Raw genomic sequence first — 72089 nt, 5'->3', positions numbered from 1 at the left:
CTCACTTAAACTCCTACTGCTAACTGTTGAATAAGATCTGTTCAGTAATTACTACCTGGGTATTAACCTTTTCATTACCATTGTTCCTCATATCAGTACCAAACATAAGATATTGGTTATTAATAACAAATCATTCTATAATAATTCCACCACTAAAACTGTGATTACCTTAAATCAATTGGGTAATTTAGTTCAGTGGTGATACAAATTAACTTTATTATTTAACATAGAAAAAATCATACACTTCATATTAATATCTGTAATTTGAGTTCCTTAAAGGGGTATACCTTACAGCCTGGGATAGTGAAGAACAGGGAACTGATCGAGCTGCAGGCCTGGGATAGTGAAGAGCAGGGAACTGATCCAGCTGCAGGCCTGGGATAGTGAAGAACAGGGAACTGATCGAGCTGCAGGCCTGGGATAGTGAAGAACAGGGAACTGATCAAGCTGCAGGCCTGGGATAGTGAAGAACAGGGAACTGATCAATCTGCAGGCCTGGGATACTGAAGAACAGGGAACTGATCGAGCTGCAGGCTTGGGATACTGAAGAACAGGTAACTGATCGAGCTGCAGGCCTGGGATAGTGAACAACAGGGAACTGATCGAGCTGCAGGCCTGGGCTACTGAAGAACAGGGAACTGATCGAGCTGCAGGCCTGGGATAGTGAAGAACAGGGAACTGATCGAGCTGCAGGCCTGGGATACTAAAGAACAGGGAACTGATCGAGCTACAGGCCTGGGATTATGAAGAACAGGGAACTGGATGAGCTGCTTGCCTGGGATTATGAAGAACAGGGAACTGGATGAGCTACAGGCCTGGGATTATGAAGAACAGGGAACTAGATGAGCTGCTGGCCTGGGCTACTGAAGAGAAGGGAACTGGATGAGCTGCTGGCCTGGGATACTGAAGAACAGTGAACTAGATGAGCTGCAGGCCTGTGATACTGAAGAACAGTGAACTAGATGAGCTGCTGGCCTGGACTACTGAAGAGAAGGGAACTGGATAAGCTGCCGGCCTGGGAAACTGAAGAACAGGGAACTGAATGAGCTGCTGGCCTGGGATAGTGAAGAACTGGGAACTGGGTGAGCTGCTGGCCTGGGAAACTGAAGAACAGGGAACTGAATGAGCTGCTGGCCTGGGCTACTGAAGAACAGGGAACTGGATGAGCTGCTGGCCTGGGATACTGAAGAACAGGGAACTAGATGAGCTGCTCAGAACCAATCAGCCAACAAACAGAGTGGAATCAGCAGGCAGAAGAATGGTCAAAAGGAGGTCCAGATCACAAGCCAGAATTCGATATCCAAGAAAATAGTTCAAGGCACACCCACGAGATACACTCAATACTAGGGCAATGAGACAGAGAAACTGAATGGCATTTAAAGGAAAAAGTGCGCAAAAGGTGACAAAACACGGGAAAACCAGCGTGAAACATTACAGGTGATGCAATGCGTCGAGAGTGACGCGAGACAGAGCACCTGTCAGGGTTTTTCCCTGCTTTGTTTGCCATGTGCTGCTGGCAGCCATTTTACTCACCTATCTTGCTGAGTCTTGTGCGTGTGATGCTGCTTATTTCCTGCACGCCCTCTTATGGCCAGACTGGTGTACATCATCCGTGTGAGACAGGTTGCAGTCTCAGAATTGTGATGTCATCACTGATTATTTAAAGGGCCTCTGTTCAATATGCTTTGCCCTTGCGTTGTCTCAGACCTGTTTGTGACTTCCAGTTCCTGTGTATTACCTGGCTGTCTGACGTCTCTCCTGGTTCCTGATCCCTGGCATGTTCCTGACTCTCCTGTTTTCCTTGTTCCTGATTCCGGCTCGTCTGACTACTCGCTGTGGCTCCTGACTCGGCTCGTCTGACTTTTCGCTTTGGCTCATGACTCGGCTCGTCTGACTACCAGCTTTGGCTTTGACTCCTGGCTTGTTGTTTGACTTGTGGACCTTTTATTAATTTTTGTTCTTAATAAAGGTGTGATTATTTTTTGCACTTCTCTTCGCAGTCTGATTCCTGGCACCCTGACATTACACAAGGGCCATGAATCCTGATGGTGCTAATAATCCACCTTTACCTACCATCATTTCCAGGATGGATGAACAGGATCACCGCTTGGATCAATTTGCACTAGCCCTGCAAACCCTGCTGACTCGCACTGCACATTTGGACCATAGTGTCCCACAAGTTATGGCTGCTCCTGTTTCCGCTGCTGCACCTAGTCCTACCAGGAGCATGTCCGGTTCTGCACCTCTACCTCAGCGATATGGAGGAGATCCTATTCAGTGCAGAGGGTTTTTGAACCAGGTGGGCATTTACTTTGAGTTGTTACCTCAGGCGTTTCCCTCTGACAGAGCTAAGGTGGGATTTCTCATCTCGTTACTCTGACACAGCTCTTGCCTGGGCTAATCCCTTGTGGGAGACTAATAAACCTGTGATTTCAAATTACCCGAAATTTGTGGCCTCCTTTCGAAAGGGTATTTGATATTCCGGCTCTCTCCTCCTCTGCTGCTAAACGGCTCATGTCCATTCAGCAACGTACAAGATCTGTTGCTCAGTATGCTATTGAGTTCCGTACGCTTGCTGCAGAGGTAGGTTGGAACAATGAAGCCCTTGTTGCCGCATTCTTTCATGGGCTCTCTTATGCGATTAAAGCCGAAGTTGCTGCCAGAGATTTACCAGAGGATTTCGAGGCATTGGTGTCTTTTTTGATCCTTATTGACATCAGACTCAGAGATAGGCCCTCTTTTAAGGAGCACTTGCGAAAGCCTCCTGTTCCGTCTCCTACGTGTTCGTTCCCACCCATGCCTCCCTCTCCTCCCATGCCTCCTGGTCCCGAGTCACCAGGTACTGCTGAGCCGATGCAGTTGGGATTCACACGTCTCTCCGTGGCAGAGAGGGCCTTTAGGAGGAGGGAGGGGCTCTGCCTCTATTGTGGGTTACAGGGCCACCTTTTAAAGTCTTGTCCTACACGCTGGGGAAAAGCTTGCACCTAAGGTCCTGTTGGGGCCAGACCTTGGATGGTTTATCCTCGTCCCCGGGAACCACTAAAGGAGAAACCTTTGGTCACGGTTGCCCTATCCTGGGTGGACTTCTCCATAGTCACCCAGGTTCTTGTTGACTCCGGTGCTGCAGGCTTTTTTAATTGACAGTGCTTTTGTATCAGAGCACTCCATTCCTGTTTTGCCTCAGTCCGTTCCACTTGCTATTGATACAAGCCCCTTCAACCCGCACTCGTTACTCACGAAACTCAGTTAATCCAGTTCCCTATTCTTCAATATCCCAGGCAGGCAGATCATCTAATTCATTGTTTTTCAGTAGCCCATGCCAGCAGCTCATCCAGTTCCTGTTATGACTTCAGGTTGCCATGACACTGTTTTGATGCCAGGTTGCTCTATCTCGTGTCACTCTCAATGCATTGCGTCACCTGTGACGTCTCACGCTGGTTTTCCCGATTGCGTCATTTCCGGTCACCTTTTGGCGCACTTTTTCCTTTAAATGCCATTCAGTTTCAGTGATACTTAAGAACAAGGAACTGGGTGAGCTGCTGGCCTGGGATACTGAAGAACAGGGAACTGGATAAGCTGCCAGCCTTGGATACTGAAGAACAGGGAACTGGATGAGCTGCTGGCCTGGGATACTGAAGAACATAGAGCTGCTGGCCTCGGCTACTGAAGAATATAGAACTAGATGAGCTGCCTGCCTGGTATATTGAAGAACAGGGAACTGGATGAGTTGTTGGCCTGGGCTACTGAAGAACAGAGAACTGGATGAGCTGCTGGCCTGGAATACTGAAGAATAGGAAACTGGATGAACTGCCGATCTTGGATACTGAAAAACAGTGAAATAGATGAGCTGCTGGCCTGGGATATTGAAAAATAAGGAACTTGATGAGCTGCTGGCCTGGGATACTGAAGAACAGGGAACTGGATGATCTTTTGGCCTGGGCTACTGAAGAACAGGGAACTGGATGAGCTATTGGCCTGGGCTACTGAAGAACAGAGAACTGGATGAGCTGCCGGCCTGTGATACTGAAGAATAGGGAACTGGATGAGCTGCTGACCTGGGATACTGAAGAACAGGGAACTGAATGAGCTGCTGGCCTGGGATACTGAAGAATAGGGAACTGGATGAACTGCTGGCCTTATACTGAAGAACAGAGAACTGGATGAGCTGCCGGCCTGGGATACTGAGGAATCAGAAACTGGATAACCTGCTGGCTTGGGACACTGAAGAACAGGGAACTGGATGAGCTGCTGGCCTGTGATATTGAAGAATAGGGAACTGGATGAGCTGCTGGCCTGGGATACTGAAGAACAGGGAACTGAATGAGCTGCTGGCCTTATACTGAAGAACAGGGAACTGTTATAATCCTTAAGATATTTTGCTATATAACCAATCTTGGCCAGCAGTCTCGTTATCCCGTTGTCAAGTGGAGCGATAACGAAAAACCTTTGGGATAGTAGTGGATGGACCTAGGAGAGATGGACCTAGGAGAATGATGTCAGTATCAGGAGAATAGCAAGGAGCTAAATACCAGGAAGTGACCTGGAAGGTCAAAGCAGAGTCGGCAAGCCAGGGATCAAACCAAACAGACACAGGAAACAGAATCAGAGTCCAAAAGCTTAGTTAAGGAAATTCAAGGTCAGAACCAATCGGGCAACAAACAGTGGAATCAGCAGGCAGAGGTATGGTCAAAAGGAAGTCCAGGTCACAAGCCAGAATTCGATATCCAAAAAAATAGTTCAAGGCACACCCACAAGATACACTCAATACTAGGGCAATGAGACAGAGAAACTGAATGGCATTTAAAGGAAAAAGTGCGCCAAAGGTGACGCGATGCATCGGAAATGACACATTCGGGAAAACTAGCGTGAGACGTCACAGGTGACGCAATGCATCGAGAGTGACGCGAGACGGAGCAACCTGGCATCAAAACAGTGTCATGGCAACCTGGAGTCATAACAGGAACTGGATGAGCTGCTGGCATGGACTACTGAAAAACAATGAATTAGATGATCTGCCTGCCTGGGATATTGAAGAATAGGGAACTGGATTAACTGATGGCCTGGGCTACTGAAGAACAGAGAACTGGATGAGCTGCCTGTCTGGGATACTGAAGAACAGGGAACTGGATGAGCTGCTGGCCTGGGATACTGAAGAACAGGGAACTGGATGAGCTGCTGGCCTGGGATACTGAAGAACTGGGAACTGGATGAGCTGCTGGCATGGACTACTGAAAAACAATGAATTAGATGATCTGCCTGCCTGGGATATTGAAGAATAGGGAACTGGATTAACTGATGGCCTGGGCTACTGAAGAACAGAGAACTGGATGAGCTGCCTGTCTGGGATACTGAAGAACAGGGAACTGGATGAGCTGCTGGCCTGGGATACTGAAGAACAGGGAACTGGATGAGCTGCTGGCCTGGGATACTGAAGAACTGGGAACTGAATGAGCTGCCTGTCTGGGATACTGACGAACAGGGAACTGGATGAGCTGCTGGCCTGGGATACTGAAGAACATGGAACTGGATGAACTGCCTGCCTGCGATACTGAAGAACAGGGAACTGGATGAGCTGCCTGCCTGCGATACTGAAGAGCAGAGAACTGGATGAGCTACTGGCCTGGGATACTGAAGAACAGGGAACTGGATGAGCTGCTGGCCTGGGATACTGATGAACTGGGAACTGGATTAACTGCTGACCTGGGATACTGAAGAACTGGGAACTGGATGAACTGCTGGCCTGGGATACTGAAGAACAGGGAACTGGATAAACTGCTGGCCTGGGATACTGAAGAACTGGATGAACTACTGGCCTGAGATACTGAAGAACAGAGAACTGGATGAACTGCTGGCCTGGGATACTGAAGAACTGGGAACTGGATGAACTGCTGGCCTGGGATACTGAAGAACTGGGAACTGGATGAACTGCTGGCCTGGGATACTGAAGAACTGTGAACTGGATGAGCTACTGGCCTGGGATACTGAAGAACAGGGAACTGGATGAGCTTCCTGCCTGCGATACTGAAGAACAGGGAACTGGATGAACTGCTGGCCTGGGATACTGAAGAACTGGGAACTGGATGAGCTGCTGGCCTGGGATACTGAAGAACAGGGAACTGGATGAACTGCTGGCCTGGGATACTGAAGAACAGGGAACTGGATGAACTGCTGGCCTGGGATACTGAAGAACAGGGAACTGGATGAGCTGCTGGCCTGGGATACTGAAGAACTGGGAACTGGATGAGCTGCTGGCCTGGGATACTGAAAAAAAGGAGACTGGATGAACTGCTGGCCTGGGATACTGAAGAACAGGAAACTGGATGAACTGCTGGCCTGGGATACTGAAGAACAGGGAACTGGATGAACTGCTGGCCTGTGATACTGAAGAACAGGGAACTGGATGAGCTGCTGGCCTGGGATACTGAAGAACAGGGAACTGGATGAACTGCTGGCATGGGATACTGAAGAACTGGGAACTGGATGAGCCGCTGGCCTGGGATACTGAAGAACTGGAAACTGGATGAGCTGCTGGCCTGGGATACTGAAGAACAGGGAACTGGATGAGCTGCTGGCCTGGGATACTGAAGAACAGGAAACTGGATGAGCTGCTGGCCTGGGATACTGAAGAACAGGGAACTGGATGAGCTGCTGGCCTGGGATATTGAAGAACAGGGGACCGGATGAGCTGCTGGCCTACGATAGTGAAGAAGAGGGAATTGGATGAGCTGTTGGCCTGGGATACTGAATATCATGAATACCTTATGATTTAGATGCTAATGGGTTAATTTTCTTTAGCTTGTGTACTAAAGACATTTGTTTTTCAAGAAGAAATGTGTTGCTGTGTTTTCCCTTTGATAAGCCAGAGTCCTAATAAATAGTTTGTAAGATCCACAAAAGAGAACTTTATGGTCTAATTGGTCAGTTTATTGCCCAACCTTTTAGCACAGGGAAATGATGGAACACAATGCCTCTATCCAGGAACTACACTAAGGTCATTGACAGGACAACCTGCCTTGCAAATAAATATACTTTTATATGTTATAATGCCTCAGAAACATAAAGAATGCAAAATATATGGTGTTTAGTATCAAAATATTCTTCACAAAATTACTTGGGGATTGCCTATCTGGGTATATGAAATACATATACATAACAGCACTTATAAGTGTCACGGGAGACCAGCACTCAATACCGTTGTTTAACTGGGATCATTTCAATGAGCAAATCAAATGGTGAAATAAATTGTACTTCATTCACTAAAAATAGGCAAACACACAGAAGTACACAAAATACAGAAAGAACACACTCACTTTGGGGCTAGGAGAAAAACTACCCTGTTCTATTAGCCACAGTCAGTAGAATCCAGGTGGATACAAAAAGTCCTCTTGCACAGTCTTGTTATAGTCCCTTAGAGAACTCTTGGGTAATCGACCCCTGTATAGTTCAGGCAACTTGGAATAACTCTCTCTTTTTTCCCACGCAAAGTGGTTTTGAAAACTGCCCATCTCTTGTCAGCTCACAACACGCCCCCTAGCGATGATCTTAGCAACCAATCGTAACCCAGCACACAGAGGGGCATCACTGTTAACAGCTGTCAGTCCCACCCCCTGATCACCTGCTGAGATTGCAGTCAGTCTGGCTGAGGATGTACAAATGCAGCCTTTTAAAGTGCTAGATCTGAGGGTAATAGATGGACCATACACCACATTTGTCCCTAGAAGATTTACTGCCAAGATCTGCTATTAAGCAGCCTGCTCAGAAGTGTAAATCAGTCTTCTAAGCAGAGACTGTGAAAATCTTTCTATGTACACTGGCTTGTGACATCATTTGTACAAATAGCAATACACCACTGTTATTGTCATACATGCATGAGAGGCAGGCCCCAAAACACAGAATAAGGGGAACCACGTAGGCCCAACCCCCCATCAGTGAGCCTGGGCACCCACTCTTCTGTCATAATAAGGTGTTCTATAATTTCAGCCAAAGACTCTGAACTTTATGACATGTCGTAAAAAGAGAGGGTGGATATTTCTGGCCCCTCTGTTAGAAGGTTGGGTCAAGCAATTTGATATCAGAGAAACAGGTAAAGCATTTTGTGTCTATCAATACAAGTGCTTCATTCTACATGGGAGGCTGTTACAGCGTGAGTGACACTCTTTTCTGGCCAATCTTCCTGGAACAGACATCTAAGCTAGGAAAGTTTAGGTCTGTTATTTCTCCTTTTTAATTTGAAAACTGTTTGCCTGGGTATAATTCTTTTTGTTAATAATGTACTGTGCATCATCTTTTTGTTAATAATGTACTGTGCATCATATTTTTGTTAATAATGTACTGTGCATCATCTTTGTGTTAATAATGTACTGTGCATCATCTTTTTGTTAATAATGTACTGTGCATCATCTTTTTGTTAATAATGTACTGTGCATCATCTTTTTGTTAATAATGTAGTGTGCATCATCTTTTTGTTAATAATGTAGTGTGCATCATCTTTGTGTTAATAATGTACTGTGCATCATCTTTTTGTTAATAATGTACTGTGCATCATCTTTGTGTTAATAATGTACTGTGCATCATCTTTTTGTTAATAATGTAGTGTGCATCATCTTTTTGTTAATAATGTAGTGTGCATCATCTTTGTGTTAATAATGTACTGTGCATCATCTTTTTGTTAATAATGTACTGTGCATCATCTTTGTGTTAATAATGTACTGTGCATCATCTTTGTGTTAATAATGTAGTGTGCATCATCTTTTTGTTAATAATGTACTGTGCATCATCTTTTTGTTAATAATGTACTGTGCATCATCTTTGTGTTAATAATGTAGTGTGCATCATCTTTTTGTTAATAATGTACTGTGCATCATCTTTTTGTTAATAATGTACTGTGCATCATCTTTGTGTTAATAATGTACTGTGCATCATCTTTTTGTTAATAATGTACTGTGCATCATCTTTTTGTTAATAATGTACTGTGCATCATCTTTTTGTTAATAATGTACTGTGCATCATCTTTGTGTTAATAATGTACTGTGCATCATCTTTGTGTTAATAATGTAGTGTGCATCATCTTTGTGTTAATAATGTAGTGTGCATCATCTTTTTGTTAATAATGTACTGTGCATCATCTTTTTGTTAATAATGTACTGTGCATCATCTTTTTGTTAATAATGTACTGTGCATCATCTTTGTGTTAATAATGTACTGTGCATCATCTTTGTGTTAATAATGTAGTGTGCATCATCTTTTTGTTAATAATGTACTGTGCATCATCTTTGTGTTAATAATGTAGTGTGCATCATCCTTTTGTTAATAATGTACTGTGCATCATCTTTGTGTTAATAATGTAGTGTGCATCATCTTTTTGTTAATAATGTACTGTGCATCATCTTTTTGTTAATAATGTACTGTGCATCATCTTTTTGTTAATAATGTACTGTGCATCATCTTTTTGTTAATAATGTACTGTGCATCATCTTTTTGTTAATAATGTAGTGTGCATCATCTTTGTGTTAATAATGTACTGTGCATCATCTTTTTGTTAATAATGTACTGTGCATCATCTTTTTGTTAATAATGTAGTGTGCATCATCTTTTTGTTAATAATGTACTGTGCATCATCTTTGTGTTAATAATGTACTGTGCATCATCTTTGTGTTAATAATGTAGTGTGCATCATCTTTTTGTTAATAATGTACTGTGCATCATCTTTTTGTTAATAATGTACTGTGCATCATCTTTGTGTTAATAATGTACTGTGCATCATCTTTGTGTTAATAATGTAGTGTGCATCATCTTTTTGTTAATAATGTACTGTGCATCATCTTTGTGTTAATAATGTACTGTGCATCATCTTTGTGTTAATAATGTACTGTGCATCATCTTTGTGTTAATAATGTACTGTGCATCATCTTTTTGTTAATAATGTACTGTGCATCATCTTTGTGTTAATAATGTACTGTGCATCATCTTTGTGTTAATAATGTAGTGTGCATCATCTTTTTGTTAATAATGTACTGTGCATCATCTTTGTGTTAATAATGTACTGTGCATCATCTTTTTGTTAATAATGTACTGTGCATCATCTTTGTGTTAATAATGTACTGTGCATCATCTTTTGCATAATAAATCATTCCTTTATTAACCCCTTAAGGAGCATAGCACTTTTCCATTTTCTGACCGTTTGGGACCAGGGCTTTTACATTTCTGCGGTGTTTGTGTTTAGCTGTAATTTTCCTCTTACTCATTACTGTACCCACACATATTATATACCGTTTATATACTCATTACTGTACCCACACATATTATATACAGTTTATATACTCATTACTGTACCCACACATATTATATACCGTTTATATACTCATTACTGTACACACACATATTATATACTCATTTACTGTACACACACATATTATATACTCATTTACTGTACCACACATATATACCGTTTATATACTCATTTACTGTACACACACATATTATATACTCATTACTGTACCCACACATATTATATACCGTTTATATACTCATTACTGTACCCACACATATTATATACTCATTTACTGTACACACACATATTATATACTCATTACTGTATCCACACATATTATATACTCATCACTGTACCCACACATATTATATACTCATTTACTGTACCACACATATTATATACTCATTACTGTACCCACACATATTATATACCGTTTATATACTCATTTACTGTACACACACATATTATATACCGTTTATATACTCATTATTGTACCTACACATATTATATACCGTTTATATACTCATTTACTGTACACACACATATTATATACCATTTATATACTCATTTACTGTACCCACACATATTATATACCGTTTATATACTCATTTACTGTACACACACATATTATATACCATTTATATACTCATTACTGTACCCACACATATTATATACTCATTACTGTACCCACACATATTATATACCGTTGATATACTCATTACTATACCCACACATATTATATACTCATTTACAGTGCACACACATATTATATACTCATTACTGTACCCACTCATATTACATACTCATTACTGTACACACACATATACTCATTTACTGTACCCACACATATTATATACTCATTACTGTACCCACACATATTATATACTCATTTACTGTACCCACACATATTATATACTCATTACTGTACCCACACATATTATATACTCATTTACTGTACCGACACATATTATATACTCATTACTGTACCCACACTTATTATATACTCATTTACTGTACCCACACATATTATATACTCATTTACTGTACCGACACATATTATATACTCATTACTGTACCCACACATATTATATACTCATTTACTGTACCCACACATATTATATACTCATTACTGTACCCACACATATTATATACTCATTTACTGTACCCACACATATTATATACTCATTTCCTGTTCCCACACATATTATATACTCATTACTGTACCCACACATATTATATACTCATTTACTGTACCCACACATATTATATACTCATTACTGTACCCACACATATTATATACTCATTTACTGTACCCACACATATTATATACTCATTACTGTACCCACACATATTATTTACTCATTTACTGTACCCACACATATTATATACTCATTTACTGTACCCACACATATTATATACCGTTTATATACTCATTTACTGTACCCACACATATTATATACCGTTTATATACTCATTACTGTACACACACATATTATATACTTATTTACTGTACCCACACATATTATATACTCATTACTGTACACACACATATTATATACCGTTTATATACTCATTTACTGTACCCACACATATTATATACCGTTTATATACTCATTGCTGTACACACACATATTATATACCGTTTATATACTCATTTACTGTACCCACACATATTATATACCGTTTGTATACTCATTTACTGTACCCCCACACATATACCGTTTGTATACTCATTTACTGTACACACACATATTATACACCGTTTATATACTCATTACTGTACACACACATATTATATACCGTTTATATACTCATTACTGTACACACACATGTTATATACCGTTTATATACTCATTACTGTACACACACATATTATATACCGTTTTTTTCTTGCCATTAAATGGACTTTCAAAAGATACCATTATTTTTATCATATCATATAATTTACTATAAAAATTTTTTATAAAAAATGATGAAAAAATGGAAAAAACAAACTTTTTCTAACTTTGACCCCCAAAATCTGTTACACATCTACAACCACCAAAAAACAGCCATGCTAAATAGTTTCTAAATTTTGTCCTGAGTTTAGAAATACCCAATGTTTACACGTTATAGGGCAATAATTTTCAGAATTAGCGATAGTTACATTGGAACACTGATATCTGTCAGGAATCCCTAAATATCCCTTGACATGTATATATATATATTTAGAAGACAACCCAAAGTATTGATCTAGGCCCATTTTGGTATATTTCATGCAGCCATTTCACGGCCAAATGTGATCAAATAAAAAAAAATCGATCACTTTTTCACAAACTTTAGGTTTCTCACTGAAAGTATTTACCAACAGCTTGTGCAATTATGGCACAAATGGTTGTAAATGCTTCTCTGGGATCCCCTTTGTTCAGAAATAGCAGACTTATATGGCTTTGGCGTTGCTTTTTGGTAATTAGAAGGCCGCTAAATGCCGCTCCGCACCACACGTGTATTATGCCCAGCAGTGAATGGGTTAATTAGGGAGCTTGCAGGGTTCATTTTAGCTTAAGTGTGGTGTAGTAGACAACCCAAAGTATTGATCTAGGCCAATTTTGGTATATTTTATTCCACCATTTCACCACCAAATGGGATCAAATAAAAAAAAAGTTACATTTTTCACAATTTTAGGTTTCTCACTGAAATTATTTACAAACAGCTTGTGCAATTAGAGCAAAAATGGTTGTAAAAGCTTCTCTGGGATCCCCTTTGTTCAGAAATAGCAGACATATATGGCTTTGGCGTTGCTTTTTGGTAATTAGAAGGCCGCTAAATGCCGCTGTGCACCATACTTGTATTATGCTCAGTAATGAATGAGTTAATTAGGTAGCTTGTAGGGAGCTTGCAGGGTTAATTTTAGCTTTAGTGTAGAGATCAGCCTCCCACCTGACACATCCCACCCCCTGATCCCTTCCAAACAGCTCTCTTCCCTCCCCCAACCCACAGTTGTCCCCGCCATCTTTAGTACTGGCAGAAAGTCAACCCCCAACCTCCCTGATCCCCCCCAAACAGCTCTCTAACCCTCCCCCTCTACCTTATTGTGCGCCATCTTGGGTACTGGAAGCTGCCTGCCAGGTCCCAGTTTGCCATAAAATTTGCTATTTTTTTATTTTTAAATATTTTTCTGTATCGTAGCTGCCCCCCCTTAATAACCAACCCCCACCCCCTCCCAGATCCCTTAGATAAAAATTCCCCCCTCCTCTCTCCAACCTTATCCTAAACAAATTGTGCCATAGTGTAGCATTCCCACCCACTCCCACCCCCATGCTCGTGCCCGCCCCTGCATGTGATCCCGCCCCCCCTCTGATGCACATCCCCCATCGATGGCCACCCGCCCGCCTTCCTGCAATGGCTCCCACCCACCAACGATCGTGACCATCGATGGTCGATGTAGAGAGGGCCACAGAGTGGCTCTCTCTGCATCGGATGGCTAAAAAATGTTATCGAGGCATCACTGCAATAACATGAAAGCAGCTGAAAGCAATCAGGATCGCTTCCACCGCTTGAAAACACTAATGAGGTACAGGGTACGTCCTTGGTCGTTAATGACCGTTTTCTGTAGGACGTACCCTGTACGTCGCTGGTCGTTAAGGGGTTAAGCTTTTGCCTTTGTCTAATATTTGAACCATGTTACAGAAAGAGACTGGTAGTATTTATATTGTGATTTTAGGTTATTTTTTGCTAAATTGTTTTCTGGGATTTAATTTGTTAGTCTGGGTTTTCCTTAGGTTTTCCGATATAATAAATTTTAAGTGGTGGCAGCTTAGAGATAGTTTAGTGTGGGTGGTATTAAAGGGGAGTTTGGACATTTTTTCTAAGTCTAGGACAGACTAGAGAGTTTTGTTAACCCTTGCACCCACTGAACTAAGTCACAGGCTTGCCTGGAGTGGCTGGACTGTGACAGATTGGTTTGAGTGGAAAGGGTTTGTCAACCTTTTCTGTTCCAAACAAGTGACTGGTATGGGTTGGTTAAAAAATTATTATATTGGATATATAAACTTAAGTCCAGAGTCCCCATGGGCCTACATTTGGAATGGGATATCAGTTATTTTGTATACATTTTTGGTATTATATATCACTCATATTAAACATTGTATATGTTTTATATGACATGCGATTTTGTAGTATAGTCATCTTATATTGTCTATAAACTCTTGTATTGTTTGGGTGAGTTAATACACTGTTATTCTAATATCCACAAGTTATCAGTGATCCAAGGTATATATTTGTCAGGGTATCTGTGAATGTCAGTAGATAATACATATATATTTATATATAATAAGATAAAATAAGTATGCAATCTATCAAATATTAAATTTGATCATGCTTATTTTATTGCTAGATACATTCTGTGTATTGCAATTCTGAGGTCAGACATGAGATGCCTTGCTCACTACTAGTGATGTTGCGAACTGTTCGCCGGAGAACAGTTCCCGGCGATCTTAGCTTGTTCGCGTTCACCGCGGCGAGCGAACATATGCGATGTTTGATCTGCCCCCTATTAGTCATCATTGAGGAAACTTTGACCCTGTATCTCACAGTCTGCAGACACATTTGAGCCAATCAGCAGCAGACACTCCCTCCCAGACCCTCCCAGCTCCTGGGCAGCAGCCATTTTAGATTCATTACGATCCTGCATTCTTAGTGAGAGGAGGTTTAGTGCTGCTGCTGGTGATTTTATAGGGAAATAGTGGCACTAGTGCCAGCCTGTGTAAGGGCCTAAGGGAACATTAGTGTAAATTTTAAAAAAAAAACTTTTACATCAGTCTGCTATTGTTATTTAATTTTAGTTGCCAGGCCAGCGTGCCACTAGTGCCAGCCTGTGTAAGGGCCTAAGGGAACATTAGTGTAAATTAAAAAAACAAAAACCTTTTACATCAGTCTGCTATTGTTATTTAATTTTAGTTGCCAGGCCAGCATGCCACTAGTGCCAGCCTGTGTAAGGGCCTAAGGGAACATTAGTGTAAATTTAAAAAAAAAACTTTTACTTCATTTTGCTAGTGTAATCTAATTTTAATTTCCATCAGGCCTGTGTGTCAGACCCACAGCATATACTGTGCCTAATTTTTCTGTTTTTCACCACTTATATCTGGTGTAACATTAGTGTAAATTTATTTTAATTTTTTTTTTACATCAGTCTGCTATTGTTATTTAATTTTAGTTGCCAGGCCAGCGTGCCACTAGTGCCAGCCTGTGTGTCAGGCTCCCAGCATATACTGTGCCTACTTCCATCCTCAGTGCCACCATTCCTATCTGGTGTAACATTAGTGTATCTTTTTTTAAAAAAAAACTTTTACATCAGTCTTCTAGTGTTATTTAATTTTAGTTGCCAGGCCAGCCTGCCAATAGTGCCAGCCTGTGTGTCAGGCTCCCAGCATATACTGTGCCTACTTCCATCCTCAGTGCCACTACTCATATCTGGTGTAACATTAGTGTAACTTTTTTTTAAAAAAACTTTTACATCAGTCTGCTAGTGTTATTTAATTGCAGTTGCCTGTCTGCCAGCGTGTGTGCCAGGCCCACTTTCCAACTAGTGCCACGAATCATATTTGTTATAACAGTAGTGTAAATATTTTAAATAAAAACTTTTTTGACTGTGAAACATCAGTCTGCTAGTGTAATCTAATTGAAGTTGCCTGCCTGCCAGCGTGTGTGCCAGGCCCACTTGCCAACTAGTGCCACCAATCAGATTTGTTGTAACAGTAGTGTAAATATTTAAAATAAAAAAAATTTGGACTGTGAAACATCAGTCTGCTATTGTAATCTTATTGCATTTGCCTGCCTGCCAGCGTGTGTGCCAGGCCCACTTGCCAAGTTAGTGGCACCACTCATATTTGTTGTAACAGTAGTTTAAATATTTTAAAAATAAACATTTTTGACTGTGAAACATCAGTCTGCTTTTTTGTGTCAGGCTCACAGCGTATACTGTGCCCACTTGCCCAGTGCCACCACTTATATCTTGTTTAATATTAGTGTAAGTGTACATTTAAAAAAAAAACTTTTTGGATTGTCAAACATCAGTCTGCTTTTTTGTGTCAGGCTCACAGCGTATACTGTGCCCACTTGCTCAGTGCCACCACTCATATTTTGTTTAATAGTAGTGTAAGTGTACATTTTTTTAAAAATGACAGGCAGAGGCAGTGATTCCCTTAGACCCTACAACTATGAACAGTGTTCAGAGGCCACGTGCCATGAACGCGAAAAGTTCTGAGGAGGACCTAGTTGAATGGCTAACACAGGACACCCAATCTTCTACAGCTTCCGCTCCTAACCTTGACGCACCATCCACCTCCAGCTTAGCTGCGGGCACCTCTCAAGTGACCAGTGCCACTCGCCCGCCTGCCGCCACCACCAACACTAGCACCACAGTCGCTTCACTTGATCTGTCAGAGGAGTTATTGACACATCAGTTGGAAGAAATGAGTGATGCGCAACCATCATTGACAGAGAATGTAGATAACAGTGATATGTCTTAGTCAGGCAGCATTACAGACATGGACATACGGTGTGATGATGATAGTGATGTTGTACCTGCTGCTGCTTCCTTTGTTGATTTTTCAAAGCAAAGTGTGGAAAACAGCACCAACAGATATGTGGCTTGTGGGGCACGGAACCCAGGATCTGCCTTATCCTGCAAATACTTCAAGTAGCAAAAAAGATTTGTTCCAGCCACCAATAGTTAAAAAACCTTTATTTCTTCATATAGGGTCTTTTGACAAACATACAACGTTTCAGACCTGCTATAGGTCCTTAGTCATGTATACTGAACATACACTGATTCATCATTTAAATACTTTACACCTGGTCAATTGTTCACCTGTTGTCATGTGACTACTCATTATTGTATCACTGCCATCTTGTGGCCATCTAACATATATATTCCTATTGAAAAAAAGCATTCTGAATAGTCACATTGAAAAGGTTTAAGTATCAAACAATGTTAATAGATAAAATCATATGTACAAAATTAAAATAGAAGAAATCTTACGCACAATATGCAGATATGCCATTGCTGTTTACTTGTTATTTAAATGTTAATTTGGACTCTTTCATTTTAGAGTTGATTTCAAAAAATTGCTGCTAAAGATTATATGGATTACTGTCAATTTGAACACTGTAGGCCTATTTTGAAAATAATCTTTTACTTTTCTCTTTAGTCTTTTTATGTGTAAAGATAATTTTTGTAAAAAAAAATTTTTTTCCAAAAAAAATCTCCCTTCAATTTTACTCAGCCCATTAAAAGGGGTTGTTAGAAAATTATTTTGGATTAAAGAAATGCAGGTATCATGATACTCAGCCCATTAGAAAGGGAAGATTTACATATTCATAGAGATGTTTTAGGAAAAACAAATATTTAGTAAAACAAACTCCAATCGAATTCTTTGTTCATACCCTTAGGTATTAAGCTTTCCAATTTGTATATCCAAAACATCTCTCTTGTTTTTAGTATATGTTCTCTATTACCCCCCCTCCTTGGTCTCTCAATCTGTTCAATTATTTGGAATCTGAGCTGGCTGATGTTATGACCCATAGAGAGGAAGTGAGAGGATACAGGAGCCTCTTTGTTCTTACATCTAATATTGGACATTACGCCAACATTTTCATGAATAGCTTTGAGGAATACTTTGTGTACCCTCTAACAACCCCTTTTAATGGGCTGAGTAAAATTGAAGGGAGATTTTTTTTGGAAAAAAAAAATTTTTTACAAAAATTATCTTTACACATAAAAAGACTAAAGAGAAAAGTAAAGATTATTTTCAAAATAGGCCTACAGTGTTCAAATTGACAGTAATCCATATAATCTTTAGCAGCAATTTTTTGAAATCAACTCTAAAATGAAAGAGTCCAAATTAACATTTAAATAACAAGTAAACAGCAATGGCATATCTGCATATTGTGCGTAAGATTTCTTCTATTTTAATTTTGTACATATGATTTTATCTATTAACATTGTTTGATACTTAAACCTTTTCAATGTGACTATTCAGAATGCTTTTTTTCAATAGGAATATATATGTTAGATGGCCACAAGATGGCAGTGATACAATAATGAGTAGTCACATGACAACAGGTGAACAATTGACCAGGTGTAAAGTATTTAAATGATGAATCAGTGTATGTTCAGTATACATGACTAAGGACCTATAGCAGGTCTGAAACGTTGTATGTTTGTCAAAAGACCCTATATGAAGAAATAAAGGTTTTTTAACTATTGGTGGCTGGAACAAATCTTTTTTGCTCCTTTGTTGATTTGTCAGATACAAGTGAAGCGGTTGATGATGATGTGTCCGTGGATGTCACGTGGGTGCCCGCTAGAAGAGAAGAAGAAGAGGGGGAAAGTTCAGATGGGGAGACAGAGAGGAGGAGGAGGAGACGAGTTGGAAGCAGGGGGAGGTCGTCACAAGGAGCTAGTGGCACAGTCAGACAGCATGCATCGGCACCCGGGGTCAGCCAGACAGCACGCCAATCAACGCATGCTGTTGCCACCACCAGAATGCCGTCATCGCAGAGCTCAGCAGTGTGGCATTTTTTTTTTGTGTGTCTGCCTCTGACAACAGCGATGCCATTTGCAACCTGTGCCAAAAGAAACTGAGTTGTGGGAAGTCCAACACCCACCTAGGTACAACTGCTTTGCGAAGGCACATGGTCTCACATCACAAACGCCGATGGGATGAACACATGAGTAGAAGCAGCACACAAACTCAAAGCCGCCATCCTCCTCCTGGTCCAGCATCTTCAGCCACGTCAACCACTGCTGTCCTCATTGCCCCCTCTCAACCATCCGTCACTCAGTCTCTCTTACGCAGCAGTTCCTGGTCATCTGCCCACAGTCAGGTGTCTGTCAAGGACATGTTTAAGTGTAAGAAGCCAATTTCCCAAAGTCACCACCTTGCCAGGCATCTGACAGCTGGCTTGTCTGAACTCTTAGCCCGCCAGCTTTTACCATACAAGCTGGTGGAGTCTGAGGCGTTCAAAAAATTTGTATCTATTGGGACACCGCAGTGGAAGGTACCCGGCGGAAATTTCTTTTCACAAAAGGCAATCCCCAACCTGTACTCGATTGTGCGAAAGGAAGTAATGGCATGTCTGGCACTCAGCGTTGGGGCAAGGGTCCATCTGACCACTGATAGCTGGTCTGCAAAGCATGGTCAGGGCAGGTATATCACCTACACTGCGCATTGGGTAAACCTGCTGACGGCTGACAAGCATGGAATGCGTGGCTCTGCAGAGGAGTTGGTGACACCGCCACGACTTGCAGGCAGGCCTGCTGCTACCTCCTTTACTCCTCCTACTCCATCCTCTTCCATAACCTCTTCCTTGGCTGAGTCCTCTTCTGCTGCTGCGTCTTGCTCCACATCAACGGCACCCCCCCCCAGCTCCCCAGGTACTATTCAACATCCTGGATACGGCAGTGTCACGCCGTCTTGGGGTTGACTTGCCTGAAAGCCGAGAGTCACACCGCACCAGCACTCCTGTCCGCCCTGAACGCACAGGTGGATCAGTGGCTGACTCCGCACCAACTGGAGATTGGCAAAGTTGTTTCTGACAATGGAAGTAATTTGGTGGCGGCATTGAAATTGGGCAAGTTGACACATGTGCCGTGCATGGCACATGTGTGTAATCTGATTGTACAACGCTTTGTGCATAAGTACCCAGGCTTACAGGACGTCCTGAAGCAGGCCAGGAAGGTGTGTGGCCATTTCAGGCATTCCTACACGGCCATGGCACACTTGTCCGATATCCAGCGTCGAAACAACCTGCCAGTGAGGCGCTTGATTTGCGACAGCCCGACACGGTGGAATTCAACACTCCTAATGTTCGACCGCCTTCTACAACAAGAAAAAGCTGTTAACGAGTATTTGTATGACCAGGGTGCTAGGACAGCCTCTGGGGATCTGGGAATTTTTTTGCCACGTTACTGGACGCTCATGCGCAATGCCTGTAGGCTTATGCGTCCTTTTGAGGAGGTGACAAACCTAGTCAGTCGCACCGAAGGCACCATCAGCGACATCATACCATTTGTTTTCTTCCTGGAGCGTGCCCTGCGAAGAGTGCTGGATCAGGCCGTAGATGAGCGTGAAGAGGAAGAGTTGTGGTCTCCATCACCACCAGAAACAGCCTTATCAGCATTGCTTGCTGGACCAGCGGCAACGCAGGAAGAGGATTGTGAGGAAGAGGAGTCAGAGGAGGAATGTGGCTTTGAGGAGGAGGAGTTAGACCAAGCACAACAGGCATCCCAGGGTGCTCATTGTTGTCACCTATCTGGTACCCGTGGTGTTGTACGTGGCTGGGGGGAAGAAGATACCTTCAGTGAGATCAGTGAGGACGAGGAACGGGACATGATTAGCTCGGCATCCAACCTTGTGCAAATGGGGTCTTTCATGCTGTCGTGCCTGTTGAGGGACCCTCGTATAAAAAAGCTGAAGGAGAACGACCTGTACTGGGTGTCCACGCTACTAGACCCCCGGTATAAGCATAAAGTTACTGAAATGTTACTGAATTCCCGCAAGTCAGAAAGGATGGAGCAGTTCCAAAATAAATTAAAAAGTATGCTTTACACAGCGTATAAGGGTGATGTCACAGCACAACGGGAATCTAACAGGGGAAGAGATGAAAGTAATCCTCCTCCTCCCACGACCACGCCGGCAAGGACAGGGCGCTTTCCAGACGTATTGTTGATGGAGGACATGCGGACCTTTTTAACTCCTATGCATCATCACAGCCCTTCGGGATCCAGCCTCAGAGAAAGACTCAACCAACAGGTAGCAGACTACCTAACTGCGGATCTCTACACTCTGAGGAGAGATGGACCCCTTGACTACTGGGTGTGCAGGCTTGACCTGTGGCCTGAGCTATCCCAATTTGCAATCGAACTTCTGGCCTGCCCCGCTTCAAGTGTCCTGTCAGAAAGGACCTTCAGTGCAGCAGGAGGTATTGTCACTGAGAAGAGAAGTCGCCTAAGTCAAAAAAGTCTTGATTATCTCACGTTTATTAAAATGAATGAGGGATGGATCCCGAAGGGACTGACATTGGGCGATACATTAGAGTAAAAAAGGCCTGATGAGATGAGCTGCCTTGGGCTACAAATGGTACACACGCTGCTGTATTTTATCTTTGAATGGCGGATGACTTGCGTGACTTACCCGCCAACAACTAGGGTTCAAGCCGCAATGTTTTAGGGCACTAACTGTCAAACAAACATAAATTTTTCTGGACGCTGCTACAGCAGCGGCTGCAACAATACCTTATTTTTCAGGCAGTTTTACATGCCTAATTTTTCTGGCCTCTGGTGCTGCACTGTGGCTACAAAACCCAAACCAAAAAAAAAGGCACATAACAGTGATTAAACTGTTAAGAATAGTACTACTTAACACACCACTCATATCTGGTGGCACAGTACATTGCACGCGCAGTGCCCCAAATTTGAAGTAGGAGGACCGACCAAGCATCTTTTTTCATCTCCCGGTTCCTAAAAATTATCTCCGGGTTCCTAAAATCGATGCCATACCTGTATTGGATTGTTCAAAAGGATGGCATATGTGGTGTTTTATGCTGTTGTTTCTGTTGAGGGTCGGGGACTCTCGTATAAAAAGGCTGAAGGAGAACGACCTGTACTGGGTGTCCAAGCATCTTTTTCCATCTCCCGGTTCCTAAAAATTATCTCCGGGTTCCTAAAATCAATGCCATACCTGTACTCGATTGTGCAAAAGGATGGCATATGTGGTGTTTCATGCTGTTGTGCCTGTTGAGGGTCGGGGACCCTCGTATAAAAAGGCTGAAGGAGAACGACCTGTAATGGGTGTCCAAGCATCTTTTTCCATCTCCCGGTTCCTAAAAATTATCTCCGGGTTCCTAAAATCGATGCCATACCTGTACTCGATTGTGCAAAAGGATGGCATATGTGGTGTTTCATGCTGTTGTGCCTGTTGAGGGTCAGGGACCCAAGTATAAAAAGGCTGAAGGAGAACGACCTGTACTGGGTGTCCAAGCATCTTTTTCCATCTCCCGGTTCCTAAAAATTATCTCCGGGTTCCTAAAATCAATGCCATACCTGTACTTGATTGTGCAAAAGGATGGCATATGTGGTGTTTCATGCTGTTGTGCCTGTTGAGGGTCGGGGACCCAAGTATAAAAAGGCTGAAGGAGAATGACCTGTCCTTGGTGTCCAAACATCTTTTTCCATCTCCTGGATGTAGCGGTACTCCACTAGGGGGTCTCCCTTACTCTGTCCAAACCCAAGGGTGGCCACCGGATAGTGGGACCAGAGATATAGTTGCTAAGACCGGGGTCAAGCCAGCGGGTGTATCTCCCCCAGCTGGGCTGGTCTCAGTGGACTCCCAGTCAGGTAGCCTTCCCTCTGCCCTGCAGCTCTTTATTGGCAGGTATCGTCCCCTCTGCCTGTCTGCTTCTAGGCAGGAATAAATCCCCCTGCCAGGCTGCTTCTTGGCAGGAATAGCTCCCTATGCCTCCAAATAGTGGGACCAGGGCTATCGTGGCTGAGACCAGGGTCAAGCCAGCGGCTGTATCTCCCCCAGCTGGGCTGGTCTCAGTGGGCTCCCAGGCAGGTAGCGTCCCCTCTGCCTGTCTGCTTCTAGGCAGGAATAGATCCCTCTGCCTCACTGCACACTTCCAGCAGGTAGCGTGCCCTCTGGTTTCTTATAGGCAGGAATCGATCCCTCTGCCTTGCTGCTCCTTTCAGGCAAGCCAGCTCTTTGCATACAGGCCCACAGACTCTGTAACAGAATGCAGGGTCAGAACCTCAAAACTGGTATACCTGAAAGAATCAGACAGCACAAAAAGGCAATCCCGGACCCCAACCTGTACTCGATTGTGCAAAAGGAAGTAACCTTACCATGGGTCACAGGCCGCATGTTTTATTGTTATACTCTGTCAGGGAAATTATATAACTATCAATCGTATCAATCAAATATCTATTGATCTCTGTAATTCGTATCTATCAAATGTATATTGCATCTTTAGATCTATGTAATTTGTATCTATCAAATGTATATTGCATCTATTGATGTAATTCGTACCTATCAAATGTATATTGCATCTTTTGATCCATGTAATTCGTATCTATCAAATGTATATTGCATCTTTTGAGCTCTGTAATTCGTATCGATCAAATGTATATTGCATCTTTTGATCTATGTAATTCGTACCTATCAAATGTATATTGCATCTTTTGATCCATGTAATTCGTATCTATCAAATGTATATTGCATCTTTTGATCTCTGTCATTCGTATCGATCAAATGTATATTGCATCTTTTGATCTATGTTATTCGTACCTATCAAATGTATATTGCATCTATTGATCTATGTAATCTATGGATCTATCTATCAAATCTATCAATCTCGTGGCCGGACTCTTTTGTGACAGCAACTTGTGTTTCGGCCAAATTTGAAGTAGGAGGACAGACAAAGCATCTTCTTCCATCTCCCTGTTCCGAAAATCAAGGCCATATAGACTTCCCCCGATAGGGGGAGTAACAGGTATTAAACTGCTAAGAATAGTACTACTTAGTGCTTAACACACCACGGGTCCCAGACCGCATGTTTTATTGTTATACTCTGTCAGGGAAATTATATAACTATCAATCGTATCAATCAAATATATATTGCATCTACTGATCTCTGTAATTTGTATCGATCAAATGTATATTGCATCTTTTGATCTATGTTATTCGTACCTATCAAATTTATATTGCATCTTTTGATCTGCCTTGCTGCTCCTTTCAGGCAGGCCAGCTCTTTGCATAGAGGCCCACAGACTCTGTAACAGATCTCTCTTGCAGGGAGAGGTGCAGCCAGAATGCAGGGTCAGAACCTCTGCAACTGGTATACTCGATTGTGCAAAAGGAAGTAACCTTACCATGGGTCCCAGAACGCACGTCTTTGTAATTCTCTGTCTGGGAAATTATATATATTTCAAATTAGCTATTTATCTATCAAATCTATCTAACTATCAATCGTATCTATCAAATGTTTATTGCATCTATTGATCTATGCAATTCGTATCTAGCAAATGTATATTGCATCTATTGATCTATACAATTCGTATCTATCAAATGTATATTGCATCTATTGATCTATGGAATTCGTATCTATCAAATGTATATTGCATCTATTGATCTATGCAATTCGTATCTATCAAATGTATATTGCATCTATTGATCTCTGTAATTCGTATCTATCAAATGTATATTGCATTTTTTGATGTATGTAATTCGTATCTATCAAATGTGTATTGCATCTTTTGATGTAATTCGTATCTATCAAATATAAATTGCATCTTTTGATCTATGTAATTCATATCTATCAAATGTATATTGCATCTTTTGATCTATGTAATTGGTATATATCAAATGTATATTGCATCTATTGATCTATAGAACAAGAGAGGAGACAATGGCACTACTCAGTTTATTGGTGTATTTTAACGTTCCCCTATTAATTCATAGAATAATGAGTGTACTTGGTGTTAGTACACTCCAGTATTGTGTATCTGATAGGGATAGGTGCTTGTACCGGTAGACAAACTTATACGGAGAATCAGTAAGGGACTGAAAAAGGGTACAAATGTAGCACTCTATGAACGTATTAATGTAACATAGGATGTGTAAGAATTGAAACAAATTAAAATATAACTTTTACTAGATCAAGTTAAAAACAGGGGATTTACACACATTTTAAAAGAATTTGGATGTACTACCTATTAGCTATGTAGTGTACCTACTAGCTATTGGGAGACCTATACCCTTGTAAGGTTGGTGTATAGTCTCTAGATAAATCAAATGACAGAGTTATCTCTGGTATGTTACTCTAGGTACAATATGCCCCTAAATTAGGTGAATTGCCATAAACACTTGAGACTAATAAGTTTGGATCACTGCTGTGAACCACAAATTACCAAAAGGATTGAAAAGTCTTATTGATTCTCATTTGTTACCTGTTAGTACCACAATGAATTGTGCTAGAATTTCTTTAAATAATAATATGAGAACTTAGTAGATAGGCTCTAATACTGAGTTATTAATTCTCATTTATTACCTATTAGTGCCACAATAAATTGCGCTAGAGTTTCCTTAAATAATGTTGTGAAAACTCTAATATTGGGTAACCTTTTGTTGTCGTTTTAGTTGTTTACTGACAAGTGTATAGGGGGGTAATGGTGTTGATACCTGCAGTACCATACAACGTGAAGAGTCTGATAAACTCCTATTAATACTGTAATAAACTGTACTTATATTTCCATTGGAGTAGTTATATAGAGTCAATTGTTTACCTACAATAGTAAATTAGAACCATTCATTAAGTATCGCTGGTTAGTATTACAGAGGTCAGACCTTTATAATGGCACTTGCAGTGCTATAAAAGTGGAAGAGTCTAATAAACTCTTCGTTTTACCTATTAATACCATGATGATAGTACCTGCAGTGCTATAAGAGTTGAAGAGTCTGGTAAACTCCTCGTTTTACCTATTAATACCGTGATGAACTGTATCTATATTTACATAGGAGTAGTTATAAAGAGTCAATTATTAAACTCCAATTGTATATTGGAAACATTCACTTGTTAATATTAAAGAGATCAGACCTTTGTATAGATGTTACCTTGTTGGTACCACTAATAGTACTGTAAAAGGGTAAATTGTATTTGTTTATTACTTCTATAAATATCTAGGTATATTATAGATTTGAATCAGTCTGGTATGACTTCTATAAATATCTAGCTAAAATATAGATTTGTATAAGTCTAGTCTGATTTTGGTATTACCTATGAGTAAATAAAGTTACTTGTCTAGCTAGTATGGCTGAATAGCTTGCACTAGACACCGCAGCTGCGGCAATAAGATTTTTATACTATTATTCCATTGTCATTTAAGTAAGGTAGTCTATCAACAAATTTTAGTTAAAAGCAACATGTAAGGAAGAACGGGGGGACGCCACTGACGCGTTTCGCCGTTGTGGCTGTATCAAACATCTATTGATCTATGTAATCTATGTATCTATCTATCAAATCTATTGATCTCGTGGTTGTGCAAATGGACTGTTTGCGGTTGTTTGCGGTGCGTTACACGGGGAGTTTGGTCTGTCACTGTGAAGCGGGCGTAACCCTTACACTACCTGATCGATACAACATCATACCTGATGTTTTAAAGCACATTATTCCAAACAATTTAGGAATGTTATGTGATTTATGCCCTTTAGGGCTTAAAACCAGACTCTGCATCAACTATGTAATTTTCCATGGGAGTTTTGCCATGGATCCCCCTCCGGCATGACACAGTCCAGGTGTTATTCCCCTTGAAACAACTTTTCCATCACTATTGCAGCCAGAAAGAGTCCCTGTGAGTTTTAAAATTCGCCTGTCCATTGAAGTCAATGGCGGTTTGCCCAGTTCGCTGGTTCGCGAACATTTGCCGAAGTTTGCGTTCGCCGTTCGCGAACGCAAAATTTTAGGTTCACGACATCACTACTGACTACACATCAAAATTCAATCCTCCCCACCCAATATGCAAAATTACACAGGAGAGAACAAAGGATTTAGACCTTATAAGACCAATGGGCCACTTCAAAGTAAATGTTAACATATGGAGTCCTCTGATGTATATGCCCATATATGGGTTTCCTGCCCAACATGGATAATAGATTTACAGACCCCCTCACTGCCCAATACATCTAAGAGAGAAAAAGGAAAACATTTGGTTCAATTAGTGAAGCTGACAAACCCCTGCAATGAGGTAGTCAGTCTACAATATTCAACTTTTTTGAAGCTATCTGAATCTCAAGGAATTGTAGCTATCACCATCTACATGTTAAATTATCCCCTGCAGAGCTACATACGCAGCTCCCAGACAAGCTGTCATTTTAAGTCTCTGTATGACATGGGAAACTAAATCTCAAATAAAGGAATTGTGCCTAATCTTCATAATAATTTAAAATACACAGATCATATTAAAAACATCTATATATGTATGTATATGTATATATATATATATATATATATATATATATATATATATATATATATATATATATATGTATATATATATATATATATATATATATATATATATAGAGAGAGAGACCTGAAAAGTATACTATATTAAATAAATATCTGCTGAATTGAATGATAAGCTACATTAAAAAAAATTTAAAATGTGTTCCAAAAATCTCAGATTAAAAACCCCCAGCCAGATTACGAGTTTTGCGTTATGAGTGGCTCGCTACTAACTTGCAAGTTATTTCCACAGCTCACCTTGAATAGTGCTGCTATTACAGGTTTGCAAAAACCCTGCGTTTGCGGGCGATATGGCTGCGTTGAGCTCCATAATGCACACAAATACCAGCGCTGCTTTGAGCTGCTTTGACGTGCTCGTGCACAATTTCCTCATAGACTTCAATGGGGAGAGCCGGCTAAAAAAAAGCCTAACACCTGCGTTCGTGGAGCGTAAAGCTCCGTAACGCAGCCCCATTGATGTCTATGGGGGAAAAAAATGTATGTTTAAACCTAACACCCTAACATAAACCCTGAGTCTAAACACACCTAATCTGCCGCCCCCCCCAACATCGCTGACACCTACATTACACTTATTAACCCCTAATATGTTGCCCCCAATGTCGCCGCCACCTACATAAATTTATTAACCCCAATATTCTGCCCCCAATGTCGCCGCCACCTACATAAATTTATTAACCCCTAATCTGCCGCCCCCAACGTCACCCACGCCACTATACTAAAGTTATTAACCCCTAAACCTCTGGCCTCCCACATCACTAAAACTAAATAAATATATTAACCCCTAAGTCTAACCCTAACACTCCTAACTTTAATATAATTAAAATAAATCTAAGTAAAACCTACTATTAATAACTAAGTAATACCTATTTAAAACTAAATACATACTTACCTGTAAAATAAACCCTAAGCTAGCTACAATATAACTAATAGTTACAATGTAGCTATCTTTTATTTTCATTTTACAGGTAAGTTTGTATTTAGTTTAACTAAGTAGACTAGTTAGTAAATAGTTATTAACTATTAACTAGCTAACTAGTTAAAATAAATACAAAGTTACCTGTAAAATAAAGCCTAACATGAGTTACACTAACACCTAATATTACAATAAAATTAAATAAATTAAATTAAAAAAAATACATTTATCTAAATTACAAAAAAATAAACAATAAATTACACAAAATAAAAAAAGAAATGATCAAAAATAAAAACGAATTACTCCTAATCTAATATTATTATTATCGGTTATTTGTAGAGCGCCAACAGATTCCGCAGCGCTATAAACAAAGGGGGAGTACAACAAAACAATTATATGGTAGAGGGCCCTGCCAAGAGTTGCACTGTTGTAGTCAGCTCTTAAGAAGGTGATCCACAAACAGCTGGACTATTAGGCTTACATGCTAAGAGGGTTCAGGGGATTGCAGTGGAGGAGAGGAACTGGTATTAGGAAAGGTTAGCGTAGGTTGTATGCGTCCCTGAACAGTAGAGTCTTTAGGGAGCACTTGAAGCTTTTAAAACTAGAAGAGAGTCTTATGGAGCGAGGCAGAGAGTTCCACAAGATGGGAGCCAGTCTGGAGAAGTCCTGTAAACGGGAGTGTGATGAGGTTACAAGAGAGGAGGAGAGTAGGAGGTCATGAGCAGAGAGAAGGGGACGTGAGGGAGAGTATCTGGAGACAAGGTCTGAGATGTAGGGGGGAGCAGTGCAGTTGAGGGCTTTGTATGTCAGAGTGAGGGTTTTGTGTTTGATCCTAGAGGCAAGAGGAAGCCAGTGAAGGGATTGGCAGAGAGGTGCAGCAGATGAAGAGCGACGTGTAAGGAAGATGAGTCTGGCAGAGGCATTCATTATGGATTGTAAAGGAGCTAGGCGGCAGGTGGGGAGACCAGAGAGGACAGAGTTGCAGTAATCAAGGCGGGAAAGAATGAGAGAGTGGATTAAAATCTTAGTTGTGTCTTGTGTAAGGAAGTGTCTAATTTTAGAGATGTTTTTAAGGTGAAAGCGGCAGGCTTTAGCCAATGACTGAATGTGAGGAGTGAAGGAAAGATCTGAGTCGAATGTGACCCCGAGACATCGGGCGTGCGGGGTAGGGGTAATGATGGAGTTGTCGACAGTTATAGAGATATTGGGGGTGGAGATTTTGGAAGAAGGGGGGAAAATGAGGAGCTCAGTTTTGGAGAGATTTAGCTTGAGGTAGTAAGAGGACATCCAGGAAGAGATGTGAGAAAGACAGTTAGTCTAATAGCCCTATCAAAATAAAAAAGCCCCCCTGAAATAAAAAAAACCCTAGCCTAAACTTAACTGCCAATAGCCCTTAAAAGGGCCTTTTGCGGGGCATTGCCCCAAAGAAAGGGAAATTTATGCTTACCTGATAAATTCATTTCATCTACGATACGATGAGTCCACGGATTCATCCTTAGTTGTGGGATATTATCCTCCTGCTAACAGGAAGTGGCAAAGAGCACCACAGCAGAGCTGTATATATAACTCCTCCCTTCTCTCCACCCCCAGTCATTTGACCGAAGGTATAGGAAGAGAAAAGAAAAGCTAAAAGGTGCAGAGGTGACTGAAGTTTTGAAAACAAAAATATAATCTGTCTAAAATGACAGGGAGGGCCGTGGACTCGTCGTATCATAGAAGAAATCAATTTATCAGGTAAGTATAAATTTCCTTTTCTTCTACAAGATACGACAAGTCCACAGATTCATCCTTACTTGTGGGATACAATACCAAAGCAACAGGACACGGATGAACGGGAGGGACAAGACAGATAGCTAAACTGAAGGCACCACTGCTTGAAGAACTTTTCTCCCAAAAATAGCCTCAGAAGAAGCAAAAGTCAATTTTGTAAAATTTGGAAAAAGTATGAAGGGAGGACCAAGTCGCAGCCTTACAAATCTGTTGAACAGAAGCATTGTTTTTAAAAGCCCATGTGGAAGCCACAGCTCTAGTAGAATGAGCCGTAACCTTTTCAGGTGGCTGCTGTCCAGCAGTCTCGTATGCCAAGCAAATAATGCTTTTCAGCCAAAAAGAAAGAGAGGTAGCCGTAGCTTTTTGACCCCTACGTTTTCCAGAATAAACAACAAATAAAGAAGATGTTTGACGGAAATCCTTGGTCACTTGTAAGTAAAACTTCAAGGCCCGAACCACGTCCAAGTTATGTAACAGACGCTCCTTCTTAGAAGAAGGGTTAGGACACAAAGAAGGAACAACAATTTCCTGATTAATATTCTTATTTGAAACAACAAGAGATAGCAACTAAAAACAAAACTTTCCAAGATAAAAGCTTAATATCTATGGAATGCATGGGTTCAAATGGAACCCCTTGAAGAACATTGAGAACTAAATTCAAACTCCATGGCGGAGCAATAGGTTTAAATACAGGCTTGATTCTGATTAAAGCCTGACAAAAAGACTGAACGTCTGGGACATCCGCCAGACGCTTGTGTAGTAGAATTGACAAGGCAGAAATTTGTCCTTTCAAGGAACTAGCTGATAATCCCTTCTCCAATCCTTCTTGGAGAAAGGACAAAATCCTAGGAATCCTAACCCTACTCCATGAGTAGCCCTTGGATTCGCACCAATAAAGATATTTACGCCATATCGTATGGTAAATCTTTCTAGTGACAGGCTTGCGAGCCTGAATCAAAGTATCAATGACCGACTCAGAGAATCCCCGCTTAGATAAAATCTAGCATTCAATCTCCATGCAGTCAGCTGCAGAGAATTTAAATTTGGATGTTGGAACGGACCCTGAATGAGAAGGTCCTGTCTCAACGGAAGTTTCCACGGTGGCAGAGAGGACATGTCCACTAGATCCGCATACCAAGTCCTGCGTGGCCATGCAGGCGCTATTAGGATTACCAAAGCTCTCTCCTGTTTGATTCTTGCAATCACACGAGGCAGGAGAGGAAATGGTGGAAACACATAAGCCAGGTTGAACGACCAAGGTACTGCTAGAGCATCTATCAGTACAGCTTGGGGATCCCTTGACCTGGACCCATAACGAGGAAGTTTGGCATTCTGACGAGATGCCATCAGATACAAATTCTGGTGGGCCCCATTGACGAATCAATGATGCAAACACCTCCGGATGGAGTTCCCACTCCCCCGGATGAAAAGTCTGACGACTTAGAAAATCCGCTTCTATACTCCTGGGATATAGATTGCTGATAGATGGCAAGAGTGAGCTTCCGCCCATCGGATGATCTTTGAAACCTCTATCATCTATCATCGCTAGAGAACTCCTTGTTCCCCCTTGATGATTGATATATGCTACAGTCGTGATATTGTCCGACTGGAATCTTATGAATTTGGCCAAAGCCAACTGAGGCCACGCCAGAAGCGCGTTGAATATTGCTCTCAGTTCCAGAATATTGATTGGTAGTAGAGACTCCTCCTGAGTCCAAACACCCTGAGCCTTCAGGGAATTCCAGACTGCACCCCAGCCCAAGAGGCTGGCATCCGTCTTCACTATTATCCATGCTGGCCTGCGGAAGCACATTCCCTGGGACAGATGATCCTGTGACAACCACCAAAGAAGAGAGTCTCTGGTCTCTTGATCCAGAGTTATCTGAGGAGATAAATTTGCATAATCCCCATTCCACTGTCTGAGCATGCACAGCTGCAGTGGTCTGAGATGAAAGCGAGCAAACGGAATGATGTCCATTGCCGCTACCATTAATCCAATGACCTCCATACACTGCGCCACTAATGGCCGAGGAATGGACTGAAGTGCTCGGCAAGTATTTAGAATCTTTGACTTTCTGACCTCCGTCAGAAATATTTTCACGTCTACCGAGTCTATTAGAGTTCCCAAAAATGGAACTCTTGTTAGCGGAACTAGTGAACTCTTTTCTATATTCACTTTCCAACCGTGAGTTCTTAGAAATGCCAACACGATGTCCCTGTGAGATTTGGTCAGATGATAAGTTGATGCCTGGATCAAAATATCGTCCAGATAGGGTGCCACTGCTATGCCCCGCGGCCTGAGAACCGCCAGAAGGGACCCTAGCACCTTTGTAAAGATTCTGGGAGCTGTGGCCAACCCGAAGGGAAGGGAAGGGCCACAAACTGATAGTGTTCGTACAGAAAGGCGAACCTTAGAAACTGATGATGATCCTTGTGGATAGGATGTGAAGATACGCATCCTTCAGGTCCACGGTGGTCATATATTGACCTTCCTGGATCATTGGTAAAATTGATTGTATAGTCTCCATCTGGAACGATGGGACTCTGAGAAATTTGTTTTGGCATTTGAGATCTAAAATTGGTCTGAAGGTTCCCTCTTTTTTTGGGAACCACGAATAGATTTGAGTAAAACCCCTGTCCCTGTTCCAGTTTTGGAACTGGACAAATTACACCCATGGTATAGAGGTCTTTTACACAGCGTAAGAACGCCTCTCTTTTTGTCTGGTCTACAGACAAACGTGAAAGATGAAATCTCCCTCTTGGGAGAAAATCCTTGAATTCTAGCTGATACCCCTGGGTCACAATTTCTAATGCCCAGGGATCCTGAACATCCCTTGCCCAAGCCTGAATGAAGAGAGAAAGTCTGCCCCCTACTAAATCCGGTCCCGGATCGGGGGCTGCCCCTTCATGCTGTCTTGTTAGCAGCAACGGGCTTCTTGACTTGTTTACCTTTATTCCAGGCCTGGTTAGGTCTCCAGACTGACTTGGATTGCGCAAAATTCCCCTCCTGCTTTGTGGCGGAAGAGGAAGTAGAGGGTCCACCTTTAAAGTTTCGAAAGGAACGAAAATTATTTTGTTTAGCCCTTAACAGTCTTATCCTGAGGCAGGGCATGACCTTTACCTCCAGTAATGTCAGAAATGATCTCCTTCAGTTCAGGCCCGAATAGGATCTTACCTTTAAAAGGAATAGCTAAAAGCTTAGATTTGGAGGCTCTACGAGCTAAAATGGCAAAACCTGCATTTTTCACCACTAATTTAGCGATTTGAAAAGCGGCATCAGTAATAAAAGAATTAGCTAGCTTGAGAGCCTTAATTCTATCTAAAATATCATCTAATGGGGTCTAAACCTTAAGAGACTCTTCTAGAGCCTCGAACCAAAAAGCTGCTGCAGTAGTTACTGGAACAATGCATCCTATAGGTTGTAGAAGAAAACCCTGATGAATAAACAATTTCTTTAGAAGACCCTCTAATTTTTTATCCATAGGATCTTTGAAAGCACAACTGTCCTCAATAGGTATAGTTGTACACTTAGCTAGGGTAGAAATAGCTCCCTCCACCTTAGGGACCGTTTGCCAAAAATCCCGAATGGTGTCAGATATGGGAAACATTTTCTTAAAAGTAGGAGGGGGAGAGAACGGAATGCCTGGTCTATCCCATTCCTTAGTAACAATGTCCGAAATTCTTTTAGGGACTGGAAAAACATCAGTGTAAGTAGGTACCTCTAGATATTTATCCATCTTACACAATTTCTCTGGTGGTATTACAATAGGGTCACAATCATCCAGAGTCGCTAAAACCTCCCGGAGTAACAGGCAGAGGTGTTCAAGCTTAAATTTAATGGAAATCACGTCCGTATCTGTCTGAGGTAACACATTTAAAAAGGGGGAGTGAATCAGGAGCGCTACAGCTAAAGGTGCTAAGAAATAAGACTATATGTTCTATACTTAAAAATATGACAAGGACAATAGCGTATCTAAAAATTACACAATTTAATTGCACAAAAGATAATAACAAATAAAAACGGACGTCTCCGTAAGTAAAACTTCTTAAGTTGCCGCCATATAAATGTTGCAATAGCAAAAAGAGTTTGTGGTGTAAGTATAAACAGTCCAGTGTACACTTTCAGTATTTTTATTACGTGTTGGTTTGCTAGCAAACAAGGGCTTACCCCAGACTTTCCACTCGATGTTCTCTGTGGGTTAGTTACAGCCGTATGCGCGATGACGTCACTTATGTGGGCGCTGTCCCAAACGGGCTCTCTGATTGGTCCAAATTCGGAACCAGCCAACAGCGGTAGTGGTGACTCTTTTATCTAGAGTATAGCGATCATCCGATGACAAGTACCTGCTCTTAGTGCTAGGTAGCACGCAAGGTACAGAAATGAATGATGTAAGTAAACTTGATTATCCGATAAGGAGTTCAGAGAGTTAGTTGCAAAGTCTTTCCAATAGCTAATTATATTAGCGTAATTGCACAATCCTCATGAACACTGTGGTAGCTCCAGCTACATATAGTGAATCTCAGTAGTTGTTGCAGCACATCAACGCGTTTCTCCCTCTACAGGGCTTTCTCAAGATGAATCCTTATCGGATAATCAAGTTTACTTACATCATTCATTTCTGTACCTTGCGTGCTACCTAGCACTAAGAGCAGGTACTTGTCATCGGATGATCGCTATACTCTAGATAAAAGAGTCACCACTACCGCTGTTGGCTGGTTCCGAATTTGGACCAATCAGAGAGCCCGTTTGGGACAGCGCCCACATAAGTGACGTCATCGCGCATACGGCTGTAACTAACCCACAGAGAACATTGAGTGGAAAGTCTGGGGTAAGCCCTTGTTTGCTAGCAAACCAACACGTAATAAAAATACTGAAAGTGTACACTGGACTGTTTATACTTACACCACAAACTCTTTTTGCTATTGCAACATTTATATGGCGGCAACTTAAGAAGTTTTACTTACGGAGACGTCCGTTTTTATTTGTTATTATCTTTTGTGCAATTAAATTGTGTCATTTTTAGATACGCTATTGTCCTTGTCATATTTTTAAGTATAGAACATATAGTCTTATTTCTTAGCACCTTTAGCTGTAGCGCTCCTGATTCACTCCCCCTTTTTAGCTATTTTATTTACCTATTTTGGGAACACATAGGTATTCTCAGGAGTTTGGTGTTGTTCACCCTGCGCTCACTGGTCTAATATCCTTTGAGGTAACACATTTCCTGAATCTGAAAGCTCTCCCTTAGACAGCAATTCCCCGACCCCCAAATCAAAATAAAAAATGAGGGTACATCGGAAATTGCCAATAAAGCATCAGAGGGCTCAGCATTTACCTTAATACCGGACCTACTGCGCTTACCTTGTAAACCTGGCAGTTTAGATAATACCTATGTAAGGGTAGTAGACATAACTGCAGCCATATCTTGCAGAGTAAAAGAATTAGACACACTAGAAGTACTTGGCGTTGCTTGAGTGGGTTGTGACACTTGGGGAGAATTGGATGACTTAACCTGATTTTCTTCAGACTGAGAATCATCCTTAGACATACTTTTATCACCTAAAATATGTTCTTTGCAATGTAAGGCCCTTTCAGTACATGAGGGACACAATGTAAGTGGGGGTTCCACAATGGCTTCTAAACACATAGAGCATTGACTTTCCTCAATGTCAGACATGTTGAACAGGCTAGTAATAACCAAAAAAAAGACTTGAAAACACTTTATTTATTGAAAAAAACACAAATTTTGAAAAACGGTACTGCGCCTTTAAGAAGTAAAAAAAACACACAATTTTTTAAAATCTGCTTTATAATGCTATAACGCTCACAATTTTAGCATATATCTTTCTTAAATTGTAGCCTAAGATTGCACCACAAGTAAGGGACAAATTAACCCTCTATAAGAAAAACGTTATTCCCCAAAACGTTATAAAAAATAGATTAACAAACCCCTGCACCTCGCCACAGCTCTGCTGTGGCGCCTACCTGCCCTCAGGGGTCTGACAAGTCTCACTATGACTCCGTTAGCCTATGGCTCAGTTTGGGCCCAACCGAAGCTGAAGTTTGCTGCCTTCTTATGAAGATTAACTGCGCATCTGAGGCGAGAAAATTAGGTCCCGCCCATCATATGCGACGTCTCTGAGCCTAAAAAAACGCTATGAAGCGGTATAGGAACTAGCCATGTGGGTTTTTGCATCCCAAATAACAAATAAACTAGCCATGTGGGTTTTTGCATCCCAAATAACAAATAAAGCCATGTGAAAAACCTCCAGAACAATGCTCAGTAATCGTGAACATAAAAACGTTTGTGCAAAAAAAAACGTTATGCTGCCCCAGTGTCTAACCCTGCTGCCATCCTTTGCTGCATTAAGCCCATAATCATTCATACACAGGTCTCCAGTAATGCCCCTTCTTATTTCTAGGATTACTGCTTACCCCTTCCCTCATAGGAACTATGTCAGCCTGTGTAATAGTTCAGCAGTAATTTAATATAAAAGTTTATGGATGTCACATCAGAGGAACAGTAAGGATGAATATCAGAGTGTTCCTAAGATGAAATAATAATCTTTGCCAATTCCTTAGTGAATAATAAATAATAAGGCTTATAATTACTATCCACTTAAATGGCAATATCAAGTAAGTTATTATGCAATATGAGCCAAGTAGGAAAAAGTAGTGTCAAGAGATAAGTAATCTTCCTTTAGTAACAGAATACAAGGCTAGCGGTATATTTTACACATAATAACATAGGCTTCGAGTATAAAGTACTTTGTTAGGAGTAAAAGTGAATCAGACCTGAATCCGGCGTCTGGAGGAGTGTTTCTCACAACATGCTGCTACCTGTTGCGTCTCAGTGAGGGAGAGCTGACCGGGCTGTAGCTGATGACGTCAGCAGTATTCACGCTGAGTGCGGTTAAGCGGTAGCGCTCTGGAACTTGAGCGGGGATCAGCTAGAAGGCAGCTAGGGAGTGCGTCCAAGGCAGATTGGATGGTTTACCCGCTCTCAGGATTCAGGTGGAGATTGCGAGGATTAATAAGGTAACGGAGACAAGTGCCAAGTAGTAGTCTCACTGGAAAAACATGGCTGGAACAAACTGTGTTAGATCAGAACTAACTCCACATAGAGAGGAGCAAGTAAAAGCAGTCAGATGCAAAGGATCAACTTCACTTAACCAGCAAGGTGTGGTAGTAGGAGGTGTTCCTTTATAGCAAGCACCTTAAAGGCACAGTAAATAAACATAACTACTTGAAACCCTTACATAGCCCCCCTTCAAAAGAACCACAGCGAGGTTCAAGGCCTAGGGCGATCTGGGTTACGTCTGTGGAAAAGGGAGACAAGCCTAGGAGCCTTAACATTGGAAGCGGGCTCCCAGGAATCCTCCTCATGACCGAAACCCTTCCAATGGATTAGGTAAAATAGAACACCAGAGCGAAGTCTAGAATCCAGGACACTGTGAACTTCATAGTCCAAGTCTGGATTAACTGAGAGTGTGGAATCACTTGATCCATCAAGTGCGACAGGAGTGTCACAAGGCTTGACCAGGGACACATGAAAAGTAGGATGTATCTTGAAGGAGGACGGTAGTTGTAGAGTCACTGTTGTTGGGCCGTTAACTCGGGTTATCGAGTAAGGACCAATGAAAAGCTTCCCCAATTTCCTACAGGGATACGACAATCTAAGATGCTTAGTAGATAGCCAGACTCGTTGTCCCACAGTATAATGTGGGGAAGGTCGGTGCCGAAGATTGTAGTACCTACATTGCGAGGTTTGAGCAAACTGGATCTGGTCACGTATCGAAGAGTAGTTTGTTGCAATGTCGTTAACTAAGTCATTCACCTGTGGGCATGGAGTTTCAACATTGGGTAAGAGAGTGAAATTAGGGTGCAATCCATAATTTATATAAAATGGTGTAGTTCCAGTAGTAGAACTTTGGGTATTGTTATAAGCAAACTCGGCCAGGGGCAGGTAAGTGGCCCACGCATCTTGTTGATGGGAGCAAAAACAGAGCAAGTACTGCTCAAGCCACTGATTCACCCTCTCCGTCTGGCCGTTCGTCTGAGGATGGTAGGCAGTGGATAGTTTTTGTTCAATATGAAGTGCGGTACACAGGTTCCTCCAGAATCTAGAGGTAAATTGGGATCCTCTATCGCTAAGGACTGTTTTGGGTATCCCGTGAAGTCGTACAATGTTCTTAATAAAAAGATCACAGGTTAACTTGGCAGTGGGTAGGGAGGTGATAGGGACGAAGTGTGCCATCTTTGAGAAAAGATCTGTCAAGACTAATATGGTTGTATAAGTGCAAGAAACTGTTAAATCCACGATAAAGTCCATTGAAACTGCTTCCCAAGGTATTCATGGAACTGGTAGTGGTTGTAGTAATCCCACTGGAAGTTGTCGAGAAGGCTTAGTTGTAGCACAAACGATACATTGAGAGAGATATTGTTTCAGATCTTGATGTAAAGTCGGCCACCAGTAAGACCTTTTAAGCAATTCAGTGGTTTTATCTCTACCCATATGTCCAGCAAGAGGTGAGTCATGGACCGTTTTAAGAACTGAAAGTCTTAAGGAAGAAGGTATATATAACTTCCCTTCTTTGCAAAGGAAACCGTTAGAATCTTGGACAAGATCTAAATGTCCAACTGTGGAATCCTTGGCCATAGCATCCTTCAACTCAGAGGAGAAATCCGATATAACTCCTAAAATGCATTGCCTTGGAATGATAGTCGCAGGAGTATTGGGGTTTTCCGGTTTCGTATCACGCCTGGAGAGAGCGTCAGCCTTGCCATTCCTTGAACCAGGTCTGTAGGTGATAATATAATGGAACCGGGAGAAATACAGACTCCAACGTAACTGTCTGGAAGATAAAGTCCGGTTGGTTTGCAGATATTGCAAGTTCTTATGGTCTGTATATATGACAGTTGGTTGTGCGGCGCCCTCTAGCAGATGTCTCCAATGGTCGAAAGAAACCTTTATCGCTAACAATTCTTTTTCACCAACAGGATAATTTAATTCTGCTGGTTGCATAAGTCTGGAGAAAAAGGCAACTGGGTGCAGAGGATCCTGGAAGGATTTTCTTTGGGAAAGAACTGCGCCTATGGCGAAATCCGATGCGTCAACTTCCAAAATGAACTGTTTCTCTAAATCAGGGTATTGCAGGATAGGTGCCGAGGTGAATCTACGTTTTAGTAAGTCGAATACAGTTTGAGTTTCCTTTGTCCATATAAAAGCTACGTGCAATTTAGTGAGTTCAGTGAGTGGTTTGGTGATGGAAGCGGACCCTGGAATAAACTTTCTATAATAATTTGAAAACCCCAGAAACCGCTGCACATCCTTCTTGGACTTGGGCACAGGCCAGTCGAGAATTGCTTGGACCTTATCACCCTGCATCTTAATACCCTCAGAGGTTATATCATAACCTAAGAAGGTTATATTGTTTGATTCGAAGATACATTTCTCCAACTTAGCATATAAGTTGTTGTTACGTAATCTGGTTAGTTCTTCCTTTACATGAATTCTATGTTGATCAAGATTCTGTGAATATATTAGGATATCGTCAAGATAAACAACTACAAAGACATCTAATATATCCCTGAAAAGGTCATTAATCAAACACTGAAATGTTGTTGGGGCATTGCAAAGACCGAATGGCATCACTGTATATTCGAATAGCCCGTATCTAGTTCGAAAAGCAATGAGCCATTCGTCGCCAGCTCTCATTCGTATCAGATTGTAGGCTCCTCGAAGATCCAATTTTGTGAAAATCGAGGCCCCCCTTAATCTTTCTATTAACTCAGGTATTAGTGGGAGCGGATACCGATTTTTCCTTGTACGCTTATTTAACTCCCTGTAGTCAATAATGGGTCTCAATGTACAATCTTTGTTGGTAACGAAAAATATGCCTGCACCTGCTGGTGATGTGCTAGGTCTTATAAAACCTTTCTTAAGGTTCTCATCAATGTAAACTTTAAGGTGTTCTAACTCGGGTTTAGAAAGGGGGTATATGTGTCCGTAAGGAATTGAGACCCCTGGGAGTAAATCAATAGGACAGTCATAGTCCCTATGTGGGGGTAGTTTTTCGGCATCCTTTTTGTTAAATACATCAGCAAAGTTAGCATATTGCTGGGGGAGTTGATTTTCACTTACCTGCAACATGACTGAATCAGAAAATTTTGTTTCACCATCAGTGGAGAGAGGGAAAGATAGACTAAGCTCTTCCCAATTTATAGATGGTTTATGTTTTCTTAACCAGTCTATACCTAATATAATATCAAACATAGGAGATGAAATAACATCAAATGTAAGAACCTCTGTGTTGTGAGTGCAAGATGTTATCTGTAGAGGAATTGTCTGATGTGTAACAGGACCTGATTTAAGCATAGTGCCATCAATAACCTTCACAGAGACCGGTAGATGCTTACACACAAGGGGTATTTTATTTTGTTTAACAAAATCTTGATCAACAAAATTCCTGCTGGATCCTGAATCGATAATGGCTTCAGTGGTTATCCGTATTTGATCACACTGTAAAATAATAGGAATGGTCAGATATGAGGGTTTTACAACTTTCATCAGAAAAGATTTGGCTGAATCAAATAACCTACCCTTCTTATTTTTTGCAAGAACAGGGCAATCCCTCACTTCATGCGAGGGACTGGCACAGTACATACATAGACTGTGTAGTTTCCTTCTGGATTTTTCCTGCATAGTAAGGGGTCCCTTCATGAATCCAATATCCATTGGTTGGGGTGTTTCCTTAGAAGAGTAGGTTACTGTAGAGGGTAAACTCCTGCTACTACTAGCCTTCTCAGAACGACGTTCCCTTAGACGTCTGTCAATATTAATGGTGAGGGTAAATAAGTCCTCTAAAGAATCAGGTATACCAGTGCGAGAGAGTTCGTCCTTAATCTCCTCTGATAACCCTAATCGGTATTGGGTCTTAAGGGAGACCTCATTCCATTCGGAATCTCTAGCTGAAATCTTAAATTGCGTAATATAGGTCTCTACAGGATTCTTTCTCTGTTTGAGAGACCTGAGGGTATTCTCTGCTGAGACCTGTTTGAATGGATCATCATAGAGTACAGACATTTGGTTTAAAAAAGCTGTTAATGACCCCAATATGGAATCTTCTTTCTCATAAAAAGTGTCTGCCCAGGCCCTTGGCTCCCCCTTCAGGTAGGATATGACTGTGAGCACTCTAGACCTTTCAGTCGGATAGGTGCGAGGCTTCATTTCAAATAATAAGAGACAGGAGTTCCTAAACTCTCTGAATTTTGATCTGTCTCCAAAGAATTTCTCAGGTGGAGAGACCAAGGGTTCTGGTGAGGTTTCTGCTGAAGAGGGCTTGGGAGTTAGGGTCTCCCTTAAACAGGCTTTCAATGCCTGATTCTCTACCTGAAGTTCATGGAATGACCCTGAAAGAGCTTCCAATCTGTCTGACAGAACTTGAACCTTGTCACACAACTGATCAGGCTCCATAATATAAATGTGTGCTGGATTATGCTGTGTGCACAAACACAAAATCCTTCCTTATGGCTGGTTAATTATGTAATAGTTCAGCAGTAATTTAATATAAAAGTTTATGGATGTCACATCAGAGGAACAGTAAGGATGAATATCAGAGTGTTCCTAAGATGAAATAATAATCTTTGCCAATTCCTTAGTGAATAATAAATAATAAGGCTTATAATTAGGGTTGCACCGATACCATTTTTTTATGACTGAGTACAAGTACCGATACTTGTTTTCAAATACTCGCCGATACCAATTACCGATACTTTTTTTTTTATGTCATGAGACAGTTTACCAAGCACAATACAGACTAATTATTTAAGATTCCTTCTTTATAATTATAAATGACTGTAATTCAAAAGACATTATGAAATAATAAAACAGTTTTATTTGTCAAAAGTTTACTGAACATGTTTATAAATAAAACATATTACAATAAAATATTACATTTAAAGTGGTGATGCAATTGGGTTGTAGGGCTGTTATATAACATCAATCTGACATTTGTATGGAGGTTCGACTCTAAGTTGAACAGTCTTTCACTTTCCAAACTACTGCATGGGGCAGAAAGCTATTTTTGGGCCATTTTAGTCAGAGCTGGAAATCTGTTTATTAACTGCCCAGTACTTCAGGGGTTTGTCTGAACGAGGTACAGTGATCTCTCCTACAATAATACAAATAACAGCAATTTGTATTTTCAGAACAGTAGTAAACAATTTTTAGTTTAGTCTCCTCCACTCCAGTTTAAAATGAAATGGGAACATGCAGTTTGAAAAAACGCCACAAGATAGCATATGAGTAGGAAGTGGAGGTATCGGTTTAAGTATCGGTGCATTTGCACGAGTACAAGTACTCATGCAAATACTTGGTATCGGTACCGATACCGATACTAGTATCGGTATCGGTGCATCCCTACTTATAATTACTATCCACTTAAATGGCAATATCAAGTAAGTTATTATGCAATATGAGCCAAGTAGGAAAAAGTAGTGTCAAGAGATAAGTAATCTTCCTTTAGTAACAGAATACAAGGCTAGCGGTATATTTTACACATAATAACATAGGCTTCGAGTATAAAGTACTTTGTTAGGAGTAAAAGTGAATCAGACCTGAATCCGGCGTCTGGAGGAGTGTTTCTCACAACATGCTGCTACCTGTTGCGCCTCAGTGAGGGAGAGCTGACTGGGCTGTAGCTGATGACGTCAGCAGTATTCACGCTGAGTGCGGTTAAGCGGTAGCGCTCTGGAACTTGAGCGGGGATCAGCTAGAAGGCAGCTAGGGAGTGCGTCCAAGGCAGATTGGATGGTTTACCCGCTCTCAGGATTCAGGTGGAGATTGCGAGGATTAGTAAGGTAACGGAGACAAGTGCCAAGTAGTAGTCTCACTGGAAAAACAAGGCTGGAACAAACTGTGTTAGATCAGAACTAACTCCACATAGAGAGGAGCAAGTAAAAGCAGTCAGATGCAAAGGATCAACTTCACTTAACCAGCAAGGTGTGGTAGTAGGAGGTGTTCCTTTATAGCAAGCACCTTAAAGGCACAGTAAATAAACATAACTACTTGAAACCCTTACAGCCTGTTCTGAAATATCAGTTTCTCCAGAAATAAATGACTGAACATACCTCAATGCTTGTAGCATGAAAAACGTTCCCCACACTGAAGCTTCTCTAGCACTCCTCAGCCATTCTGTGGGAACTCATCTGGATCTTAGTGACAACTGCTAAGATCATCAACCTCCAGGCAGAAATCTTCTTCCATCTGCTGCCTGAGGAAAAATAGTACTCACCGGTACCATTTAAAATAAAAAAAGTATTGCTTGAAGAAAATAAAAACTATCATTTTAACACCTCTTTCACTTTAACTCTTCCTATTGCTAGTATAGGCAAAGAGAATGACTGGGGGTGGAGAGAAGGGAGGAGCTATATATACAGCTCTGCTGTGGTGCTCTTTGCCACTTCCTGTTAGCAGGAGGATAATATCCCACAAGTAAGGATGAATCCGTGAACTCGTCATATCTAGTAGAAGAAATCAGCTCTTTTACCTGTAAAAAAGAAATACAAACAACCCCCCAACAGTAAAACCCACCACCCACACAACCAACTACCCCAAATAAAAACCTATCTAAAAAAACCTAAGCTCCCCTTGCCCTGAAAAGGGCATTTGGATGGGCATTGCCCTTAAAAGGGCATTTAGCTCTTTTAAATTGCCCAAACCCTAAGCTAAAAAAAACCTGACACTAACCCCCGAAGATCCACTTACAGTTTTGGAAGACCGAACATCCATCCTCATCCGGGAGAAGTCTTCATCCAAGCGGCAAGAAGTCGTCCTCCAGGCTGGCAGAAGTCTTCATCCAGACGGCATCTTCTATCTTCATCCTTCCGACTTGGAACGGCTCCCTCTTCAAGACATCCGGCGCAGAGCATCCTCTTCATATGGTCCCAGCCATACACTGAAGGTTCCCTTTAAGGGACGTCATCCAAAATGGCGTCCCTTGAATTCCGATTGGCTGATAGAATTCTATCAGCCAATTGGAATTAAAGGGTAAAAAATCCTATTAGCTGATGCAATCAGCCAATAGGATTGAGCTTCAATCCTATTGGCTGACCCAATCAGCCAATGGGATTGAGCTTGCATTCTATTGGCTGTTCCAATCAGCCAATAGAATGCAAGCTCAATCCTATTGGCTTCATCTTCAAGACTTGAAGTCTTGAAGATGGAGCCGCTCCGCGTCAGAAGGATGAAGATAGGATCAGCCAATAGGATTGAAGCTCTGACCTGAATTTACCTCTTACTTAGCTACAATAAGGCAAGTTCTAAAATATATATATAGCAATAACTGTAATTAATTTATATTAAAATACAAAATTCTTCCTAAAATTAATATTTAATACCAGTGTACTTATTACCCTTGGTCTAATTAATATTAAATATAAGAATAAATCCTCCTTTTAAATCACAACTACGATATAACTATAGTTTTAGAATACTTTTGTTTAAAATATTAAATATACAATTGCTTATACAATTGGTTATAAGCAAATGTCTTAGGGGAATTATGCACATTTGTAAGAGAATTAATCTTGATAGTCTCTTATCCACAAAGAGTGTCCCAACGTATTTGTTTTACAGAAAACTGTGTTCGCACACTGGTCTCTCTAAGCAAAAATGGCAGCAAGCAGGATTCTTCTCTGTGTACAGGTTTTTTTTGTCTGAGATCAACTTTTAGCGACAGGAACATATGTAACTACAGGAACTCATGTTTACTCATATGTAACTGCAGGAACTCATGTTTACTCATATGTAACTGCAGGAACTCATGTTTACTCATATGTAACTGCAGGAACTCATGTTTACTCATATGTAACTGCAGGAACTCATGTTTACTCATATGTAACTGCAGGAACTCATGTTTACTCATATGTAACTGCAGGAACTCATGTTTACTCATATGTAACTACAGGAACTCATGTTTACTCATATGTAACTACAGGAACTCATGTTTACTCATATGTAACTGCAGGAACTCATGTTTACTCATATGTAACTATAGGAACTCATGTTTACTCATATGTAACTACAGGAACTCATGTTTACTCATCTGTAACTGCAGGAACTCATGTTTACTCATATGTAACTGCAGGAACTCATGTTTACTCATATGTAACTACAGGAACTCATGTTTACTCATATGTAACTGCAGGAACTCATGTTTACTCATATGTAACTACAGGAACTCATGTTTACTCATATGTAACTACAGGAACTCATGTTTACTCATATGTAACTGCAGGAACTCATGTTTACTCATATGTAACTGCAGGAACTCATGTTTACTCATATGTAACTATAGGAACTCATGTTTACTCATATGTAACTACAGGAACTCATGTTTACCCATATGTAACTACAGGAACTCATGTTTACCCATATGTAACTACAGGAACTCATGTTTACTCATATGTAACTACAGGAACTCATGTTTACTCATATGTAACTGCAGGAACTCATGTTTACTCATATGTAACTGCAGGAACTCATGTTTACTCATATGTAAACTGCAGGAACTCATGTTTACTCATATGTAACTACAGGAACTCATGTTTACTCATATGTAACATAGTAACATAGTAACATAGTAGATAAGGTTGAAAAAAAGACTGAAGTCCATCGAGTTCAACCTATACAAATCTAAAATACTTACAAAAAGCTCCAGTTAAGCTTAAATAACCCCATTAAAATGTGACCCATTTAATACTAGCAATCATATCCATGAATTTTGTTTGTATACAGAAACTTATCCAGACTATTTTTAAATGTATCTATGGTATTGGCATTCACTACCTCCTTTGGTAATGAGTTCCACAATTTTATTGCTCTCACAGTGAAAAAACGTTTCCGTTGCAGGAGATTAAATCTCCGTTCCTCCAACCTTAAATTATGACCTCTTGTCAGAAACAATTTTCTTGGAATAAACAAAGCTTCTGCCATCTCTGTATATGGGCCTTGAATATATTTATATAAAGTAATCATGTCACCTCTCAAGCGCCTTTTTTCTAAAGAAAACAGACCCAGTTTGGCTAGCCTCTCCTCATAGGTTAATTTCTCCAATCCCCTTATTAGCTTTGTGGCCCTTCTCTGAACTTTTTCTAGTTCTGCAATATCTTTTTTAGCAATTGGTCCCCAGAACTGCACTCCAAACTCAAGGTGAGGTCTTACCAGGGCTTTATATAATGACAGAATTATGCTTTCCTCCCTTGAATCAATACCTCTTTTAATACATGCTAGTATCTTATTAGCCTTTGAAGCCGCTGCCCTGCATTGTGCACCCATCTTTAGCTTGTTATCTATTACTACTCCCAAATCCCTTTCCTCCTGTGTTTGGCTAAGTCTTGTCCCATTTAAAAAATACGTAGCCTGCTTATTTTTACTTCCAAAATGTAGAACCTTGCATTTTTCCGTATTAAATCTCATTTTCCATTCACTTGCCCATAGTTCTAATTTTAGCAAATCCCTTTGTAAAGACAGTTCGTCCTGCTCTGACCTTATGACCTTACTTAACTTAGTATCATCTGCAAAAATAGAGATGTCGCTATTTAATCCTTGCTCCAAGTCATTTATAAAAATATTAAAAAGAACAGGGCCCAGTACTGATCCCTGGGGGACGCCACTGATTACCTTTGTCCAATCTGAGTATGATCCATTTACTACTACTCGTTGCTCCCTATCTTTTATCCAGTTATTTATCCATGAGCTAACATTTTCAGCTATTCCCAGTCCCTTAATTTTGTGCATTAATCTCTCATGTGGCACTGTATCAAATGCCTTTGCAAAATCTAAGTATATCACATCCACTGATTCCCCTTTATCTATATTTTGACTTACTTCCTCGTAGAATCTAATTAGATTAGTTTGACATGATCTATTTCTCCTAAAGCCATGCTGATTAGAACTCATAATCTTGTTTACACGAATATGCTCATCAATATAATCCCTTATAATCCCTTCAAATATCTTCCCCACTATTGATGTCAGACTAACTGGTCTATAGCTTCCTGGATCATCCCTGCTTCCCTTTTTGAAGAGTGGCACCACATCAGCTTTACGCCAATCCTGGGGTACCATGCCTGAGGATAATGAGTCTTGAAAAATTAAGAGTAAAGGTTTGTCTATAACAGTGCTAAGTTCCCTCAACACCCTTGGGTGTATTCCATCTGGGCCTGGAGTTTTATTTACCTTAATATTTTCCAGTTTTTTCCTGATATCCTCTAAACAAAACCCAGTTAGTGGTATGGACTGGCATGTTCTATTATGTTCAAAAGTATCATTCAATGGTTCTTCTCTTGTGTATACTGAAGAAAAAAACTGGTTTAGTACCTCAGCCTTCTCCCTGTCATTATTTATCATGCTACCCTCCACACATTTTAATGTACCTATATTATCCTTCTTAGATTTTTTGCTATTTATGTACTTAAAGAACCTTTTAGGATTAGACTTAGAATCCTTAGCAATTAATTTTTCATTTTCAATTTTGGCTAATTTGATTGCTTTTTTGCATGCTTTGTTACATTCCTTATAAATATTGTATGCTGAGTCTGTACTATTTTCTTTTAATAATTTAAATGCCCTACGTTTTTTCCTAATTTCTCTTAACACATTTTTATTTAGCCATAATGGCTTTGTTTTTTTATTTTTACTTTTATAACCATATGGTATGTGTTGATATGTATATTTATTTAACACATTTTTAAATATTATCCATTTATTCTCTGTATTTTTATTAGAAAATACATTGTCCCAATTTATATTATTTAATGATTTCCTTAAATCGTTGAATTTTGCTTTCTTGAAATTAAAAGTCTTAGTTAAGCCTTTAAAACACTGCATTTGAAAATAGATTTCAAATGTGACCATGTTATGATCACTGTTACCCAAATGTTCTTTAACTTCTATGTTTGATATTATATCTGTATTGTTTGATAGCACTAAATCCAATATAGCTTTACTCCTAGTTGGCTCCTCTATTAATTGTGACAAGAAGTTATCCCTGAGAACATTTAAAAATCTATCCCCCTTAGCTGAATTACTAGTTTCATTGGCCCAGTTTATATCAGGGTAGTTAAAATCTCCCATAATTACAACACTGTTATTAGCAGCCTTACCTATTTGGATAAGTAGTTGAGTTTCCTCCGGGTCACTAATGTTGGGAGGCTTGTAGCATGTTCCTAGTAATATTTTTTTAGGATTTTTCCCCCCACTCTTTATTTCAACCCACAGGGTCTCTACATTGTCACTTGTATCATAAATATCTTCCCTTATTGTAGGTTTAAGGTCAGGTTTAATATACATGCAGATTCCTCCACCCCTTTTATTATTCCTGTCCCTCCTAAATAATGTATACCCCTCTAAGTTAACTGCCCAGTCATGTGAATCATCCCACCAAGTTTCAGTTATACTGATAACATCATAGTCCTCTTCTGCAACTAAGAGCGTCAGCTCCCCCATTTTACCTGTCATGCTTCTTGCATTTGTTGTCATACATTTAATTTTCATGTGCTTTCTGCTGCTACTCGGTGTACTTTCCTCTATATTTTCTAATGTGACATTTCTTAAGTCATCCCTTCCTTGAGATATTAAGGGATTGTCATATTCAGACACTGATCTCTCTGTTCTATTTTGTTCTAACTGACCCTCCCCCCCTTTGCCTAGTTTAAAAGGTTCTCTAAACGTGCTACCATCCTTTCCCCCAACACACCTGCACCCATGTCATTCAGGTGCAACCCATCCTTACTGTACAAATTGTACCCTAGTGAAAAATCAGCCCAGTGTTCTAAAAAGTCAAACCCCTCATTTTTACACCATGTCTTTAGCCATGAATTAACAGACCTTAAAGTGAATGTAAATTTTTGTTAAATTCCTCTTGCCTACTAATTCCAAATCTACTCTTTAGTTAAACCGCAATATTTAAAAAAATAATAATAATAATACTTGTCTATATTTGGTAATTAAACTTACCTCCGTTATATTTTTAAACTCCTCCCATCCTGTGCTTCCTGTATTTGCCCTGCATTACATTATAGAGCGGTCCCGCATGCTCAATTACGTAGCTCAGAAGTGTATTCACGAGCATGACTCAATTTGCGCATGCGTTTCCAAGTTTCAGGGCAATATGTGCATGCGTTCCGAAATTCATATGCTATCACCAGCGGCATCTGATTGCTCCTTAGTTTTGCGCATGCGCAAGTCGTGGACGCGCATTGCTTCTGTAACTGTCATCGGGTAGTTCACGCATGCGCAGTAACGTCCCGTGACGTGTCAGAATAGGGGCTGAACGCCCCGGGGTGAAAAACAAGATTTAATGATAGAAGTGTCAATCAAAGCCGAAATGAGGGACAAAATGGCGGGCGGAGTTATCGAGTATAATAATAGTAGGTAAATAACTATATATATCGTTTTAAGGTGCGATTTAGAAATAATCATGACTTAAAGTACATTTTTTTTATTGCAATGCACACTATGAGGATGAGCAACAAGCTTGACTTTACATGCACTTTAACTCCTTCTGCCTTACTGAGTTAACACACGGCACTGGTAATATCTCAGAAAATATTACTTTGGAGGTCCTTGCTTTAAGCTTGCTACCTAACTCCCTGAAGTCATTTTTTAGGACTCTCCATCTCCCACCGATTCCTTCATTAGTACCAATATGCACCATGACTGCAGGATCAGACCCACATCCCTCTAACAATCTATCAATACGCTCCACAATATGCCTAACACGAGCCCCTGGAAGACAGCAAACTGTTCTATGTAAAGGGTCTGGATGACAAATTACCCTATCAACCTTCCTAATAATAGAGTCTCCTACCACCAACATCTGCCTCTGGCCCTGACTTGTATGCCCCTCTTCCATGACTGAAGGACTGCCCACCATAGTATGCTCCTCTTCCACAGCTAAAGGACTGTTCACTATACTAGGCAACACAGCCCTCTCTGACACTGCCACCCCTGAACTGATATCCCCAACATCTTCACTTAATCTTGCAAATCTATTGGGGTGTACCAGCTCAGAACTGGCCTGTCTCTTCCGCTTACCTTTACTTCGCCCTCTGACTGTGACCCAGCTACATCCTGGAGTCTCCTCATCTGAATCCTCCCCATTCCCACTACTGGAACCATTAACAACCAGCTCAGTCCTATCCATTTCCCTTTCAAGTGTCTGAATTTCATGTAGTGTTGCAATTCGTTCCTCCAGATCCCCAATACGAGTTTCTAAAGAGACAATATGCTCACACTTGCCACAAACATATAATCCCAGAAGCGGCTGCTCCAGTGATGCAAACATGTGGCAAGCTGTACACTGAATGAGATTCTCACACATTCTTAATAAAAGGTTTAACTTAAAAGTATAAAATATATTTCCCCTTGGTTACCCCAAAACCTTGTTTGCCTAACTACCTTGGTTAGCTAACTATAATACTTAAACAGACAATCTTACTTTAACAGAGAATCAATACAGCAACCCTTAAAGAGCAAGCTCCCAGAGTAAATGTGCTAAATTTATAATCTAGCTAGGCCCAAACAGCTGAAAAAAAATCCCACCCCTAATTACCCACACAGGAAACAAGAAAAAAAAAAAAATATTTAGATACAAACCAACAGTTATTTTGTTTTATAAAATGCAAACCTTGCAAAGCAAAATATTTATGAATTAGCTTTGTTAGCTAACTATAATACTTAAACAGACAATCTTACTTTAACAGAGAATCAATACAGCAACCCTTAAAGAGCCAAATGTAACTTCAGGAACTCAAGTTTACTCATATGTAACTGCAGGAACTCATGTTTACTCATATGTAAACTGCAGGAACTCATGTTTACTCATATGTAACTGCAGGAACTCATGTTTACTCATATGTAACTGCAGGAACTCATGTTTACTCATATGTAACTGCAGGAACTCATGTTTACTCATATGTAACTGCAGGAACTCATGTTTACTCATATGTAAACTGCAGGAACTCATGTTTACTCATATGTAACTGCAGGAACTCATGTTTACTCATATGTAACTGCAGGAACTCATGTTTACTCATATGTAACTGCAGGAACTCATGTTTACTCATATGTAAACTGCAGGAACTCATGTTTACTCATATGTAAACTGCAGGAACTCATGTTTACTCATATGTAAACTGCAGGAACTCATGTTTACTCATATGTAACTGCAGGAACTCATGTTTACTCATATGTAAACTGCAGGAACTCATGTTTACTCATATGTAAACTGCAGGAACTCATGTTTACTCATATGTAACTGCAGGAACTCATGTTTACTCATATGTAACTGCAGGAACTCATGTTTACTCATATGTAACCAAACAAAACAATGTGTTAACTGTAGAAGTAATAATGTAATATATCTTATTTCATGGAAACAGTGCCACCTACAGTACAGTGGTAAAATGACACGCAAGGCAAGAGTGAGGATACGAGAACACCTTAATAGCATAACTTCAGTATCAGAGAGTAATAGAAAAGAGAAGATAAAATGATCCCATAGTTAGACATTTTGTGGAAAACCACAAGAGAAATGTAGACACATTTACTTGGAATATTGTAGAATAGATAGAGGTGGAGATATAGAACAAATGTTGAATAAACAAGAGATATACTGGATATTCAGAATGGATACTAGATTACCATTGGGCCTGCACTCTAGATTTGATTTAATTATCTATTGGAACACCATATACATGGAAAGTATCACATAGCCATAAGATACAGAATGCTGATATTATTTATATATATTTACTGTATGTGCATTTGATTATAATATAAAGTGATGTCTGGATGTTTGAAAATAAATGTATATATATCGTGGAATGCTATAGTTAATATATAGAATTTAAAACAGGTGTATATATATTGGATACATTTAATCTATATGGGAATTGATGCCTCTTAACATTCTGGAATTGTGTGTATATGTATCGTTAAACAATATAGTTCATAAATGGAATCTGACAATATGTGTATATATATATTATTATTATTATACTTTATTTATTAAGCGCCAACATATTCCGCAGCGCTGTCCATGGATACAATTCATTTAAATAAAACAATACAAGACTTGTAAGATACAGGACAAAATTTACAAACACATACAGGAGGGATTGAGGGCCCTATTCCCGTGGGAACTTACAATCTAGAAATCACATGCTATAGATTTTATGGCATTTAATATACATTTGTTCATCGGTCATAGCATACTGTCTTATTATATATACAGATATAAGTAACAAATACAAGGATAAAGCAATCATTTATAATTGCATCAACAAGATGCAAAGATTATGTATAACAGGTTAACTCTGCTCAATATCTGCAGCAAAGGATATATTTATACCCTCTGAATATAGAGAGCTCAATTAAGCCAATAGTAATACAACTGAGGTAATGAAAAGGTAACAAAGAGTTAATTAATGATCAAGCTCAGGTGTGTGTTTTTAAATTGTTAGAGTTTGACACTAAGTAGGTCTATGAGTACGGCTTTGGAAGCTGAAACGCGTTAGACGATTGTGTCTGAGCTTGTTCTATGTTTTATCACCTTGCTGCTTTTATTAAGATGTTCGTGGAATAAAGATCAAGTTTTATATAAGCACCTTCGTTTGGGAATCTACTTTTTTGCTTGCTGATACATGCCGAGTGCACCAGTTGTTTATCCCATTCAGGAGGTAGGAGTCTTCCAGAGGAGATTATCTGGATCCAGGCAGAAAATCCATGTTGCCGCTAACTAACATACACAAAGCAAGAAAAGGAATAAGAAGTTTTTTACTAACGGAGTGGAGTGACATCATTTGTATTGGCCGAAGACTGGGAACGCAGTTAGGTGAGACGAGAGGAGCAGAAATATGCTGCTGAGGACGGAAGGCTGCTGGAGCACCTCCCTGTAGAAGTGATAAGGGGTTGAGCTGTAAGGGTGAGTACATGCTGTACAGCGACAGCATCAGCATTCCTTTTTTACACCCGCCAGCCGAGTCTGGAAACAGCGCTTGAGACTGTCCGGTATAGGATAGCAGAGCAGGTAAGCGATAGCAGCTGCAACATTACCAGATCATCATGACACATATCCTGACAAAATCCATTACCCCACATTGAGCCATACTTACCATATAAAGTGGAACTTGTATATATACAGATGCTGGAAAATTGTGTTTAGAGTTGTTGATATTATCTAGCTACATTGGTTATATGAAATAGATATACATAACAGAAGTAATAAGGTGTTCTATAATTTCAGCCAAAGACTCTGAACTTTATGACATGTCGTAAAAAGAGAGGGGTGGATATTTCTGGTCCCTCTGTAAGAAGGTTGGGTCAAGCAATTTGATATCAGAGAAATATCTTTTAAATTTTGTGTCTAACAATACAAGTGCTTCATTCTACATGGGAGGCTGTTACAGCGTGAGTGACACTCTTTTCTGGCCAATCTCCCTGGAACAGACATCTAAGCTAGGAAAGTTTTGGTCTGTTATTTCTCCTTTTTTCATACTGTTTGCTTGTGTATAACTCTATTTGTTACAATCTGTTTATTAATAATTAAATGGATCTTGTAGGAACAGAAGAAGAGAGGCGCCACATAGGACAATATTGTCTGTACAGAGAGAACACAGAGCAATGATAAACCCCTAAGGGTGACTTCTCACAAGGTATTTTGAGGTGACTCACAGGATGAGATATATAGGGTTACTAATGCTTATGAGAATTATGCTATGTGGGACTTGTCAATGAGTTGAGGTTCTTTTGTTCAAGGGCCTATTTCTCGAATATTCCAATATCCTTAGGTAGGAAGGACTTGGGCCCCGCAATCATTGCTATTCATCACACTTATCACTTTGGGATTGCCGTCCTTTTTAATATTAGGTTAGCACCATACGCTTGGGATCTGTGGTCTGTTAGATCCACGTTCTACACATTTAGACACACTTTGTTTATTTTTTTGGGGGGCATATGTACATTATCGATTTATATGGTAATAGAGCCGACATTTGGCCCCACGGTATGTGTTGTACTTTGCCCTAGTAGGATTTGATCTGCGCATGTCATATGCTTAGCTCTCATATATAATCTTGGTTATATGTTAATGTCTATATACACTATATTTTTTAGCGAATATGAGAGCCCATAATAGGTCTACATCTATATATATAGTTTACCTGCACACTTATGTATATATATATTTTAAATATACCTATATGATATATTATTAACAATGAATATTTAAATCTGATTCATCACTGTAACTATGATGTTTGGTTGCTATGGATATGACATGTATATTAGCGATCAAACAATGTCTGACAATGTAGTCAGTTATGTACCAGTATTTGGATCTCTCATTATGGTTATATATATATGTACTGATATTTTGATATTTTAATTATGTAGACTTGCTTGACTCGTCAGTGGTGGGTGGTACCAATGCACATATTTCATCATATTTGATGAACGTTGGTTTTTTTACCTTGTCAGGTGCTAGATTTCATACCTGACTCCCCCCTTTTTTGGGGTAGATGTGTATTGGTATGGCCCCCGCATTGATGGCATTAATATTATTCAACACATATATTATATTGTATTGAATGTGCGTTTCGAAACATTTACATTTTTTACTGAAACTGGTTATCCAACTTCCATATATATAGATCGGCATTTTTGGTGTTTTTATAGAACATTGTGATTAACATTGCTTTTATTTATGGAGCTATATGTCATAAGCATGTATATATATTTAAAACTGACCTCTATCCAATGGTGGGCGGCGTTACTACACATCTACTTTATGATGATTTGTATCCGCTGTGACTAGGTGTTACACTTTTAGTTTATTACCCATCCAGGGGAGAGGTGTGTACTAATGTTGCCCCATGATTGGTTAGTAATAATGTTATATAGAGAAAGAGGTTTTAATGTTATTTACAGCCTGATGAAACTGCATATTTTTTGCTGAGAAACGCATTGCTGTGAACTTTTAATAAACTAGTCACTTTTTATTAAGCTTGCTCTATTGCCATCTATAATTTGTCTCCTGTGTGAGCTGATTAATCTCCATCGAGAGTGTCAAGACGCCTCTACACACACCTCCCTGGCCTATTGGTGATCGGCTCTCCATCAAGTGATATTGCTGTTTGGATTGGCGCATTGATACCACGTGACCGGCCCTGTGGCGTGTGTGTGAGTCTATTAGGCGACTCTGTTGGTCCCGATTTGCTGTGTTCGGCACTCCGGTTGTGCCGCTGCTCTTGTGAGTAGTCACCCTTAGGGGTTTATCATTGCTCTGTGTACTCTCTGTACAGACAATATTGTGCTATGTGGCGCCTCTCTTCTTCTGTTCCTACAGGATCCATTTCTACATTCCGTTTTAACAAGAGTGCTGCCTTTCTTCCTTCTGGAGAATCTCTTCCTTCTACACAAGCACACCTTTCTAGGGCTTATATGCTCTAGACTTTTGATTGTTTATTAATAATGTACTGTGCATCATCTTTTACATAATAAATAATTCCTTTATTAACCTTTTCCTTTGTCTAATATTTGAACCACGTTACCGAAAGAGACTGGCAGTATTTATACTGTGGTTTTAGGATATTTTTTGCTAAATTGTATTCTGGGATTTAATTTGTTAGTCTCGGGTTTTCCTTAAGATTTCCCATATAATAAATCTTAAGTGGTGGCAGCTTTGAGATAGTTTAGTGTGGGTGGCATTAAAGGGGAGTTTTGGACATTTTTTCTAAGTCTAGGACAGACTAGAGAGTGCTGTTAACCCTTGCACCCACTGAACTAAGTCACAGGCTTGCCTGGAGTGGCTGGACTGTGACAGATTGGTTTGAGTAGAAAGGGTTTGTTAACCCTTTCTGTGGCAAACATGTGATTGGTGAAGGATTAGTTAACCCTGGTTTTCACACTGACGAATAGGGAACTGGATGAGCTGTCGGCCTGGGCTACTGAAGAACAGGGAACTAGATGAGCTGCTGGTCTGGGATACTGAGGAACAGGGAACTGGATGAGCTGCTGGTCTGGGATACTGAGGAACAGGGAACTGGATGAGCTGCTGGCTTGGGCTACTGAAGACCAGGGAACTGAATGAGCTGCTGGCTTGGGCTACTGAAGAACAGGGAACTGGATGAGCTGCTGGCCTGGGATACTGAAAAACAGGGAACTGGATGAGCTGCTGGTCTGGGATACTGAAGAACATAGAGCTGGATGAGCTGCTGGCCTGGGTACTGAAGAAGAGGGAACTGGATGAACTGCTGGCCTTATACTAAAGAACAGGGAACTGAATGAGCTGCCAGCCTGGGATACTGAAGAACAGGGAACTGGATGAGCTGCTGACCTGGGATACTGAAGAACAGGGAACTGGTTGAGCTGCTGGCCTGGGCTACTGAGGAACAGGGAACTGGCTAAGCTGCTGTCCTGGGATACTGAAGAACAGGGAACTGGATGAACTGCTGGCCTGGGATAGTAAAGAACAGGGAACTGGATGAGCTGCTGGCCTAGGATACTGAAGAACAGGGAACTGGATGAGCTGCTGGCCTGGGCTACCGAGGAACAGGGAACTGGATGAACTGCTGGCCTTGGATACTGAAGAACAGGGAACTGGATGAGCTGCTGGCCTGGGATACTGAAGAACAGGTAACTGGATGAGCTGCTGGCCTGGGATACTGAAGAACAGGGAACTGGGTGAGCTGCTGACCTGGGATACTGAAGAATAGGGAACTGGATGAGCTGCTGGCCTGGGATACTGAAGAACAGAGAACTGGACCAGTTGCTGGCCTGGGATACTGAAGAACAGGGAACTAGATGAGCTGCTGACCAGGGCTACTGAAGAACAGGGAACTGGATGAGCTGCTGGCCTGGGGTACTGAAAAACAGTGAACTGGATGAGCTGCTGGCCTGGGATACTGAAGAACGGGGAACTGGGTGAGCTGCTGGCCTGGGATACTGAAGAACAGGGAACTGGATGAGCTGCTGGCCTGGGATACTGAAGAACATAGACCTGGATGAGCTGCTGGCCTGGGATACTGGAGAACAGGGAACTGGATGAGCTGCTGGCCTGGGATACTGCAGAACAGGAAACTCGATGAGCTGCTGGCCTGGGATACTGAAGAACAGGGAACTGCATGAGCTGCTGGCCTGGGATACTGAAGAACAGGGAACTGGATGAGCTGCTGGCATGGTATATTGAAGAAGAGGGAACTGGATGAACTGCTGGCCTGGGATACTGAAGAAGAAGGAACTGGATGAGCTGCTGGCATGGTATATTGAAGAAGAGGGAACTGGATGAGCTGCTGGCCTGGGATACTGAAGAACGGGGAACTGGGTGAGCTGCTGGCCTGGGATACTGAAGAACAGGGAACTGGATGAGCTGCTGGCCTGGGATACTGAAGAACAGGGAACTGGATGAGCGTCCGGCCTTGGATACTGAAGAACAAGGAACTGGATGAGCTGCTGGCCTGGGATACTGAGGAACAGGGAACTGGATGAACTGCTGGCCTGGGATACTGAAGAACAGGGAACTGGATGAGCTTCCGGCCTTGGATACTGAAGAACAGGGAATTGTATGAGCTGTTGGTCTGGGCTACTGAGGAACAGGGAACTGGATAAGCTGCTGTCCTGGGATACTGAAGAACAGGGAACTGGATGAACTGCTGGCCTGGGATAGTAAAGGACAGGGAACTGGATGAGCTGCTGGCCTGGGATACTGAAGAACAGGGAACTGCATGAGCTGCTGGCCTGGGATACTGAAGAACAGGGAACTGGATGAGCTGCTGGCATGGTATATTGAAGAAGAGGGAACTGGATGAACTGCTGGCCTGGGATACTGAAGAACAAGGAACTGGATGAGCTGCTGGCATGGTATATTGAAGAAGAGGGAACTGGATGAGCTGCTGGCCTGGGATACTGAAGAACGGGGAACTGGGTGAGCTGCTGGCCTGGGATACTGAAGAACAGGGAACTGGATGAGCTGCTGGCCTGGGATACTGAAGAACAGGGAACTGGATGAGGGTCCGGCCTTGGATACTGAAGAACAAGGAACTGGATGAGCTGCTGGCCTGGGATACTGAGGAACAGGGAACTGGATGAACTGCTGGCCTGGGATACTGAAGAACAGGGAACTGGATGAGCTTCCGGCCTTGGATACTGAAGAACAGGGAATTGTATGAGCTGTTGGTCTGGGCTACTGAGGAACAGGGAACTGGATAAGCTGCTGTCCTGGGATACTGAAGAACAGGGAACTGGATGAACTGCTGGCCTGGGATAGTAAAGGACAGGGAACTGGATGAGCTGCTGGCCTGGGATACTGCGGAACAGGGAACTGGGTGAATTGCTGGCCTGGGATACTGAGGAACATGGAACTGGAAGAGCTGCTGGTCTGGGCTACTGAGGAACAGGGAACTGGATAAGCTGCTGTCCTGGGATACTGAAGAACAGGGAACTGGGTTAACTGCTGGCCTGGGATACTGAATAAAAGGGAACTGGATGAGCTGCTGGCCTGGGATACTGAAGAACAGAGAACTGAATGAGCTGCTGGCCTGGGATAGTGAATAACAGGGAAATGGATGAGCTGCTGGCCTGGGATAGTGAAGAACAAGGAACTAGATGAGCTGGTGGCCTGGGATAGTGAAGAACAGAGAACTGAATGAGCTGCTGGCCTGGGATAGTGAAGAACAGGGAACTGGATAAGCAGCTGGCCTGGGATAGTGAATAACAGGGAACTGGATGAGCTGCTGGCCTGGGATACTGAAGAACAGTGAACTGCATGAGCAGCTGGCCTGGGATAGTGAATAGTGATACTGAAGAACAGTGAACTGCATAAGCAGCTGGCCTGGGATAGTGAATAGTGATACTGAAGAACAGTGAACTGCATGAGCAGCTGGCCTGGGATAGTGAATAACAGGGAACTGGATGAACTGCTGGCCTGGGATAGTGAAGAACAAGGAACTAGATGAGCTGCTGGCCTGGGATACTGAAGAACAGAGAACTGGATGAGCTGCTGGCCTGGGATACTGAATAACAGAGAACTGGATGAACTGCTGGCCTGGGATACTGAAGAAGAGGGAACTGGATGAGCTGCTTGCCTGGGATACTGAAGAACAGAGAACTGGACCAGTTGCTAGCCTGGGATACTGAAGAACAGGGAACTGGATGAGCTGCTGACCAGGGCTACTGAAGAAAAGGTAACTGGATGAGCTGCTGGCCTGGGGTACTGAAGAAGAGGGAACTGGATGAGCTGCTTGACTGGGATACTGAAAAACAGTGAACTGGATGAGCTGCTGGCCTGGGATACTGAAGAACAGGGAACTGGGTGAGCTGCTGGCCTGGGATACTGAAGAACAGGGAACTGGATGAGCTGCTGGCCTGGGATACTGAAGAACAGGGAACTGGATGAGCTGCTGGCCTGGGATACTGAAGAACAGGGAACTGGATGAGCTAGTGGCCTGGGATACTGAAAAACAGGGAACTGGATGAGCTGCTGGCCTGGGATACTGAAGAACAGGGAACTGGATGAACTGCAGGCCTGGGATACTGAAGAACAGGGAACTGGATGAGCTGCTGGCCTGGGATACTGAAGAACAGGGAACTGGGTTAACTGCTGGCCTGGGCTACTGAGGAACATGGAACTGGAAGAGCTGCTGGCCTGGGATACTGAAGAACAGGGAACTGGATGAGCTTCCGGCCTTGGATACTGAAGAACAGGGAACTGGATAAGCTGCTGGCCTGGGATACTGAAGAACAGGGAACTGAATGAGCTGCTGGCCTGGGATACTGAGGAACAGGGAACTGGATTAGCTGCTGTCCTGGAATACTGAAGAACAGGGAACTGGATGAACTGCTGGCCTGGGATAGTAAAGAACAGGGAACTGGATGAGCTGCTGGCCTGGGCTACTGAGGAACAGGGAACTGGATGAACTGCTGGCCTGGGATACTGAAGAAAAGGGAACTAGATGAGCTTCCAGCCTTGGATACTGAAGAACAGTGAACTGGATGAACTGCTGGCCTTGGATACTGAAGAACAGTGAACTGGATGAGCTGCTGGCCTGGGATAGTGAAGAACAGAGAACTGGATGAGCTGCTGGTCTGGGATAGTGAAGAACAGAGAACTTGATGAGCTGCTGGCCTTGGATACTGAAGAACAGTGAACTGGATGAGCTGCTGGCCTGGGATAGTGAATAACAGGGAACTGGATGAGCTGCTGGCCTGGGATAGTGAAGAACAAGGAACTAGATGAGCTGCTGGCCTGGGATACTGAAGAACAGAGAACTGGATGAGCTGCTGGCCTGGGATACTGAAGAACAGAGAACTGGATGAGCTGCTGGCCTGGGATACTGAAGAACAGAGAACTGGATGAACTGCTGGCTTTGGATACTGAAGAACAGTGAACTAGATGAGCTGCTGGCCTGGGATACTGAAGAACAGAGAACTGGATGAGCTGCTGGCCTGGGATAGTGAATAACAGGGAACTGGATGAGCTGCTGGCCTGGGATACTGAAGAACAGAGAACTGGGTGAGCTGCTGACCTGGGATACTGAAAAATAGGGAACTGGATGAGCTGCTGGCCTGGGATACTGAAGAACAGAGAACTGGACCAGTTGCTGGCCTGGGATACTGAAGAACAGGGAACTAGATGAGCTGCTGACCAGGGCTACTGAAGAACAGGGAACTGGATGAGCTGCTGGCCTGGGGTACTGAAAAACAGTGAACTGGATGAGCTGCTGGCCTGGGATACTGAAGAACGGGGAACTGGGTGAGCTGCTGGCCTGGGATACTGAAGAACAGGGAACTGGATGAGCTGCTGGCCTGGGATACTGAAGAACATAGACCTGGATGAGCTGCTGGCCTGGGATACTGAAGAACAGGGAACTGGATGAGCTGCTGGCCTGGGATACTGAGGAACAGGGAACTGGATGAGCTGCTGGCCTGGGATACTGAAGAACAGGGAACTGGATGAGCTTCCGGCCTTGGATACTGAAGAACAGGGAACTGGATGAGCTGCTGGCCTGGGATACTGAAGAACAGGGAACTGGATGAGCTTCCGGCCTTGGATACTGAAGAACAGGGAACTGGATGAGCTGCTGGCCTGGGATAGCGAAGAACAGGGAAATAGATGAGCTTCCGGCCTTGGATACTGAAGAACAGTGAACTGGATGAGCAGCTGGCCTGGGATAGTGAATAACAGGGAACTGGATGAACTGCTGGCCTGGGATAGTGAAGAACAAGGAACTAGATGAGCTGCTGGCCTGGGATACTGAAGAACAGAGAACTGGATGAGCTGCTGGCCTGGGATACTGAATAACAGAGAACTGGATGAACTGCTGGCCTGGGATACTGAAGAAGAGGGAACTGGATGAGCTGCTTGCCTGGGATACTGAAGAACAGAGAACTGGACCAGTTGCTAGCCTGTGATACTGAAGAACAGGGAACTGGATGAGCTGCTGACCAGGGCTACTGAAGAAAAGGTAACTGGATGAGCTGCTGGCCTGGGGTACTGAAGAAGAGGGAACTGGATGAGCTGCTTGACTGGGATACTGAAAAACAGTGAACTGGATGAGCTGCTGGCCTGGGATACTGAAGAACAGGGAACTGGATGAGCTGCTGGCCTGGGATACTGAAGAACAGGGAACTGGATGAGCTGCTGGCCTGGGATACTGAAGAACAGGGAACTGGATGAGCTGCTGGCCTGGGATACTGAAGAACAGGGAACTGGATGAGCTAGTGGCCTGGGATACTGAAAAACAGGGAACTGGATGAGCTGCTGGCCTGGGATACTGAAGAACAGGGAACTGGATGAACTGCAGGCCTGGGATACTGAAGAACAGGGAACTGGATGAGCTACTGGCCTGGGATACTGAAGAACAGGGAACTGGGTTAACTGCTGGCCTGGGCTACTGAGGAACATGGAACTGGAAGAGCTGCTGGCCTGGGATACTGAAGAACAGGGAACTGGATGAGCTTCCGGCCTTGGATACTGAAGAACAGGGAACTGGATAAGCTGCTGGCCTGGGATACTGAAGAACAGGGAACTGAATGAGCTGCTGGCCTGGGATACTGAGGAACAGGGAACTGCATTAGCTGTTGTCCTGGAATACTGAAGAACAGGGAACTGGATGAGCTGCTGGCCTGGGATAGTAAAGAACAGGGAACTGGATGAGCTGCTGGCCTGGGATACTGAAGAACAGGGAACTGGATGAGCTGCTGGCCTGGGATACTGAGGAACAGGGAACTGGATGAGCTGCTGGCCTGGGCTACTGAGGAACAGGGAACTGGATGAACTGCTGGCCTGGGATACTGAAGAAAAGGGAACTAGATGAGCTTCCAGCCTTGGATACTGAAGAACAGTGAACTGGATGAACTGCTGGCCTTGGATACTGAAGAACAGTGAACTGGATGAGCTGCTGGCCTGGGATAGTGAAGAACAGAGAACTGGATGAGCTGCTGGTCTTAGATATTGAAGAACAGAGAACTTGATGAGCTGCTGGCCTTGGATACTGAAGAACAGTGAACTGGATGAGCTGCTGGCCTGGGATAGTGAATAACAGGGAACTGGATGAGCTGCTGGCCTGGGATAGTGAAGAACAAGGAACTAGATGAGCTGCTGGCCTGGGATACTGAAGAACAGAGAACTGGATGAGCTGCTGGCCTGGGATACTGAAGAACAGAGAACTGGATGAGCTGCTGGCCTGGGATACTGAAGAACAGAGAACTGGATGAACTGCTGGCCTTGGATACTGAAGAACAGGGAACTAGATGAGCTGCTGGCCTGGGATACTGAAGAACAGAGAACTGGATGAGCTGCTGGCCTGGGATAGTGAATAACAGGGAACTGGATGAGCTGCTGGCCTGGGATACTGAAGAACAGGGAACTGGATGAGCTGCTGGCCTGGGATACTGAAGAACAGGGAACTGGATGAGCTGCTGGCCTGGGATACTGAAGAACGGGGAACTGGATGAGCTGCTTGACTGGGATACTGAAAAACAGTGAACTGGATGAGCTGCTGGCCTGGGATACTGAAGAACGGGGAACTGGGCGAGCTGCTGGCCTGGGATACTGAAGAACAGGGAACTGGATGAGCTGCTGGCCTGGGATACTGAAGAACGGGGAACTGGATGAGCTGCTTGACTGGGATACTGAAAAACAGTGAACTGGATGAGCTGCTGGCCTGGGATACTGAAGAACAGGGAACTGGGTGAGCTGCTGGCCTAGGATACTGAAGAACAGGGAACTGGATGAGCTGCTGGCCTGGGATACTGAAGAACAGGGAACTGGATGAGCTAGTGGCCTGGGATACTGAAAAACAGGGAACTGGGTGAGCTGCTGGCCTGGGCTACTGAGGAACAGGGAACTGGATGAACTGCTGGCCTGGGATACTGAAGAAAAGGGAACTAGATGAGCTTCCAGCCTTGGATACTGAAGAACAGTGAACTGGATGAACTGCTGGCCTTGGATACTGAAGAACAGTGAACTGGATGAGCTGCTGGCCTGGGATAGTGAAGAACAGAGAACTGGATGAGCTGCTGGTCTTAGATATTGAAGAACAGAGAACTTGATGAGCTGCTGGCCTTGGATACTGAAGAACAGTGAACTGGATGAGCTGCTGGCCTGGGATAGTGAATAACAGGGAACTGGATGAGCTGCTGGCCTGGGATAGTGAAGAACAAGGAACTAGATGAGCTGCTGGCCTGGGATACTGAAGAACAGAGAACTGGATGAGCTGCTGGCCTGGGATACTGAAGAACAGAGAACTGGATGAGCTGCTGGCCTGGGATACTGAAGAACAGAGAACTGGATGAACTGCTGGCCTTGGATACTGAAGAACAGTGAACTAGATGAGCTGCTGGCCTGGGATACTGAAGAACAGAGAACTGGATGAGCTGCTGGCCTGGGATAGTGAATAACAGGGAACTGGATGAGCTGCTGGCCTGGGATACTGAAGAACAGTGAACTGGATGAACTGCTGGCCTGGGATACTGAAGAACAGGGAACTGGATGAGCTGCTGGCCTGGGATACTGAAGAACGGGGAACTGGATGAGCTGCTTGACTGGGATACTGAAAAACAGTGAACTGGATGAGCTGCTGGCCTGGGATACTGAAGAACAGGGAACTGGATGAGCTGCTGGCCTGGGATACTGAAGAACAGGGAACTGGATGAGCTGCTGGCCTGGGATACTGAAGAACAGGGAACTGGATGAGCTGCTGGCCTGGGATACTGAAGAACAGGGAACTGGATGAGCTAGTGGCCTGGGATACTGAAGAACAGGGAACTGGATGAGCTGCTGGCCTGGGATACTGAAGAACAGGGAACTGGATGAACTGCAGGCCTGGGATACTGAAGAACAGGGAACTGGATGAGCTGCTGGCCTGGGATACTGAAGAACAGGGAACTGGGTTAACTGCTGGCCTGGGCTACTGAGGAACATGGAACTGGAAGAGCTGCTGGCCTGGGATACTGAAGAACAGGGAACTGGATGAGCTTCCGGCCTTGGATACTGAAGAACAGGGAACTGGATGAGCTGCTGGCCTGGGATACTGAAGAACAGGGAACTGGATGAGCTGCTGGCCTGGGATACTGAGGAACAGGGAACTGGATTAGCTGCTGTCCTGGAATACTGAAGAACAGGGAACTGGATGAACTGCTGGCCTGGGATAGTAAAGAACAGGGAACTGGATGAGCTGCTGGCCTGGGCTACTGAGGAACAGGGAACTGGATGAACTGCTGGCCTGGGATACTGAAGATAAGGGAACTAGATGAGCTTCTAGCCTTGGATACTGAAGAACAGTGAACTGGATGAACTGCTGGCCTTGGATACTGAAGAACAGTGAACTGGATGAGCTGCTGGCCTGGGATAGTGAAGAACAGAGAACTGGATGAGCTGCTGGTCTGGGATAGTGAAGAACAGAGAACTGGATGAGCTGCTGGCCTTGGATACTGAAGAACAGTGAACTGGATGAGCTGCTGGCCTGGGATACTGAAGAACGGGGAACTGGATGAGCTGCTTGACTGGGATACTGAAAAACAGTGAACTGGATGAGCTGCTGGCCTGGGATACTGAAGAACAGGGAACTGGATGAGCTGCTGGCCTGGGATACTGAAGAACAGGGAACTGGATGAGCTGCTGGCCTGGGATACTGAAGAACAGGGAACTGGATGAGCTGCTGGCCTGGGATACTGAAGAACAGGGAACTGGATGAGCTGCTGGCCTGGGATACTGAAAAACAGGGAACTGGATGAGCTGCTGGCCTGGGATACTGAAGAACAGGGAACTGGATGAACTGCAGGCCTGGGATACTGAAGAACAGGGAACTGGATGAGCTGCTGGCCTGGGATACTGAAGAACAGGGAACTGGGTTAACTGCTGGCCTGGGCTACTGAGGAACATGGAACTGGAAGAGCTGCTGGCCTGGGATACTGAAGAACAGGGAACTGGATGAGCTTCCGGCCTTGGATACTGAAGAACAGGGAACTGGATAAGCTGCTGGCCTGGGATACTGAAGAACAGGGAACTGGATGAGCTGCTGGCCTGGGATACTGAGGAACAGGGAACTGGATTAGCTGCTGTCCTGGGATACTGAAGAACAGGGAACTGGATGAACTGCTGGCCTGGGATAGTAAAGAACAGGGAACTGGATGAGCTGCTGGCCTGGGCTACTGAGGAACAGGGAACTGGATGAACTGCTGGCCTGGGATACTGAAGAAAAGGGAACTAGATGAGCTTCCAGCCTTGGATACTGAAGAACAGTGAACTGGATGAACTGCTGGCCTTGGATACTGAAGAACAGTGAACTGGATGAGCTGCTGGCCTGGGATAGTGAAGAACAGAGAACTGGATGAGCTGCTGGTCTGGGATAGTGAAGAACAGAGAACTTGATGAGCTGCTGGCCTTGGATACTGAAGAACAGTGAACTGGATGAGCTGCTGGCCTGGGATAGTGAATAACAGGGAACTGGATGAGCTGCTGGCCTGGGATAGTGAAGAACAAGGAACTAGATGAGCTGCTGGCCTGGGATACTGAAGAACAGAGAACTGGATGAGCTGCTGGCCTGGGATACTGAAGAACAGAGAACTGGATGAGCTGCTGGCCTGGGATACTGAAGAACAGAGAACTGGATGAACTGCTGGCCTTGGATACTGAAGAACAGTGAACTAGATGAGCTGCTGGCCTGGGATACTGAAGAACAGGGAACTGGATGAGCTGCTGGCCTGGGATACTGAAGAACAGGGAACTGGATGAGCTGCTGGCCTGGGATACTGAAGAACAGGGAACTGGGTGAGCTGCTGACCTGGGATACTGAAGAATAGGGAACTGGATGAGCTGCTGGCCTGGGATACTGAAGAACAGAGAACTGGACCAGTTGCTGGCCTGGGATACTGAAGAACAGGGAACTAGATGAGCTGCTGACCAGGGCTACTGAAGAACAGGGAACTGGATGAGCTGCTGGCCTGGGGTACTGAAAAACAGTGAACTGGATGAGCTGCTGGCCTGGGATACTGAAGAACGGGGAACTGGGTGAGCTGCTGGCCTGGGATACTGAAGAACAGGGAACTGGATGAGCTGCTGGCCTGGGATACTGAAGAACATAGACCTGGATGAGCTGCTGGCCTGGGATACTGAAGAACAGGGAACTGGATGAGCTGCTGGCCTGGGATACTGAGGAACAGGGAACTGGATGAGCTGCTGGCCTAAGATACTGAAGAACAGGGAACTGGATGAGCTTCCGGCCTTGGATACTGAAGAACAGGGAACTGGATGAGCTGCTGGCCTGGGATACTGAAGAACAGGGAACTGGATGAGCTTCCGGCCTTGGATACTGAAGAACAGGGAACTGGATGAGCTGCTGGCCTGGGATAGCGAAGAACAGGGAAATAGATGAGCTTCCGGCCTTGGATACTGAAGAACAGTGAACTGGATGAGCAGCTGGCCTGGGATAGTGAATAACAGGGAACTGGATGAACTGCTGGCCTGGGATAGTGAAGAACAAGGAACTAGATGAGCTTCTGGCCTGGGATACTGAAGAACAGAGAACTGGATGAGCTGCTGGCCTGGGATACTGAATAACAGAGAACTGGATGAACTGCTGGCCTGGGATACTGAAGAAGAGGGAACTGGATGAGCTGCTTGCCTGGGATACTGAAGAACAGAGAACTGGACCAGTTGCTAGCCTGGGATACTGAAGAACAGGGAACTGGATGAGCTGCTGACCAGGGCTACTGAAGAAAAGGTAACTGGATGAGCTGCTGGCCTGGGGTACTGAAGAAGAGGGAACTGGATGAGCTGCTTGACTGGGATACTGAAAAACAGTGAACTGGATGAGCTGCTGGCCTGGGATACTGAAGAACAGGGAACTGGATGAGCTGCTGGCCTGGGATACTGAAGAACAGGGAACTGGATGAGCTGCTGGCCTGGGATACTGAAGAACAGGGAACTGGATGAGCTGCTGGCCTGGGATACTGAAGAACAGGGAACTGGATGAGCTAGTGGCCTGGGATACTGAAAAACAGGGAACTGGATGAGCTGCTGGCCTGGGATACTGAAGAACAGGGAACTGGATGAACTGCAGGCCTGGGATACTGAAGAACAGGGAACTGGATGAGCTACTGGCCTGGGATACTGAAGAACAGGGAACTGGGTTAACTGCTGGCCTGGGCTACTGAGGAACATGGAACTGGAAGAGCTGCTGGCCTGGGATACTGAAGAACAGGGAACTGGATGAGCTTCCGGCCTTGGATACTGAAGAACAGGGAACTGGATAAGCTGCTGGCCTGGGATACTGAAGAACAGGGAACTGAATGAGCTGCTGGCCTGGGATACTGAGGAACAGGGAACTGCATTAGCTGTTGTCCTGGAATACTGAAGAACAGGGAACTGGATGAGCTGCTGGCCTGGGATAGTAAAGAACAGGGAACTGGATGAGCTGCTGGCCTGGGATACTGAAGAACAGGGAACTGGATGAGCTGCTGGCCTGGGATACTGAGGAACAGGGAACTGGATGAGCTGCTGGCCTGGGCTACTGAGGAACAGGGAACTGGATGAACTGCTGGCCTGGGATACTGAAGAAAAGGGAACTAGATGAGCTTCCAGCCTTGGATACTGAAGAACAGTGAACTGGATGAACTGCTGGCCTTGGATACTGAAGAACAGTGAACTGGATGAGCTGCTGGCCTGGGATAGTGAAGAAAAGAGAACTGGATGAGCTGCTGGTCTTAGATAGTGAAGAACAGAGAACTTGATGAGCTGCTGGCCTTGGATACTGAAGAACAGTGAACTGGATGAGCTGCTGGCCTGGGATAGTGAATAACAGGGAACTGGATGAGCTGCTGGCCTGGGATAGTGAAGAACAAGGAACTAGATGAGCTGCTGGCCTGGGATACTGAAGAACAGAGAACTGGATGAGCTGCTGGCCTGGGATACTGAAGAACAGAGAACTGGATGAGCTGCTGGCCTGGGATACTGAAGAACAGAGAACTGGATGAACTGCTGGCCTTGGATACTGAAGAACAGGGAACTAGATGAGCTGCTGGCCTGGGATACTGAAGAACAGAGAACTGGATGAGCTGCTGGCCTGGGATAGTGAATAACAGGGAACTGGATGAGCTGCTGGCCTGGGATACTGAAGAACAGGGAACTGGATGAGCTGCTGGCCTGGGATACTGAAGAACAGGGAACTGGATGAGCTGCTGGCCTGGGATACTGAAGAACAGGGAACTGGATGAGCTGCTTGACTGGGATACTGAAAAACAGTGAACTGGATGAGCTGCTGGCCTGGGATACTGAAGAACGGGGAACTGGGCGAGCTGCTGGCCTGGGATACTGAAGAACAGGGAACTGGATGAGCTGCTGGCCTGGGATACTGAAGAACGGGGAACTGGATGAGCTGCTTGACTGGGATACTGAAAAACAGTGAACTGGATGAGCTGCTGGCCTGGGATACTGAAGAACAGGGAACTGGGTGAGCTGCTGGCCTAGGATACTGAAGAACAGGGAACTGGATGAGCTGCTGGCCTGGGATACTGAAGAACAGGGAACTGGATGAGCTAGTGGCCTGGGATACTGAAAAACAGGGAACTGGATGAGCTGCTGGCCTGGGCTACTGAGGAACAGGGAACTGGATGAACTGCTGGCCTGGGATACTGAAGAAAAGGGAACTAGATGAGCTTCCAGCCTTGGATACTGAAGAACAGTGAACTGGATGAACTGCTGGCCTTGGATACTGAAGAACAGTGAACTGGATGAGCTGCTGGCCTGGGATAGTGAAGAACAGAGAACTGGATGAGCTGCTGGTCTTAGATAGTGAAGAACAGAGAACTTGATGAGCTGCTGGCCTTGGATACTGAAGAACAGTGAACTGGATGAGCTGCTGGCCTGGGATAGTGAATAACAGGGAACTGGATGAGCTGCTGGCCTGGGATAGTGAAGAACAAGGAACTAGATGAGCTGCTGGCCTGGGATACTGAAGAACAGAGAACTGGATGAGCTGCTGGCCTGGGATACTGAAGAACAGAGAACTGGATGAGCTGCTGGCCTGGGATACTGAAGAACAGAGAACTGGATGAACTGCTGGCCTTGGATACTGAAGAACAGTGAACTAGATGAGCTGCTGGCCTGGGATACTGAAGAACAGAGAACTGGATGAGCTGCTGGCCTGGGATAGTGAATAACAGGGAACTGGATGAGCTGCTGGCCTGGGATACTGAAGAACAGTGAACTGGATGAGCAGCTGGCCTGGGATACTGAAGAACAGGGAACTGGATGAGCTGCTGGCCTGGGATACTGAAGAACGGGGAACTGGATGAGCTGCTTGACTGGGATACTGAAAAACAGTGAACTGGATGAGCTGCTGGCCTGGGATACTGAAGAACAGGGAACTGGATGAGCTGCTGGCCTGGGATACTGAAGAACAGGGAACTGGATGAGCTGCTGGCCTGGGATACTGAAGAACAGGGAACTGGATGAGCTGCTGGCCTGGGATACTGAAGAACAGGGAACTGGATGAGCTAGTGGCCTGGGATACTGAAAAACAGGGAACTGGATGAGCTGCTGGCCTGGGATACTGAAGAACAGGGAACTGGATGAACTGCAGGCCTGGGATACTGAAGAACAGGGAACTGGATGAGCTGCTGGCCTGGGATACTGAAGAACAGGGAACTGGGTTAACTGCTGGCCTGGGCTACTGAGGAACATGGAACTGGAAGAGCTGCTGGCCTGGGATACTGAAGAACAGGGAACTGGATGAGCTTCCGGCCTTGGATACTGAAGAACAGGGAACTGGATGAGCTGCTGGCCTGGGATACTGAAGAACAGGGAACTGAATGAGCTGCTGGCCTGGGATACTGAGGAACAGGGAACTGGATTAGCTGCTGTCCTGGAATACTGAAGAACAGGGAACTGGATGAACTGCTGGCCTGGGATAGTAAAGAACAGGGAACTGGATGAGCTGCTGGCCTGGGCTACTGAGGAACAGGGAACTGGATGAACTGCTGGCCTGGGATACTGAAGATAAGGGAACTAGATGAGCTTCTAGCCTTGGATACTGAAGAACAGTGAACTGAATGAACTGCTGGCCTTGGATACTGAAGAACAGTGAACTGGATGAGCTGCTGGCCTGGGATAGTGAAGAACAGAGAACTGGATGAGCTGCTGGTCTGGGATAGTGAAGAACAGAGAACTTGATGAGCTGCTGGCCTTGGATACTGAAGAACAGTGAACTGGATGAGCTGCTGGCCTGGGATACTGAAGAACGGGGAACTGGATGAGCTGCTTGACTGGGATACTGAAAAACAGTGAACTGGATGAGCTGCTGGCCTGGGATACTGAAGAACAGGGAACTGGGTGAGCTGCTGGCCTAGGATACTGAAGAACAGGGAACTGGATGAGCTGCTGGCCTGGGATACTGAAGAACAGGGAACTGGATGAGCTGCTGGCCTGGGATACTGAAGAACAGGGAACTGGATGAGCTGCTGGCCTGGGATACTGAAGAACAGGGAACTGGATGAGCTGCTGGCCTGGGATACTGAAGAACAGGGAACTGGATGAACTGCAGGCCTGGGATACTGAAGAACAGGGAACTGGATGAGCTGCTGGCCTGGGATACTGAAGAACAGGGAACTGGGTTAACTGCTGGCCTGGGCTACTGAGGAACATGGAACTGGAAGAGCTGCTGGCCTGGGATACTGAAGAACAGGGAACTGGATGAGCTTCCGGCCTTGGATACTGAAGAACAGGGAACTGGATAAGCTGCTGGCCTGGGATACTGAAGAACAGGGAACTGAATGAGCTGCTGGCCTGGGATACTGAGGAACAGGGAACTGGATTACCTGCTGTCCTGGAATACTGAAGAACAGGGAACTGGATGAACTGCTGGCCTGGGATAGTAAAGAACAGGGAACTGGATGAGCTGCTGGCCTGGGCTACTGAGGAACAGGGAACTGGATGAACTGCTGGCCTGGGATACTGAAGAAAAGGGAACTAGATGAGCTTCCAGCCTTGGATACTGAAGAACAGTGAACTGGATGAACTGCTGGCCTTGGATACTGAAGAACAGTGAACTGGATGAGCTGCTGGCCTGGGATAGTGAAGAACAGAGAACTGGATGAGCTGCTGGTCTGGGATAGTGAAGAACAGAGAACTTGATGAGCTGCTGGCCTTGGATACTGAAGAACAGTGAACTGGATGAGCTGCTGGCCTGGGATAGTGAATAACAGGGAACTGGATGAGCTGCTGGCCTGGGATAGTGAAGAACAAGGAACTAGATGAGCTGCTGGCCTGGGATACTGAAGAACAGAGAACTGGATGAGCTGCTGGCCTGGGATACTGAAAAACAGAGAACTGGATGAGCTGCTGGCCTGGGATACTGAAGAACAGAGAACTGGATGAACTGCTGGCCTTGGATACTGAAGAACAGTGAACTAGATGAGCTGCTGGCCTGGGATACTGAAGAACAGAGAACTGGATGAGCTGCTGGCCTGGGATAGTGAATAACAGGGAACTGGATGAGCTGCTGGCCTG

Source organism: Bombina bombina, chromosome 1 (assembly GCF_027579735.1).
Source record: "Bombina bombina isolate aBomBom1 chromosome 1, aBomBom1.pri, whole genome shotgun sequence".
Taxonomy (NCBI): domain Eukaryota; kingdom Metazoa; phylum Chordata; class Amphibia; order Anura; family Bombinatoridae; genus Bombina; species Bombina bombina.
Note: the sequence above shows the minus strand (reverse complement) of the source record.